Source organism: Carassius carassius, chromosome 28 (genome assembly GCF_963082965.1).
Source record: "Carassius carassius chromosome 28, fCarCar2.1, whole genome shotgun sequence".
Taxonomy (NCBI): Eukaryota; Metazoa; Chordata; class Actinopteri; order Cypriniformes; family Cyprinidae; genus Carassius; species Carassius carassius.
In genome coordinates, this window is record NC_081782.1 from 21,638,706 (window position 1) to 21,710,794 (window position 72,089).

A 72,089-nucleotide genomic window follows, 5' to 3' on the forward strand; every position below is an offset into this window, starting at 1 on the left:
CAGTCTAAGAGATGTTTGAAAAGTATTTAAAAAGTATTTAAAAGTTGTTTTTTTTCACTGTAATTGACCACATTGTAGCACCGCGACAAAACTTTTTGATTTTACAGGGCAGCTGTGACCTAATAGTTAGAGAATCAGACTTTTAACCTGAAGGTCGCAGGTTTGAGTCTCAGTGCTGCCAGGAGTTGTAGGTGGGGGGAGAGAATGATGTGTGTGTGTGTGTGTGTTTGTTCCCTACTCACTGCTGTGTGTGTGCACTTGGATGGGTTAAATGCAGAGCACCAATTCCAAGTATGGGTCACCATATTTGGCAAATGTCACGTCTTTCACTTGGCAAATGTCATGTCTTTCACTTTTCTTTTTTTCTAATTTGCTGGCATGATTTTTTCGCCCCTTAATTGGTTTTGGAACAAGATAATTACCAAATCAACATTTCAATTTTTATGTTTTTTTTTTTGGTTTAGAGCATTAAAAGGATAGCCATGTAAAAATGAAACTTGTGTAAACATTTACCCTCCCTCTTGTCATTCCAAACTTGTAGGACTTTCTTCTTTCTTTAAAATGTAAAAGATGGTATTTTGAAGAAAGTTGGTTACCAGTTTTGGTTCCCTTTGACTTGCACTATATGTACTAAAAAATACAATAGGAGTCAAAAGGGAATCGAAACTGTTTGGTTAACAACATTCTTCAAAATATCTTTTGTGTTACGCAGAAGAAAGAAAGTCATTCAGGTTTGGAACAACATGTAGGTGAGTAAACGATGACAGAAGTTTTATTTAAGATTATTTAATTTAGACTGTCCCTTTAACATTAAAACAATGATTTGGCATTCCTCTCGTACCATTGTGTTATTCTGTGCAAAGAAAGAAGTCGCCTGACAAAAGCAATTCCATTGTTGTCAGCATTAATGTCTTAATTCTTTTAGAACAAACTGGTTCCTTCACTGTTACATGAGCATCTGAAGCGGGAACTGAACCTAAGTCACCCTTGTGATGATGCTAAGACCTAACCACAAGACCACAATTTATAATGACTGCACTCAAGACTTTACTCGACTCTCAGACCGAAAGCCTCAAAAAGGAACAAACAAACAATCAAACAAAAAAAAAAACACAATCAGTTATTGATGTTCAGGTGCTGGACAAGTATATACCTGCCACATTTTAAATTAATTTCTTTAGTCACGGATGGCACTTCAGACAAACAAAACCATCTCCTACCTACAAAAGACTTAACGACAGAACAAAGGCAACACTACAGGAAAAGTTTATTGCAACTTTCTTTGTCTTTAATGAGGTAACGTTAATATAATATGGAAAAGGTTTTAGATCTCTAAGCACCACAATTCCACTTAGAAAAACAAAATAGAAATAATCAATCAAAAATTTTAACAAAACAGCACTTTTCATATAAGCAGAAATGAGTGCAACGAATGTATGTGTCACTGCACTGTGGCAGCATGGGTGACTAAGAGTGACTCTGAAACATCACTTGCCTCCAGTGGTTTTACTGAAAGTAGAGTTAATGGCATATCTCATCACTGGTAAGGTTCCATTTTTTGTGGTTGTCGTCCACATATAACGCAATCATATTTTTGTGAGTTTTATTCACACATTATGTTTGTCTGAGAGTGATATGCTGTGGTTAACTTCAGTGTCACTCTCAATTTTTCACATACTTCTCTGAACGCAGATGAGACAAACTGGGTGCCTCTATCAGAAAGAATGAAGTCTAGAAGTCCCCAACGAGTTAAGATTTATATTCTGAGAATTGTTGCAATACTTTGAGCAGTGGTATGACACATGGGGAAGAACTCATTCCATTGTGAATAATCAATGAAAATTTGCAAGTACTCATTTTGCTGTCATTATCTTCCAGCATTTTGTTTGGTTTAGTGGTGGTAATTGATTGGAGTTTCCACGCAGGTTTCTGGTTTTCATGCCCAATGGTTTGGCATTTCACACATTCCCTACTTCCTGTAGCCATTTATAGGTCTTATTAATTCCTCTATGGCCACTCAGGGGATATGAATGATAGTACTAAAGGATAGTGGGCTGGAGACTGTTGGGAACATACACTCTAGAGTGTATTTGTCCTCTACAACCTCGTATTGTTCCATCTGAGGGCTTTGTTCTTCTGCTACTGCTTGTAATAACTTTATTTCACAGTCTTTATGCTGTTCTTCCCACAGGACAACATCCATCACTGGAAGCTCTTGGTGTTGGTCCGTCTTTTGCTTGGTGTAAATTGCAGTGATGGGAGAATTTGCTGTGATTGATGACATGGACAATGCATCGGGGGTGACGTGTAATTTCTCTTTAAATTATACAATGACAAAGTTGAAATTTTGCTGTCTCAGGACCCATCGGATGATGATTTCCTGGGAGTAGGAAAGGCACAAATGGCCTCAACATTACTTGGATTGGCTGTGATGCCCTTATTGCTCACCATGTATCTCAGAAAAGTGACTTCTGGAAGAAAAAACTTGCACTTTTTCAAGTTAGTAGTCAAACTGGAAATTTCCAGCCTGTGGAAAACGGTTTTCAAATCACAGTAGTGTTGGGCCACTGAGGGAGAATAAATGATGATGTCATCAATGTAGACAAAGCATATTTTCTTTCTTAGTTCCCCCACGACTGTCTCCATCAGCCTCAGGAAGGTAGCAGGTAGGTTTTTTAATCCAAAAGGCATACAATTAAAGTGATCTAGACCTGCAAAGGTAAGGCAAGGCAAGTTTATTTATATAGCACATTTCGTACACAATGGTAATTCAAAGTGCTTTACATAAAAGAAAGTAAAATAGTAATGAAGAAAAATAATAACAAGAATAAAACAAGCAATTTTAAAACTTTTAAAATTATTAAAACTGTACTTATTTAAAATGAATTTAAAACAGTTAGAAAATGATTTTACATAAAATAAAATAAAAAAAATAAAAAAACAGTGAAAATATATATAGCAATCAGTTCGGACATTGCTCAGTGCTCATTCAATAAATGCACAGCTAAACAGATGAGTTTTAAGTCTAGATTTAAATGTGACTAGTGTTTTAGCTCATCTGATCTCTTCTGGAAGCTGATTCCAACTGTGGGAGGCATAGTAACTAAAGGAGGACTCCCCTTGTTTTGTGTGAACCCTTGGTATTTCTAACTGACTCGATCCTAATGATCTGAGTGCTCTGTTAGGTTTATATTCAGTGAGCATATCTGCAATATATTTCGGTCCTAGGTCATTTAGTGACTTATATACGAGTAAAAGTACTTTAAAATCACTCCTAAATGTAACTGGAAGCCAGTGTAAGGACCTGAGGACTGGTGTGATATGCTCAGATTTTCTGGTTCTAGTCAGAATCCTGGCAGCAGTGTTCTGGATGAGCTGCAGCTGTCTAATGGTCTTTTTGGGAAGGCCGGTGAGGAGCCCATTACAATAGTCCACCCTGCTGGTGATGAAGGCATGAACAAGTTTCTCCAAGTCTTGGCTGGAAACAAAAGATCTAATTCTTGCAATGTTTTTTAAATGATAGTATGCTGATTTAGTTACTGCTTTGACATGACTATTGAAACTAAGGTCTGTCTCCAGAATCACACCAAGATTCCTGACTTGATTTTTAGTTGTTTGACCCCTAGAGTTAAGGAATTCTATCACCTTGAACACTTCATCTTTGTTTCCAAATGCAATGACTTCAGTTTTTTCCTTGTTTAACTGAAGAAAGTTCTGGCACATCCAACTATTAATTTCATCAATGCATTGGCAGAGGGAGTCAATTGGGCTGTAGTCATTTGGAGATAAGGCTAGGTAAATCTGGGTATCATCAGCATAGTTGCAATAGGCAAAGGCAAATGTTATAATTAGATATAACATTATATCTAATTGTTCTTCCATTCCTGCTTGTTTTACAGAAGATAAACAATATGGCAAACATTGTTTGATAGAATCCTGGCAAGTTATATACAGTAGATGCAATGTTGCAGGACATCTGTTCACCCAGTTCGATGAGTACATACTCGTTGGTTACTTTCTAGGATCTAAAGTAGTTGTTGCTTTCCATCCATAGGTAGATGTGCTTTACTTATAGCATCTCTAATTAATGTTGCATTGTCCACACTGTCAGTTTGTAGCACAGTCAAGGAGGATTGGGGAGGAGGAACAGCACTTTACAAGGTCAAGTTTAGTTTGCTTTTGCTGGTTCTGTTTTCTTCCTTCACTGTTGGCAAGGTAACCAGTGGTTCACTTGCATTTCCAGGTTGAAATGAGTGCTCTTCAGCAGGGTCATACTTGGAACTACTAATTGTTGTGGTATGGTCAAGAATACATTTGATCTTGAAGGAGTTGAAATCTTCCGAGTTTCTGCCTGTGCATAGGGTGTTTCAGAGTCTGTTACATTGTTATTGGATGGTAGTCTCTTGATTTTGCAGAGTGGTGAGAATACTTTCCATGGGTGAAATGTTGTTGACCAGAAAATTGCTGGGAAGGTGGATTTTCATACAGTACATACAGTAGGCCAGTTGCCTGAAGGATGTGGTCCATTACATCCACAACACTGAACAGGCAGTTTCTCAATAGATCAGATAGATACCTGTAGGTGTTTTTGTGAATTGGATTGTTGTTTAAACCCCACACAACCTTCACAACAAAGGTGTTCTTCATGGTTTTTTTTCCAGATACCAGGTCTAACCAGATCTTTGACGATGTTAACACGACTGTGCAGCTGGCTCGCAAGGTAGGGCTTGATATTTTTTAGGATCATTTTGACAATCTAGTTTTCTATTAATGTGGCTTTCCATCTTTTACACAGTGCTCGATAAGTGAATGCAAAATCTCTCACACTTGTTCTTTCTCCCTTTGAACTCTAGTGCAGACATGTTTAGCAAGTTCGTCCTCACAGTCCTCAGACAAAAAAGCAGAGAGGAACGCAGTCTCAAACTCCTTCCAAGTGATTATACTGGAGTGACTTACATGATTTACATGATTCACATGGTTACATGATCAAGGTTACAATGAAGTGTACATTTGATACCTTTGATATCATGTTGGACCTCCACCTGTGGTTGTTCCATCTTATCCCCATCTACATAGGTGAAGGATAGTTCCATTTTTTGTTTAATTTCCTTTGAGATCATCAGTTGCACAGCCTTAATCAGTTGGTTTGCCTTAGCTGCTTCTTGTTGTTTAGCTGCAGTCATTAGGGTGACAACCTGTTGATTGTTGGTCTCCACCTTAGCTGCAAGATTGGTGATCTGGTTCTCATGGTCAGAAGAGGAGGCCTTCAATACCTGGGTAAGCTCATTTATGGTTTTCTTCTGCCTTTTCATGAATTCCATAAGATTGTCCCCTTGCACATGTGCATTAATTTGTTGAATTCCCCTCCCAGGGGTTGGAAGGATGCCAGGCAGATTATGCTGAACCATTGAGGGAGATGTAACATCCATAGACATACTAATTTGGAGGCTGTAAGGTTGTGGTGCCCAACTAAGGGGTTGGCACTGGGGTGCTGCCTCCAAGAGCAGGAGAGAGCATCCGCACATGGGTTCCAGGATAGGTGAAACTGTGTGAAGTGGAAATGTTATACCTGAACTCGGGTCACCCGTGTGATGACGCTGAGTCCTAACCAGAAGACCACGTTTTGTTCTTAACAATGATTGCACTCAGACTTTACTCAACTCCCAGATAGCACTTCAGAAAAACAAAACCATCTGCTACATACAAAAGAATTAACAATAGAACATAGGCAACACTACAGGAAAAGTTGTATGCAACTTTATTTGTTTTTAATAATGTAATGTTTATATAATATGGACACGTTTTTAGATCTCTAAGCACCACAATTCCAAATAGAAATAACAGAACAAAATAAACCAAAACAAAACAAAACTGAGTGAAATGAATGTATGTGTGACACTGATTAGAGTGAGCAAGCTGACAGCTGAGGTGGCTAAGGGTGATTCATGAACATCGGCTGTGTCAGCCTGTCTTGGCTCCCTCCTTTCTTACAGCTCCATGTCAATGCATTAGCCGACCAAGAGAACCCATTACCCATTAGCAACTGGCTAAACAGGTAGCACAAACTCTTCTCCACCATCCCTGGAAACGCACACTCCGAAAGATCCACACGCAAGTCGAACTTCCTCTAGTCTCTAAACCTCAACCTTTATATGTACTCCTCTCAATTGGTCTTTGCTTCCAATCGTAATGTATTTTAGTTGGAGGGCGGTGACAGAGAAAATAAAAGTAAACAAAGGGGCAGTGTGGAAAATATCTCAGATGCCAAAAAGTCATGCCTTAAATATATTTCTAGTAGGCTACAAATTGATAGTTATACTATTATTTTTCCTCTGATGCACTGCCAAGAAAAGTTGGTTACATCTGAAATAATTAGCCTCTGGTCGGGATATCACTTTGACTGAGCAATTTCTTGCTTACAGATTGAGCAAGTTAACGGGCTAAGGTATGACTCAAGCTGCAAACTGTTTTAAATGATTCAGTCCAATTTGGTGTACTGGTTCTCATGTTCACTAAAACCAGTTCAAAATAACGATTTGTTCCAGTCAGCAGTAAGTCTAAAAATGATTCATCAGGCTATAACTTTTAAATATGAATTAGCATATATTAAATAGCAGTTTCTTCCAATTATAAATTATTTTGTGTGTACAGTATATACAGTAATGGACAAAAATAAGGACACCCTTGGTAAATATGATCAAAGAATCTGTGAAGGCTGTGAAAATTAATCTGCATTGTTAATCCTTTTGATCTTTTATTAAAAAAAATAAAAATAAAAAAAATCACAAAAATCTAACCTTTCATTGGATAATAAGAATTTAAAATGGGGGAAATATCATTATGAAATGAATGTTTTTCTCTACTACACATTGGCCACAATTAAGGACACCACTAGAAATTCTTATGAGTAAAATAACTTTGAAGTATATTCCTATTTATATTCAAAATTTTGAGTACTCCAGGGTGATTATGAACATGAAATTATCCAGCCATTGCATCCTGTTTCACAGAAATATAAATGGGGGGAAAACAAAGCCCAAAATCATTCATCACAAAGAGAAAAACCTCAGAATATATTTCTGATGTGCAGCAAAAGATAATTGAGCTTCACAAATTAGTGAAGTGACTATAAGAAAAGAGCTAGAGCACTTAAAAATTCCCATTTCCACCATCAGGGCAATAATTAAGAATTTCCAATCAACAGAAAATGTTACGAATCTGCCTGGAAGAGGACATGTGTCTATATCATCCTAATGCCTGGTGAGGAGGTCAGTTTGAGTGGCTAAAGACTCTCCCAGGACCACAGCTGGAGAATTGCATAAAATAGCTGAGTCTCGGGGTCAGAAAGTCTTAAAAATAATGGTCAAACAGCACCTACATCACCACATGTTGTTTAGGAGGGTTTCAAGAAAAATTCCCCTAGCTCATCCAAAAACAAACTCCAGCATACTCATTTATCAGACATGACTGGAACTTCAAATAGGACTGGCTTCTATGGTCAGATGAAACTAAAACATGAGCTTTTTAGCAGCAAACACTCAAGATAGGTTTGGTGAACACAGAAATAAAAAGTACCCCATGTGTACTAGAAAATGAGTGTTTTGAACTGAAGAGCAGCACCACCAACATGGAGCTGGGAATCTAAAGGGTCTGAAGTGATTCTGGATGAAGGAATGGTCTCTGATCCCTTGTCAGGTGTTCTCTAACCTCCTCAGGCATTATAGGAGAGAATTTAGAGCTGTTAAACTGGCAAATAGAGGTTTAAAAAAAGAATTCAATAAAAGGGTGTCCTTAATTGTGGCCAATGTGTATTAGAGAAAAACATTTATTTCATAATGATATTTTCCCCCCATTTTAAATTCTTATTATCCAATGAAAGGTTAGATTTATGTGAATATTTTAAATAAAAGATGAAAAAAAAAAGGATTAACAATGCAGATTAATTTTCACAGCCTTCTTAGATCATATTTACCAAGGGTGTCCTTATTTTTGGGCATGACTAATATACACACACACACACACACACATACATACAGTGCTTTGCAAAAGTATTCATTTTTATTCGCTTTTTGTTATGTGGCTGCCTTGTGTTAAGTTTTAAATTACTTTTTTCCCATATCAATCTGCACTCCATACACCATAATGGTAAAGCAAAAAAACTGTTTTTTAACAAAAAAACTAAAATGATTCCGTTGCATAATTATACATGCCCTTATCTGGGACAGTTGAAATATAGATGTAACTATACTTCAAGTGAAGTTAACCTATGGCAAATTCAACTGAATGGGCATGTTTTGGAAAGCACCCTTAATAGGTCTAACAACTGATCAGAGCAAAAATCAAGCACTGAGGTCAAAAGAACTGCCTGTACAGCTCAGAAACAGATTTGTGTCAAGCCACACACCGGGAGTTCAAAAATAAATTCTGCTTCATTGAAGGGTCACAGATGCATAGTCTCTGTTACCCTTAATGGATGAAGTTTGAAACAATCAGGACTCTTCCTAGAGTTGGCCTACTGGCCAAACTGAGCAACTGATGGAGAAGGGCTTTGGCTAGTAAGGTGACCAAGAACCTGATGGTCACTCTAGTTGAGCTCCATGATCATATGTGGACATATAAGGACAAACATCACTGCAACACTCCACCGATCTGGGCTTTATGGTGGTGTGGCAAGACTCAATCCTCTCTTCAGTTAAGACACATGAAAACATTTGGAATTTATAAAAAAGCACCCAAAGGACCCTCAGACTCTGAGAAACAAGATTCTCTGGTCTGATGAACCTTAATTCTATGCATTATGTTTGAAGGAAAACAATTCTGCTCAGTACTATCCCAAAAGTAAAGTGTGCTTGTAGCAGCCTCATGCTGTGGGGCTGTTTTTTTCAGCAGCAGGGACTGAGGGGCTCGTCAGATTACAGAGAACGCTCAGTGCAGAAAAATATAGAGAAAGCCTTAATGAAAATTATCCAACCTGACAGAGCATGAGAAGTGAAGAGATGAGGAGAAGGATGGCAGATAATTACCAAATGCAGATGTGCAAAGCTTGTCACATCATACCAAAAAGACGTGAGACTGTTAAAGTTCTTCAGCTAAATAATTAGTTAGTTAGTTATGCAATGTACTTATTTCAGTTTTTTATTTTTAATACATTTACGAAGTTATGACAATTCTGTTTTTGCTTTTGTCATTATGATAAAAAGGAATGCAGATTGATGTGGAAAAAAATAATTTAAAGCAGTTTAACATAAGACTGCTTCATAACAAAATGTAAAAAAAAAAAAAAAAAAGAAGGGGTACTTTCACTAGGCAGTTATATATAATTTAGTTATTTGCTAGTGGATGCATTTTGATTTTAAAACATTTTTCTTGATTAGAATGTACTTGCTTTTACAGTAATTGTCCAACTACACTTAATGGAACAACATATTTCAAGGAACCCTATATGTCTTCTATGTAAAGAGGATTTCAGTGATGGTGTTGTAATTTAAGCTGGTTACTTGTGCGCCAGAGAAACAAGTGCACAAGCCATCTTTAGAATTTAGTGTTTGAACTTCCATCTTTGTGCTGTGCATATTTCTCTGTATTTCTATAGATCTTGCTCTGCCCCTTTAAAAGCATGACACTCGTTGTGTTCTGTCTTACTGTTTATTCACAGAATAAAGGTGAGGTCGTAGGCATTTATGGATAAACCTATGTTTTACAATCTTCTTGGTATACTGACTTTCATTATATCTGCAAAACAAATTCACTTCACCAGCTCTTCAACAGCGATTCCATAGATATATACAGAGCTACCACAAAACCATCTATGTTCAAAGATAAAAGTTTAAAGATGGCAGTGCACTTGTTTCTCTTACACATAAGGTCTATATTATTATTAACCCTTACTTTTTATGCTATTTTCAGACTGACAGTCACCCATATCATCTTCCATATCACTGCTGCATTTTCTGCAGGAATGTTTATTTTCACACCTTCTAGCTGTGGGTGACTTTTGACGTTAACTTAAAGCTTTGCAACAATTCAAAACTAATTTCGTAAAAGTGATATAAAAAAAACTGCATGTTACAGAAACTTAGCTAATCAGAATCAAATATGTAATCACATCTCATAAATAAATAGCTGGCATATACTTGCACTACTTTTATCCAGATTTTGCCCTGCTGTACAGTTTAAATGAGCCAAGTGCCAAAAGTCAGAGCCAGTCTGCAGATTTGACTAGACATTTCACAGACAATTGTATTGTGAATGATGGGCAAAGATTTTTTTTTTTAGCTTCAGCCTATGAATCCATCCAGTTGCAGGAAGTCAAACATATTTTGAACTTTTTTATGTGCTAGATTCAAAAAGTAATGTAGTGTATTCCAGCCATCCGTCACTGAAAGATAACCAATTTTATGTTTATGTTTCTGTGCTTTACATCAGAAAATAACCACATGATACATTATGCATGCAATCAGTGACCTGCCTTATGTGTCAGTAATTAGCTAAATCACTGCTAGAAAAATATCACAGAACAGTAGTAGACTTACAAATGCGACAATATAAATTTGAGAAGAGGGCTGAGGTTGGATAATGCACATTCAAGCACTAGTGGTAATATGATCACATATGGCCACAAAAGCCTCTCCTCATTTACAGTCAATAGACACAGTGGGATAGCAGTGCAGGATAACTGAAAGAAACCAGACTATTTCTCCTCCATTTGATAATGGATCAATACACGTCTGCTTCAACACTGTTTAGACCACACAAACATTTTCCACAGGTCACAGTGGGAGTGCTTTAAATTAACATCACACAACCATCTCTGCTATTTTTTCCATTACGCTTTGGTATGATAGTGAACTAGCATAGCATCTCTCATTAACTGCAATTTGCTAATGTTGCCAAAGTTCAATCGTAAACACACAGTACTGTATTATCTTAAAGACATGTAGTTTCATAGTTGTATATTTTATATTAGGATAAATTGTTTAAAACCATGTGTATACTAAAGATAGCAGTTATACACCGTGCTGCGTAGATCTGGACATATACAACAAATCTCTGTTATACGTTAGGTAACACAATCTAAGCTGCTGCAAAATATCCCATCGCTGATGTAAAAAAAAAAAAAAAATAGTAATGATGAACTAGACCTGAATTTACACTGCCAAAGTATAATACTTAGTGTAAAGATTTGAACAAACATTAAAACCCAAGTCAAATAAATAATAGTAGCCTAATGCTTACCTTAGCAAACAATGCTAATTAGTGTACCACTCCCAACACACGTGAAAGATGCAATCAGTGCATATGGCGGGAAAAAATAAATCTAATAATCTCTTTTAAATGGTTCTTAAACCTTTTTAAAGTTTTAATTGTTACATATAAACATATATATGTGTATATATATATATATATATAGAATATTCAAGGTTTTTTTTTCAGTCTATCAGAATTGTCAAAAGCTTTTATTTCACAGTTCTCAGGTAACTATGTTGACAGATGCAAAATACTGCATCGGTAACACAATGGCGCCATCAACTGTCCAGCTTGTATTACACTCCCATTCACATCTAGTGAGGGGGTTCTCCCTTTTAAATTTCATTATCAACAATACTATTCCATGCATTGTTTGTGTAAATTAAAACTAAAATAATGTTTAAAAAAAATATTTTTTTTAATTTCAAGAGCTTAATGTTCTTCAAGGCTCCCACTTTTAAAAAAAGTTACATGTCTTCCAGTTTGTAATTTACTAGAAAAGCAGGACTAAGATTAAGGTTTACAACAGTATTAAAGTAAGGAATCTAAAGTTTATTTTTTAACTGCAAATGTGAACCATTTTTGGAACCAGGTTTTTAAAAGAGCCATTTTCCTTAGTGTGAAGTATATTTAAAGAACCTTTTCCACGACCACTAAAGAACCTTTAGTGTGAAGGTTCCATGGCTGTTAAAGGTTCTTCTTGCAACCATAGGCACCAATAAAGAATCTTCTATTTTTAAAAGTGAATAAAATACTTTAGCGCCTGTATTAACTAGTACTCCTGTTTAGAAATCAGTTTTAATATTACAATATATTGGTTTTACCCCAATATTGTTCAAGGCCCCAGGCCATATTAATGATTTACCTGCTTTTCATACGCATGTCTTGTGACGTCTTTATAAATTTTTAAACTTCTAATATGTATTTACAATGAATTTGCATCTTAAAATAGCAAAGGTGCAAATTAATTCTTTTAAATTCTTTAAAAGAACTTTAAATTCTTTTTAAACAGAGTGTCCCAAGCAAACTCATGACAGCACATAATTAAAAGGCAAAATCACTCTGTATTGGATGTCTTATGACAAAGGGAAAAGACAATATGTCCCCATTTAACCCCAGATTACAGCTCAATCCTAAAAGTTCCCAAATATAGTTCAGAGTCAGCTGGAGACCTCTTGGGTGAGTGAGCAGATAAGCTTGGAGCTGATGACAAAACCTAACAAGTCACAGTTGCATATGACAACATGAACAGCAAACAGAAGTGTGTGCATAAACATTTATTTTTATTGGAAAACACTGACAGTTATATCCCATATTATCCATATAGATTTCACATGTTGAGTATTCCCAGTTCGGTCACTCCATTTCAAACCCTGCCCACGCAAAACAGTCCAGAACAGAGTAAGATATGTTATGTAAAGCTCTTCCAAATGAGTAATATATTTCAGCTAGAAAATAAATAAATAACCCAATTATTAGACCAATAACAAGCCCTTCATAGTCTTACTAGCTACATAATTCGATACACTGTTAGATTTCACCCCTCAAAATAACCAACAATTAACAGTTACACCTTTATCGGTCGTCTTGCAAGCAGACCGCAAATAAAATTTGGAGCGTTTGACAACAAGAGGTTCTGATAAACTCACAAGAGCAAGAGACAAATGAGCCGTAAAGCAGCAGCAGCAGCAGGTTCCTCTTCTGTGGTTGAATGTATAATCTACACCAAAGTGCAAATATATAGATATTTGTGTGTATATTCATAGACCAATAACATACTTCTTAATTGAGTACCGTACAAGATCTCTTGCAAGAAAGTTGAGGCTTACGAGTATTATGGCACATTTCAAGAACATTGATCAAACAGAAGTCACAGACCCAACTAGAATAATAAGCAATGCTAAGTTTTACCAGACGTTAATATTGGAAAACAGTACATTTATAAAGCATAACACTAATAGCATTTATTAACCTATGTAACTATATATTTTACAGTTATGCTATTTGCATTACTCTGTCACACCTCGATTCTGCTATACATACTTTGCATCTCCACGCTCCCGCAAAGTTTGAAGACAAAAAACACATTAACAAAGGTTTAAACCAGCTGACAGAAACCACTGGCTCCAAGTACATGCCTTATAGCCCAGAAAGACGCTTTTCGAGTCGTACGCCACCATTAAACCGCAGTTTTACAGAGTAAAAGCATGACTTTGGGTTTTTACAATATGTACGTCTTCATGAACATCCAGTTTTTGTTCTGTTAGGAGTCTTAAACAGGAGAAGGCAATACGCAAAAGCATGACTTCACCACAGGGTCACACGCAGTTGTTCTTGATCAGTTTGTATTCAAGGCAGCACTGTGACCCTGGACTATTTACCACAATGTTTTAGCATTATTATTATTATATGTATTTTTTATTTTAATTTACTCTTTTTTTCAGCAATGAAGAACACTCATGAAAGGAGATGTTCTCCCCATGATCTTCAACTCCTGTGCAACTAAAGTGACGTCCTGTCCTCAAAATTTTTGTCAGGTCTGGAGATGTTTGCTCCAAAAGGGCTCATGCAGGTATGCTTGGTCCATTCACTTCTGCTGGGACAATTCTGCTAGTATTTTTCACAAACTGATTTTGAAATTTGATACGATTTTTTTTTTGGTAAGAGATCACAGAATTTGAAATTCTAATACTCTCTGAAGAAAACTTTAGATTTTTTTTCTTTTTAAACACAGAGTGATCTTAGTAGGACAAGCAATGTAAGAGAGAAAGATATAGGATATGACAATCCTTCACTTTGCGGTCATCATCTGGACAAACTCTGTGAAGACAGAAAAACAGATAATAGTAATCAAATGATTCCTGACATTGACCTATCTATATCTATTAATATCTCTATCTATCTATCTATCGCAGTATAAAAGTGATGGAAGTCTATGGAAAGTCCCACAATTCATAAAAAACAAAACGAGTGTGTGTTTATATGTTTTTGAAAGATGTCTTTTTTGCTCACCAAAGCTGAATTTATTTTGATCAAAAATACGTACTTATAAATGATCATGTAAAAATATTATTTTATAATAAATTTATTATCAATGTTGAAAACTGTAATAGTGTTTTATAGAAACAGTGATTGTTTCAGGATTTTTTGATAAAGTTCAAAAGAACACCATATTTCCGGACTATAAGTCGCAGTTTTTTTCATAGTTTGGCTGGTCCTGCGACTTATAGTCAGGTGCGACTTATTTATCAAAATTAATTTGTCATGAACCAAGAGAAATGAACCAATATAAAACATTACCGTCTCAGGCCGCCAGTGCTCCTGTAGTCTACACTGAAAACAAAGAGCGCCCCCTCGCGGCTGTAGACGGTAATGTTTTCTCTTGGCTCTTGTATCTAAATAAATGCGACTTCTAGTCCAGTGCGACCTATATATGTTTTTTTTTCTCATAATGACATATTTTTGGACGATGCGACTTATACTCAGGTGAGGCTTATAGTCCGAAAAACACTGTAATTAAGTATTAATTTCTTTTTAAACACTTTTTTTTAATGAGTGTGAAAATACATAGGATTAGCAAACTGGATGATAAATGGATGGTTAAAAGCAGGTGTATTTTTAACACTTTCTCCAATTAAAAACTGATTTAAACAACAGTGCAAATGAACAACTTCTAACCTCACTATTGAAAACAATCCAAATAAATTGTTTCTCGAATTCCATTTTTGGTCACATAATACAATTAAAAAAAAAAATCTTTCCTGAATGAATGACGAAATGTGCTACAGCAGCTCACCTTCATAGTTGACCTGACCATCTCCATCAATATCTGCCTCTCGGATCATCTCATCCACTTCCTCGTCTGTCAACTTTTCACCCAGATTGGTCATGACGTGACGGAGCTCGGCTGCACTGATGTAGCCATTTCCATCCTGAAATGAGATTATGCACAATAGCTTCATGATTTTTGTGATGTAGTGTAAATGCTCATTTTGACTTCCAGGTTGACGTAAAATTAAATAAAACCTAGTAAATTGAACATCTGCAAACGTTAACAGTACAGTATCTACTGGAAACTGCTGAACACTGTTCAAACCAGAGATGTGCAAGAGTACTGGCTCAGCACCAACCAGTCAGCTACTGTACACGCTAGGGCTGCACGATATTGGGAAAAAAATGACATTGCGATATTTTATTTTTCTGCGATATATTGCGATGTGAAATCTAATCTAATTTTTTCTTACAAACAAAAATGGGGTGAGCACGCTTACATTCTCATTTTAAATTATTTAAACAGAGTATTATTTAAATTAGAGTAAATTATTTGTTTGTAACTTGAGGATATGGTTTGAATTGTTAACATTAACTAACATGAACTTACGAGCAATACTTTTGTTAATATATTTATTAATCTTTGTTTATCTTACTTTATAAAAACACAGCTGTTCATTGTTTGGTAATGTTACTTCACAGTGCATTAACTATGTTAACAAATACTGTACAACTTTTGACTTCAACAATAAAGGCTATAGCCTAAATGTTGAAATTAACAATGTTGTAGAAGTGCAGTTTAGTAATAGTAAATGTTAAATAATGTAGTTAAATAGTTTAATAAATAGAACATTGTAAAGTGTTACAGATTTTTTTTAAAATGCCAATTCAGTCATCTCATGAGTTCAGTTTTGGACTGGTCAGTTGTTTAAACCATTCATTAAATTGAATCAGTTCAAAGGAATCATTAGTTCGCAAATCAGACGTGTACGGCACGCGTTGTGTAATTATCACTGCAGTTTAGGATATCGCACAAGATTTGATTTTAATAATATTGATTTTATAATTTGATTTTAATGGGTATATTAGCTCTTCATACTAGATGAGGATCCACTTTTATGGTAAAAAAGTAGCACTTCCAGAAACTTGTGCCCTGAAATATTCTCCGCAAAGTTCTTCATTACTGTTCTTTGCTCGGGGTACAGATGTTTTTAATAGCTTTGGAACTTTATGCTGTTTGCGAACATGACTAGGGAAGCATCGGTCTGATACTTGGTATCGGCTTTGATACTGGCATTTTCAGCCGTATCAGGTATCAGTCAGACAAGATGGATCCAAATCAGATACAGTAGGTACACTATTTGTTTTATTGTTAAGCCACATGAAAGGCACAAAAACATTATAAAGCACCATCAAGTTTTCGTGCACTATATTTTAAGTGTTCTGAAGCTGTTCCATTGTTTAATGTGAAGTATACATGAAATTGATTTAAATATTCATCTAAACACTTCTTGGTATCAGATCTGGAGATGTTTTGAAACACTGAGTAAACAAATGAACCTTAAAAAGTTTCAAGTCAAACATGGACAACACCCACCTAATAAGCAATGGTCTTGGACTAGGGGTGTGCTAAATGACAATAAAAATGTCTCCACGATGAGCTTTTGAAGAAATATCATAGTATCGTGCTACAGTGCATATTCTATCAGCTGCAGTTCTGGCGCCTCCAGCTCAAAATACTGTACAACACCACACACATTCACATAAGTGAATGCTCAGCGGTAGTTTACTCGCAGGAAACTGTACTTATTCGCAGTCACAAAAGTACATTATTTACATCTGCTTTAAAGCCTTGCTGATTAAACGTTTCAGTCAATTTAGCTTGAAGCATATGAGAACCTTAAGAACTTTCATCTCTTCTTTTTCTGAAAAAGGACACATGAAACAAAAATGTGATTTCATCTTTACGTTATACCGACTGCTTTTAATTTATTTTATTTGGTTATTTGTTTTCTGTTCAAATATGACTACATAATATTCATCCCAAGTTCAAAGAAAGTGGACAAGCAATCAAAAAAATACCAAAATCAACTCGAGCTGTTTCAAGCACTCTCTGCCAATGGCCCGCTGCAGCAGCCTGTACCCACATGGTGAATAATCTCACTCACTGTCTGGAAAACACACCTGCGCAGTTCTTATGTAAACACTTTACAGCAGCTACACGGTTTCAAAGTCAGCGGGTTGCCTGGATGACTAGTTGACTGATCCATTTTCAAAAAAGCCTTGTATATTTCAGCCTTTTTTTGGTTCACCTGACCCTGAGAAGTGGGTCTGAAGTGTTTGTGTGTTTAAAAGCAGCTACCTTGAACCTTCATTAAGATTTTTCACAATTACATTACATTACATGAATCAGTTCAGTGCTTCATTAGGTTTCAAGTTCATGGCAACTGCGGTTAACGGTGACATTTCCTTACCTTGTCAAAGACTCTGAAAGCTTCTCGGATTTCCTCTTCACTGTCCGTGTCCTTCATTTTACGTGCCATCATGGTTAGGAACTCCGGGAAGTCTATAGTTCCATTGCCTGTGGACAGATCATATTGCTGCCATTTACCACAAGATTAAATGAAAAGTAAAAAAAAAGAAACTTCTACCAGTGCATCTGCATGAGGCAGTATACTTCAATATCTTTCAAAGCTTCAGCTTTTGCAAGCTTATGTCAAGATCTTCCAGTGAAGCCTGCCAACTTCTAAACAAACCGAAAAGACAGCTGAACTGTGGAGAGTTATAATTGTTTGTGATCTTACCATCAGCGTCTACTTCGTTGATCATATCCTGAAGCTCGGCCTCAGTGGGGTTCTGACCCAATGAGCGCATCACTGTTCCCAACTCTTTGGTGGTAATTGTGCCATCGCCATCTTTGTCGAAGAGTGAGAACGCCTCCTTGAACTCTGTTTTGAATTACAAACATGTAAGTATATAGTACATGTACTTTTAAGTCTAAACAAATCTTAAAACAGGGGGTACGGTACTACTTTTGCAGTAAAGAGCTCTCAGTAGTAGTAGTACACTACTAGCAATATTTAAACTTTTCAGTTGTTAATGGGGACGTCACGATGCACTCCAAGCCAGTTGAAAATCGAAAAAAATGTGACAATTTTGTAATGAAGTTGGTTGAGATGTTCATTTAATTGTGAAACATTTGGGAGTGGGTGTTTTTATTTGAACAAATCTCTGAGTGGAAGTGTCTTCACTCATGAAGTCCATATGCAGTTTTGTACAACTCGGCTAATGTCTGTCCAGTGCACAGGACAGACATTAGCCGAGTTGAGGGACGACAGTAAGAGAGATGGCGAGAGGGAACAAATAAATAAAAGGAGGAGGAATCTGTCTGCAGAACTAAAGAAGGCTTTCGATAAGGCAAGTGTAAAAGACCCGTGTAAATTTCGGATCAGCTTTCCAGCGCTGGAGAGAACTCAAGGAGTGGGAAGGCCTGCAATTGGACGCAGAGGTTGCTTTGTTTCTTCTAGGCAAGTAACATTAGTTTTGCTTTGTTTCACAGAACTAATATATGCTGGCTTTTGCTTGAATATGCTCGTTTCATGTTTACTTGTTTGTTCATCTGCAATCGTAATTGTCGTTCCCTTCAGCTATGACAAAGACACATTCATTTTCACATCTTATAAGCCTGCAGCATCTAAACCTCCTCCACTGTCTGTTTCAAGCGTCAGCTCCCAAAGTGTGTACGAAAAGTAAGATAATATGTTTAATACAGCAGATAATAATACATAATTGCCTGAGTTGCATACATGCGTGTGGGGCAGAGCTATCAAAATGGGGACAAGACCCTTTTGGCATAGGGCCGTGTTTGTTTTGGTGATTTGAAAGTTCAAAATTGACTACCAGAAATCACTTACCCCACCATTAAGCCCCACGAAAGTCACAAACATCATAAAGCACCATAAAGTTTTCGTATTAATGTGAGGTACAGATGAATATTTAATTTGTTAAATTCAAGTTCACATAAACTTCTCTCTGCTGCGGCTGTCTTGTCATCCTCCATTCAGCGTTCAAACTGCGTGTTGCGTTCGGTTACGACAGTCAAGACGATGAAATTCTCTCCAAGATGATTTAATGTTCCTTACATTAAACTTGATCTGTAAATAAAGATAAATGGTTTTTCTAACTAACATATGTACACATTGCTGCTGAGCTGCTGTGTGAGATCATGCAAGGTGCTCCCTCTGGCATGATATTCTTAAAGGGGTCATATGATGCGATTTCAATTGTTCCTTTCTCTTTGGAGTTTTACAAGCTCTTGGTGCATGAAGAAGATCTGTCAAGTTCCAAAGACTAAAGTCTCAAAACCAAAGAGATATTAAAAAGTTAAGACTCTGCCCAAACTGAACAACAACGCATTTTATGGACAACCATTTCATGAACCTAGGAGAGGAGGTAATTCTGACTTTGCCACGACAATCTGGCGCTTCTTAATCAGCTACTGGAAGTATGTTTTGTTATTAGTTTAAATGTTTGCTATTGAATGTTCAAATGAAGGAGTTTTGCACATTGCGAGTGTGTGTGTGTGGGGCAGTGTTGGAAGTAACGGCGTTTAAGCATAACGACGTTACTAACGGAGTTTAATTTTCAGTAACGGAGTACCGTATTTTCCGGACTATAAAGTCACTTTTTTTTTCATAGTTAGGCTGGTCCTGCGACTTCTAGTCAGGTGCGACTTATTTATCAAAATTAATTTGACATGAACCAAGAGAAATTAACTAAGAGACATGAACCAAGAGAAAACATAACCTTCTACAGCCGCGAGAGGGCGCTCTATGCTCCTCAGTGCTCCTGTAGATTACACTGAACAGCATAGAGTGCCCTCTCTAGACGGTAATGTTTTCTCTTGGTGCTTGGTTCTAAATAAATGCGACTTATAGTCCAGTGCGACTTATGTTTTTTTCCCCTCATCATGATGTATTTTTGGACTGATGCGACTTATACTCAGGTGCGACTTAAAATAAGGTAATCTAATTAATTACTTTTCCCATCGTTGCAACACCGTTATCTTTAATGAGAATGTAAAGTGTTGCGTTACTACAATTTGATTGAATAAAGCACGAGGTGTCATGCTTTGGCTAGTGGCTATACACATCAGCTGCCCGACACCTTTGCAAATCCAATGATGATTGGCCGGGTGGGCGCTTTCTCACTGCATGCTCTGACAACCACTAAACACAAGACGGCGTCAGCGATAATGGTGTTCTCGAAATGGAAGTACCGGAAATTAAAGGCGAAAATGTTTCTGTAACATGCACGGTATGCCCAGGAAAAAAGACTTTATCCACGTCTGCCTCAAGCAACTCAAATCTTATGAACCACCTCACATCAACACATGCTAACGTTACTGTACTGAATATTTAATGCGGTGTTCAAACCAGACGCGACTTGCGCAAATAACTCACGCTATTCGTGCGTAGTTGGACGCTTGAACATTTTGAGTTCATATGCTTCATTCGCGCGTGAAATTAACTTCACAACAGATGGGAATTCGCGTCATGGGGGGGCTTCTGCCAGTTGAGTTCACGCAGCATTTTCAACCATTTTTATTCAGATAATTTTCTAAATATTACTGTTATCGTGTCATGAAATGTAGTTTTAAAAGTATTTCATGTGAGAATGTAGATGTTTTAAACTCAAATATGCAAGTTAAAAATGGGTTTCACCGATTTTCGGAGGTTGTCTATTCGCGTCTTTGCATTTACTTAACATTGATATCACTCGCGCCAAACGCTCTATTTGCATCTGGTATTAACGCACCATAAGAGTTGGATAGTGTTCCGTTTATTGTGCAGTTACTTTAGGCCTAATATACAGTTACAGAGATTTGCACTAATGGCCAGGTTTCCCTTTGTTTCTTTTTACCCAAGTTTAAATTTGTTTGTCTTAATTTTGTACTTGAATTTTATTTTCAATATTTATTTTTTATATGTTTTTATTTCCATGCATATCATATGGCAGGCTGCAATCTATTGAGTTCAAATAAATACATTTTCTAAAATACTTAGTGTTTTTATTCTTCAATCAATTAATATAAACATCTTATATATTAAAGATGTTATAGAACATAATAGCGTTATATAAAATAAAGAATAACGTCACAGTTACTTTGCTGATTAACTAATTACTTTGTGGCTTGTGTTCTGCAAACACATACATCTGTTCCAGTTTCGGGCTTGAACTGATGCTAAAAATAAGGACATTAAAAAGCTTGAAGTATACTTCCGTTTTATTTACAGGTAAAGAAATTATATAATAAAGAAAATTTGCATACTACCTCAGGGCTCCAAAAACTGTGACTAAAACAGTCACATTTGTGACCATAAATATTAAATTGCACGTTTTTGATGAGTCTTTGCTGAGGTCGACACTGGTGACTAGACCTATGTATTTACATGTTTTTACTTAAAAATTTGCACGTAATGCCTTTTTTCCTGATTGTTTTGCAATCACATCTTTTGTTATGTTCGTGTATTAAACGGATACGATGCACATCAAAGTTTTAGTGGAAAAGAGTCTCAAACAGTCCTCATCTCTGACGCACAGCAATGCTGACACACACCTGATAAACGCAGCTCAGTTGAGCAGTGAGAGAAGAGAAATTATGGAGACTAGAATAGAAAATGCAGAAAAGCAGTGTCTATTTCGTGTACAACTTGAAAAAACTACAACAGGTAAAGTTGTCAGCTGTGTGGATATTGGCAATATCCTTAACAATTCGGGTTTATAATCATTAATAATATGGTTTCTTAACAAGATCTTAGGTCTATGCTGTGTTATGTTAATGCGTGAACAAAGTATCAGCTTTAAAATAATTCCAAAATAGTCATGAAATTCAAACAATAAATAAAGTTTTGGTTCACTTTAATGCGGCTGACACGATCGCAAGTTTGTACCTCAGTTCAAGCAGCACGCAAAACTTCTCTTTACTACTAGAGTACATAATGAACAAGAAAACATGAACATGAAAAAAATCAAAAAGAAGGCTATTTTATAAGAGAGCCTACAGTACAGCTCGTAAACATTGCAACGTAGTATAAATTCACCTCAATAACCATTCAGTGTCCATAAGCTCATCAGTCAGCTAGAAAAATAACTAAAGAGGAGCATTTTGCTATATTTATGCTCTACCGCATTTTAATATGTTTACTCCTATAAAATAGCATTTTACTGATTAAGAAAAACAGGCTGAAAGTGAGAAAGACCAGAGACAATTTATAAGAGACATGCCACTTCCTCAATCCTCAATTCAATTATTATTGTATAATTTAATTTAATTATTGTATAATAATTTTTATGTCCCGGTGGGCAGTGAAAGTGCAGTTCTTACTCTCTGCCCATTCATTTAGATAGGAGCCTGGTCTTGTTAGTTTGAAATAGCTGCCCGGAGGCGTTGCCAAGATGGCGGCCGAGTGGCACGACTTGCCTAAAAGGACTTTGGAAAGACATACAGTCTTAAAAATAAAGGTGCTTAAAAGGTTCTTCACAGAACTATTTTGGTTTTACAAAAATAATTTAGTCGAAGGCTCTTTAAAGAACCATCTCTTTCTGACCTTTTTATTATCTGAAGAACATTCTTTTGACAAAAAGGACCTTTTGAGAAACGTTCCTTATTAAACCATTTAGACAAAAAAAAAGGTTCTTCTATGTTATCGTGAAGCACCTTTATTTTTGTGTATGACAACATTTACAGGATGAATTGAGGAGGAGCCCAAACTACACTCAGTGGCGAAGTGATGCTTATGGTCCATGATATCGGTACAGATAATGAACAATTCTTTGTGACTGTATATTTCAATTTGGAAAAGACATTTAGTTCCCACTTTAAGTGAAGCCCCAACCCCCCCCCCCCCCCCATTTAGGCCAAGGTACAGTGGGGCTCGAAAGTTTGGGCATCCCTTGTAGAAAATTAAACATACAAGTATGAAAACTTTTGAACACAAAGATGGCCAAATTTTTCTTATTTTGATGAAATATTTTTTTTTTCATTTAGTTCTGCCCTTCGTAAGCAACAGAAGATACTTGTATGTTTCCCGGAACACAAATTAAGTACAATTTACCTTGATCTTCAAATTCCAAAAGTTCTCACCCCCCAGCTCTTAATGCATCTTGTTTCCTTCTGGTGCATCAGTAAATGTTTGAACCTTTTTTTAATAGTTGTGTTTGAGTGCCTCAATTGTCCTCCGTGTGAAAACATTTACATTTAGTCTTGTGGATGTACAATCTTTTATGTACAATATCTTACTCAGGACAGTACTAAATAAAAAATAACATGCATTTAGTATGATCTCTCTTTTTTGAAAGTTATTCACATTTTCACAGATTCTGCAAGAGGTGCCCAAACATTTGAGCCCCACTGTATTTTCACAATTAAAATTCTCTTAGATATCAAAATAACGAATAGAAGGTCAGTTTATATCTTTTCAAAATCTGCTTTGTTTTTAAATAAAAATCATTTCAAGTCATTCTGCGGCCCTCCCTGGAAGTGCACTAAGAACTAGTAATGCGCGGGTCGGGGTTTTTTCCAACCCGCAGGTCCCGCTTTTATGAAATTATTTGGCCCGCCCCAGCCCGCCTCGCAAATAAAGTAAAATTTCTTGACCCGCCCCGCGCATCGGGGATATCACGGAAGTTACGTTGCTACTTAGACCTTCGTATCGTAACCTTATCAATGAAGGCTATAGGTAATTGCACTATGATGGTTCGTTCGTGAACAAATCTTTTAGGTGAACGATTCGTTCTCGTTTACTTAATCCACTGACTAATTTCTCATTCAATGAAGTTCCTCCCACAGCAGCACGCGAGCGCGGCGCTATTAGCTGCGCATGCGCAGCTCGTGAACAGCTCTGTGAACGGTTACTCAAGATGTGACGGAGCATGTGACTTGTTGAATGTAGTGAACGAATACGATCTTCTCATAGGTGAAAGAGTTGAATGAACTGATACTTCTCGTTCGTGAACGAAATGAATGAGATTATACAGGGTCAGTCAGCCAAGCATGTAAAACTCGATCAGCAATCAGCAGATACAAAGCGCAGTTATTGGTGCACATACGCTTGTTTTCATATTTGGAATAAAGAACATAACTCCACGTTTAATCCCCAATAAAACCTTGTGCTTTGTTAATCTGAACAATTTATTTAGACTATTAATTAAATGCAATCATGCACACACTTTAATAAAGCCAAATCAGTTTTTGTCACAAGTAAATACGTTCGTTGACTTTAGACATAACACATAAGACGCTCTTTTTCGCCAACTGCTGGCATATTTGTGTAATATGAAGAAATGTTCATTGAACGAATCAGTGAATGAATCATTTTGGTGAACAAACTGAAAATCAACAAATCTCTTAAAAGAATCAATTTCCACCACTAAATTGCATGCAACATAAATGGATTTTTAAAAATTTAGTTTTTAGTGACCCGCCCTGCAATAAAGTGCCAATTCTTAACCCGCCCCAACCCGACCCGCGGGTCCTTTGGATGAGAATCAGGGTACTAGACAATTTTTCATCCAATGTTACTTGACAGTTAATCTCAAGAAATATGAGGGGCTGTGAATGGGTCTGTCAGCCCATACTTAATGAGGTTGCTTTGAGTTTTAACATGTTCTTGAGGTTGCAATATGCTTGTATTTTTCAGTTATTTTTGAAGCTGACTGTCAAGAGTTCACTCACCAGCGATCTGTTCCTCAGTCAGCTGATCTGCCTGTATTGGAGAAAAGAGGGAGAGAAAGAGAAAGTCAATCAGCTCAGTGCCACATCTCTATCAGAAAAGCTTCAGTTTTGAAATGCTCACACACACACACACACACACACACACCTCTGACTAAATGAGTATAATGAAGGACATGCATAAAAATACTCCTTCAAAAATATCCACAGCAGTTATAATTAGTGCCACTTAGGGGGTCATGAATGCGACACACTTAAAATGATTGTGTTTCTCTCTGACACAGAGTTCATTATTCAATTATTAAAGAGGAGAGGATTCATCTGTACACGTGATTCACTCTGCGTGATTCAGCTGTTTCTTTTCTGAGAGGAGGCAGCACACTCCCTTGTATTCAAAGGCAGGTGATTCATAAAGCTTGGAGCTTAAAATGGACAGGGTGTAAAAATGATCCATGAGGAAACAGCGGACATAGATCTGACTCATCCTCATACGAGGCAATGACTTTAGCTTAAACACATTTGACTCGCCATTTGTGAGATGAGAAAACGACTGATATAAATGGTGCTCAATAACAGGAGGGGCCAGCTAGGCACAAGATACACGCCTGCGCATAATACATTTTGAACTGTTTCAAGTTCAAATTTTTGTTACATTCATCCAATTAAAAAAACTAAAAATTAATGTAATGATTCACATCTATATTTTTTTACTTGAGCCAATGAAAAATAAATAACTATTGTCTCAAGTAAAAAAATATAGATGTGAATCATTTCCCTAAAATTTTTAATTGGATGAATGAAACTTTTTTTTTGTGTGTGCTACAGCAGGTGATTTCTAAATCAAATTAAGTCGATTTAATTTTAAGGTAAAATAAAAATAATCATCCTATGCAGAACTGATGTTTAGTTCTGGCTTTTCAAACGTGTATGCAAGTTCTAATTTAAAAAAAACATTTCCATTTTGTCACAGTTTAGTCCGTTTCGTTTCTCATTCAACACGTGAGAAGTTGAGCTGAACTTCTCTTCACGGTCTACTCATGGACCGGTACAGTATACGCTCGCGCAACTTCAGTGCGCGCAGGAAAGGCTCTTATTTGTGCGCCAGTACAACAACAGCTGATCGCTTCCTGCTATCTGTACCTCAGAAATGAAACCCTGCACTTCCAGTGCTGAATGAAATGCCCGTGTCCTGCGCACAGATTTCGAAATACTTCTACACAAATGACATAGCGAATGATTACAATGCAGTATGTGCACACGGGCGCACTTCCGGAAAAATCGCCCGAAAAAAAGACCAAAAACCGGCAGATTGCCGATCGCGTATTTTAAGCAAAAACCGTCCGGTTCCGATTTATGGCCGGTCAACCGGTGCATCCCTATATATATATATATATATATATATATATATATGTGACGAGTCAGCTGCCTCCGCCCTGATTGTCACCAGCACCCCGTCCTAAATCGCCGCCCTTCACCAGGCTCTTGACTGGAGTGGGTGTGAGAGAGGAGGGGCGCTGGAGGAGGCAGGGCCACCAGAGACGTGAGCTGCCGGACCAGCGATCCGGATGGGAACCGCACCTGTTTACACGGCCGTCAGGCCAGGATGCCGGGCCGTCCATCCCCTGCCAGCGCCGCGGCCAACGAGAGTGATGCGGCCGCTAGTGGAAGCCGCCACCCCTCGCACCCGGACCGAAGAGGGGAGCGCGTGCGGCCGCCGGACTCCGCCCCTTACCTGGACCCTTCCTCCATGAACACTGCCCGACCCACACGAACCCCGCAGCACGACGAGGACACCAGATTCCCTGTTTATTTTGGACACTCTTCCCCTTTGGCCACCTTTATCCCCTGTTTTAGTTGATTTTCTGTTAATAAAAGCCTCTCCGAGGCCTGACGCCACGCCCACTGTGTCTGTCTTGTGACCCTCCCGTCACATATATATATTAGAGCTGAAACAACGAATCGATTTAATCGATTAAAATCGATTATTAAAATAGTTGTCAACTAATTTAGTCATCGATTCGTTGCTAAATAACTTTTATTTGCCGTAAGCGGCTCATTTCGTGCATATTTCAAATCTGCGGTGACCAAAGTGTGGCAGTAATGAGCCACCGGAGGTTTTACTCAGCCAGTACAACAGGAGAAGTAGCGAATAGCCAATAGCTGGCCTCGTTTTGTCACGTGCTTCCCGAACAGCGTCTCTGCAGCATTCAGCAGGATGTGGGAATACTTTACTTTGAGCCTTCAAAAAAGAAGAGTAACCTGTAAACTCTGCACTACGGAACTCTTTAAGGGGACGTTCACATATCGCGTCTTTTGCGCGCTCAAGTTCGTTATTTCCAACACCGCATCGAGTTAAAACATTTCAACTTTTAGAATGCAGCAAGCGCACCGCGGGTCATGTGACAAGAACTAACCAATCAGCTTCATCCTTTCCCGTAACAACGTTAAAAGCTCAGTCAAGATGAAAGGAACAGCTGATCATAGTTGTATATGGATTTCCATTTTGAAATAAATTTAGTAGCAGAGCTACTGCAAGCGATTTTTTGAGCTGCAAATCCATTTATCCTTTGCTGAAATTTCCGCGTCTTCAAGGAGAGAGCACGTCATGGTTGCTTATCAAAGGCAGACGCCTCAGGGGCGCTTCTGCCCGAGCGCTTTGGAAAGAAGGAGAAAGCGGTGCGCCTAGCGTTTTCCACGCATTTGTAGGCACGATATGTGAACGGCCCCTAAGACTTTCATTTGTGCAGATTCTCCAGTACAATGTTGTTTGCAAATGTTTAGTCGTAAAAGCTGATAACATTGCTTTTTAACAGTTAACATTTAAAGCTTTACAAACATGTTCTGTGATCAGTTTGTCGTTTACCAGTTCAAAATTCAGTCGTGCAGCCTAATTATGACTGAATGAGAGAGATAAATGTTTAAAGATATTTGAAATGCCCTTTTTTTTCTAAGTATTCACTGCTCTTTTTCACACAGCAGGTTTTTTGTGTGTGTCCAATTTTTTTTTCTGGACAACCTTCTGATGGATTTTACTTTAAATTGTGAGTTTCATTCAGGTTTCATGCCATTGGCACTTTTTTCGAAGGATTGTTTACAATTTCACAGCAAAAGCTATAAAGCTGTTTTCCAGTAAATAATAAAATACAATGCACTGCAATTTTATTCTGTTTTATCCTTATTCTTCGTGAAAATATGTTCTGAAAGATTCCTTAATAAGCTTTGTCCGGGATGTTAAACTACTTTAGGAGCTCTAAGGACTGCCATGGTGAAAACATTTGATATCTCCTTGTGAAATTTGCTAGAGTATGGGTCAGTGTTTTGATTGCAGAAGAGTTCGACAAAGGATTACTAACACAATAAAACAACTCCAGGTATATTTTTAATGAGGATATGACAATGCAAAATGGTTAAAATCTCTTAAAAATCTATGCTGAAGGATAAAGACCATTTATTAATAATTTACTTGGGGAAAAAATGGAAAAAACTAAAATATAAGCACATAAACCGATTAATCGTAAAAATAATCGACAGATTAATCGATTATCAAAATAATCGTTAGTTGCAGCCCTAATATATATATATATATATATATATATATATATATTATAGAGAAGGCCCCTGCAGACCCTTGTGATTGTGTATCAAAGTTAACGTGTATCTTAAAATATCAGATAATTTGGCCTTATTGTAAAACAAGGCAAGGTTAAGGCAGGCCATAAAATGTCATGGGGTGTGTCTGAAATCACCCATATATTAGGACTGGGCGAAATGGGCAAAAAATCATAGCTCTTTATTTTTTGGCCGATTTGCGATTTCCGATACAATATCAAAACAAAACAATACATATTAAAGGGTATGAAAACAAATAAAGTTAGTTAATGTAACCATGTAAGCCTTTATATTATGTGCAAAAAAGGGTTAAAATCACATTTCATTCTTAAAATTGTAACATTACAATCTAAAAACAAAAATAAGGCTTTTAAAAGTAGAAGTTAAATTCACTAAATTAAAATTGAAATAAATGAGAACAAAAGCACAGAGTTGTGTTGGGCTATTTTGATTATTCCATTGCAGTCTCTTTACAGTCAGTGCTATTATAAGAATAGACTTGTGTGATTATTATAGCGCAGTGCATTAGCTCTGTCTGTTTGGCGCGCATGCGTGAGGCGGTGCTCGTTCACTGAAGTTTAGCGGATAATCCCACAACAGAAGGCTCATGCACTTCTGACAGAAAAACTGAAATTTTCCATGGCTTTCTAAAATGTGCAAATGGAGGATATACCTGTGAAATGTAAGTTATGAATTCCGGAAAACAGCATCTTAAACACATTAAACAGCACGAGTAGCCTATGTCTCAGTCAGAGGTGCACACAGCATTTCTGTCAGAGCATATGATGGGCCAAGCCACTTCACTATGTTTTCAGTTGCGCTCGTATTAGTGTTGTCACGGTACCAAAATTTCAGTATTCGGTACCGATACCAGTGAAAATCCACGGTTCTCGGTACCAATTTGGTACCAAAGCAAAACACAAAAATATGCCAATTAAAAAAAGAAAAACTTTTTAATCACTAAAAATAAAACCAATGCCAATCTTTATACTTATTTACAAATGTGTTAAGTTTTTCTACAAGTAATATAATTATGATAAACAGTAAACAAGTTTCACCCAAATTTAATTTGTATTTTAATTAAATGTAAACATTTTATTTTTTGGTAAATAAAGGGGATTTGCTATTAAAATTTAAACATGAAAGAAATATTGTGTGATTTATTTAATAAAGTTGTATTAATTTTTTAAACTGTAGTAGCAGTATCACATACATTCTACTAAATAATAGTAATTTTTCTAGCACAATGCCTTTATGTAAAAATTTACTTTTATTTTGACGGGCTACTTTTTTTTGACACTGGTTTTACTCAAAATGGTAAAATGCTTGTGAAGTGACTCAGAACAGTTCTGGTGATGTTTTTTATGTATTTGTGTCCTCATTAAGATGGCAGATGCTGAAATTACTGTAAGTGTCACGTGCTTCAGTCTATGTAGTAAACAAACCCGCACCACGAATGGTTATTGAATTCATTCATTGAATTTAAAGAAACCTGGTACCGTCACATTTTCACAGTTTAGTGTAACAAATCTTTCAGTAACAATCTTTCATATAGACATTAGTTTAAACTCAAATATAAACAATGCATTATTCATGCATTTTACTTCTAGGTTTGTATAATAAGCTGCTCAAGCCAGCGGCAAAACATTTAAACACGATAATTAGCCTACTTTTCTTGTTAAAATATTTAAAATTAAAACACCACAGACAGAAACAGTCTCGTGCATTTTGCATTTAAATCTTTATCACAAGCAATCCCACGGGTCTTAATGAATTTTGTTTTTCTGCATCCATAAAAGTAAACATATATATTGTTTTCCTTGTTTATCTAAAAGTGCTCTTTTTCTTGTTTTAAACCTAGCCAACAACCCATGTGACTGCGTTTCCATGTCAATCCATGTTAATTTTTCCTGCGAACAATGCGCTTTCACTTTAATTCAGCGCCTGCAGCACAGCAAAAATAGACTCAGAACGTCAACAATCGCTGCACTACTGCAGAGCACCGCTCCTTGAATGCACTGACGGACCGCAACCTCGTGCAGCTGGAATCCGTTAATACGACTGGACTGTGTGAAACCGGCGTTATAACGTAACACCAGAGCACTGCTGTGTGTACCCCTGTCTATGGTGTACCTTCACCACGCCTCGCAGTCGATGCTTAGAAGTGCAACATTGTAAAGGGTCCGTCTGAAACAGTGTCTCGTGGCCCCGGCAAAGCATAACGTTCGTTCCGAACGCCGAGTAATTAAATACACCGGTATAGCGGTATATTCAAAATTAATATCGGAACGAAAATATACACCGGTTTTCGGTATGAACCAGTTTACCGCCCAGCACTACACACTAACGTTAAAAAAAGTGAAATCGCAATGAACCACACCTTTAAATGTGAAATTTAAACCAACAGTAGGTATCAGCAAGTCACTGTTAGCAAGTCACTGTTAATAAGTAAATCATTGCAAGTGAACTGAATAATTTAAACGGTTGAATGAATGAAACAGGAATGAAACACACTTCATGTTGCTCGGAGACGCAAAAAAAATGCTGTGGCAGTGTTTGGAATTATTTTTGTAGGAGAAAGAGCAAAAAAAAGAAATAGTGTCTAAAAGGTCTCTTAATATTAACTTCTTGTTTATTGAACTGTTGTACAAAATCAGTATCACATTTTCAATCATGCTGACTTTTGGGGGGAAAACGGCACTCTTTGTGTGTCATTAACTATATGAAACGATATAAATATATAAATTTCTGCCCCCATATTTTGAATTATGTGATAATTCTAAATGCATTTTAATAGACTGATTCATGCAGAGAAAGAACACACTCTAAATGCGTATACACACTAGTTTAACCTGTTAACTTACAAGACTTCATCACCTAATGTATGCGTGCACTCTGTATGTGTGTTTTGTTTACTTTTCGCAATGTACTGTATAATATAGAATCGCACATCTTAAACTACAATTATAATATTAATCGCAGACCATACATACTGCACACCCATACGGTTTAGATTTTTTTAATGCATTGTCTTCTTATCGATCCCTGTGTTTGCAGGGTAAAACATGGGTCGATTTTTGCATTGGTCTGAATTCTGATCAAAACAACAGGCTTATTGAAAAAAAGAATTTTTCTTGATCACATCACTGCTCATTTGACTTTTGTTATCTCTATCACGAAAAAGCACTTAAAGTCGGTGTAAAGACAATTCTGAGAATTGTTTCTAAACACATTACAAATATTACAAATGCATTGCAGAAACATGTTACAAAGACTAAACTATTTAGTTCTTAATTGTGGAGTTGAACAGGTTTCTACCATTTTCATGTTCAGGATTTTTGGGGCGGGGCTAAAATCGTGATTTGATGATGAAACTGAGTCACTGAGCAAAACTCCAACACTATAATGGTCTGTATACAGTCGTGGCCAAAAGTTTTGAGAATTACATAAATATTGGAAATTGGAAAAGTTGCTGGTTAACTTTTTATAATAGCAATTTGCATATACTCCAGAATGTTATGAAGAGTGATCAGATGAATTGCATAGTCCTTCTTTGCCATGAAAATTAACTTAATCCCAAAAAAAAACCCTTCCACTGCATTTCATTACTGTCATTAAAGGACCTGCTGAGATCATTTCAGTAATCGTCTTGTTAACTCAGGTGAGAATGTTGACGAGAACAAGACTGGAGATCATTATGTCAGGCTGATTGGGTTAGAATGGCAGACTTGACATGTTAAAAGGACAGTGATGCTTGAAATCATTGTTCTTCCATTGTTAACCATGGTGACCTGCAAAGAAACGTGTGGAGCCATCATTGCGTTGCATAAAAATGGCTTCACAGGCAAGGATATTGTGGCTACTAAGATTGCACCTAAATCAGCAATTTATAGGATCATCAAGAACTTCAAGAAAAGAGGTTCAATTCTTGTAAAGGCGGCTTCGGGCGTCCAAGAAAGTCCAGCAAGCGCCAGGATCGTCTCCTAAAGAGGATTCAGCTGCGGGATCGGAGTGCCACCAGTGCAGAGCTTGCTCAGGAATGGCAGCAGGCAGGTGTGAGCGCATCTGCACGCACAGTGAGGCCAAGACTTTTGGAAGATGGCCTGGTGTCAAGAAGGGCAGCAAAAAAGCCACTTCTCTCCAAAAAAAACATCAGGGACAGATTGATCTTCTGCAGAAAGTATAGTGAATGGACTGCTGAGGACTGGGGCAAAGTCATATTCTCCGATGAAGCCCCTTTCCGATTGTTTGGGGCATCTGGAAAAAGGCTTGTCCGGAGAAGAAAAGGTGAGCGCTACCATCAGTCCTGTGTCATGCCAACAGTAAAGCATCCTGACACCATTCATGTGTGGGGTTGCTTCTCATCCAAGGGAGTGGGCTCACTCACAATTCTGCCCAAAAACACAGCCATGAATAAAGAATGGTACCAAAACACCCTCCAACAGCAACTTCTTCTAACAATTCAACAACAGTTTGGTGAAGAACAATGCATTTTCCAGCACGATGGAGCACCGTGCCATAAGGCAAAAGTGATAACGAAGTGGCTCGGGGACCAGAATGTTAAAATTTTGGGTCCATGGCCTGGAAACTCCCCAGATCTTAATCCCATTGAGAACTTGTGGTCAATCCTCAAGAGGCGGGTGGACAAACAAAAACCCACTAATTCTGACAAACTCCAAGAAGTGATTATGAAAGAATGGGTTGCTATCAGTCAGGATTTGGCCCAGAAGTTGATTGAGAGCATACCCAGTCGAATTGCAGACTCTTTGCATAAATGTCATGTAATTGTCGATAAAAGCCTTTGAAACGTATGAAGTGCTTGTAATTATATTTCAGTACATCACAGAAACAACTGAAACAATGATCTAAAAGCAGTTTAGCAGCAAACTTTTTGAAAACTAATATTTATGTAATTCTCAAAACTTTTGGCCACGACTGTACACAACAACATTTTCAGCCAAAAACAGGAAACTTTTTATGCGTTTTGACTGTTCATTTACATGACAACGGCATTTTGTGGACTGAAAATACTGGACTGCATATTTTTGAAAACCGGTTTCAAAGTGCAAGTTTTGGAAAAAGGCACAGTTATTGTTTCTGTGTAAACACCCAATATGGGAATCTTTGAAAATGGATTTGTTGTCTCTGTGCATAGTACGTGTTTGGTATGTAGACTGCGCAGTACGTGTCGATTTTTAAGGCAAGTGCAAACAAACATACACAACAATGGCAAAGTATATGGTACTCATATACATCATAAAATCATAACTAAGACGACAGCGCCAACTACTGGCCTGTCATACGTAATACACAGGTTTTTTGCCGTTTTTCGTTGATGTTTTTGCAAACGGTTATTGTTTTGAAAACGCTGTCATGTATACGTGAAAACTTTTCCATTTTTGACTACACCGTTGTAGTGCAAACGTAGCGTAAGACGTGTTCGACTCGAAACAGCGCTACACAAATCGAACGCTGAGTGAAATCAAAGTGCAGAGCTATAGAGAGCAGACGGTTCCTCATGCTTTCGATTCGCTGTCATACACTGATCGTTCTGCACAGCCCTGCTTCAAGTCGAATACACAAAATAACTACAGAGCAGTGGTTTGCCAGCTCAATCACGACTTACTACCATTAGTTACTACAGCTTAAAGAGGTTGCAAGCTAGCTATGCCTTCGTCAGGTAAATGCATAATACCTGGTTGCAACAATTTACAAAACAGCTGGGTCTCATTTAAATAAGCTGCAGAGGAAGAGGGCAGATTTTCCGCGAGTGGGCGTGGTTTCAGCGCCGCCAGCGGACACGCCCCCAGCGTTTGAGAGTTTTTTTTTAATAGAGATTTTGATATTTTATTCACTTGGCGGATATTTTTAGCATTCAAATTTGGCTGGGTGGTTAATAACACATTTTTATGTGGTGTGAAACTCAGAACACATATTTAATATTGACTTCACAATATTCTTACTGAAAAAGACTGAGTATGAGTATTTGAGTGAGAAACAGAAGAAATATATTACTCAAACTTTAGGCTAGTAGTGCAACGCAATGGCGATCCTCCATTCAGACTGTATCAGACATCAGGTGCACACATGCCCTCCAGGACCAGCTGCACACTTATGGTTAAATGCCTGGTTTGGATGCAGGTGGGCTGCCATCTCCGTTGCTTCCGGCTAACATATTCTGCGCGCTGCTTCTCAAGCCCCTTACCGCATTTCAATGACTGCAGCAATTAGGGTGGATTAAGTGGAGCATGAGCGGATAAATGTTTGTCATGCAACAAGAGTCCTCTCCGAGTTGCATTCCAATTTGATGAGCGAGGGTCTGCACTGCAGATCCAGTGTCAGCGTGTTGCTGCACCAGCTATGATTTGGTTCACTGCAGGGGAAAGGGGGGAGGGGGACAACCGGGATCCGTCACTGCAGTTCAGCATGCTGCAATATGGAACCTCACTGTCCACTACTCCATTCATATTTATGCCTTATACAGCTATATGATCATTTTGGGGCTGCATGATGATGAAAGGCATTTTTTTAAACAACCGGTGCGCAACAGCTACCCGACATGTTGCAACAGAGAGACCGTCTCATATCCGCAGGACATTTGCAAACTTTGTGAACGTGCATGCAAAGTAAATACATGGAGGCAAGGCAAAGCAAAGCTAAACGATAGATTCTTCCAGAAATAAGGAACTCAAGCGCATATGCTTTGCTGATGATTATTTTTACACCACCACGCCCACGCTTATCCTTCTGTTAAAGGCAATAAGCTCAGCCCATGTAAAATTAGCAGCCAGTCACTATTCACACACCGAGATAAGGAGAAACACCGTGTGAAGGCAACTCGCATTATTCATTGCATACTTAACTTGCAACAGTAATATGCATCCGAGAGACACTCGAAGCCGTCAGCACTGTGAATTTACACCACGCATATTTGTAATGCAATGCAAAGCATGCATTTAAAAACACTAAGGTCTACTGTGACCAAAAAAACGGCTAGTTTGCATAAAAGTATATTCAAGAAACCTAAATACAGAAACTGGTGCGCACGGAATTGACAGACTTCAGCTGGCGCGAGAGCAAAAGCAGGAGCGCGTTAAACCGCAACGTAACTAGCCTCATTTATTCATTTCTAAAATCTCTTTTAGATTAATTCATAGTGAATCGTACATGATTTTCATTTAATATACATAACACATGTTGATGTGCATCTGCTGGATAACTGAGTTTGTTTAAATAAAACATAGATGTGTTGCTACGCATTTTCTTTTTTACTAAACCTTATGCGTTTGACATCACAAACGGTAAAGAAAACGCTTAAATAATTAGTAGCTTATAATCATTATTAGCTGTCAAGCTGTCCGATAGGATGCTAAAGTAGCTAAACTGTTAGCTACGAAAAAAAATATATATAGCAGGCTGTACTTACCATCCTTAAACAAAGCCCGTGCGATAAACGTGTGTAAAATCAGCAGCAGAAAGCTGTTTGTTTTAAACCTTGACGTATAAACGCTGGATCTGCTCCTGTGTGTGTGAATGAGTGATTCACAGATTGAGGTGTAGTAATGCGCCGCCGCTGCGCTCTGGCCTCATTCATGTATCCCTCCGCGCCTGCTTCGTCTCATTAGCGCACACTCACAGCTGAGTGTGAGGATGAACTGGCAATGCTATGCCACACCCACTGTGGTTTATCTTCTACTTTGGTGGATCATAAATAGAGTGGAAGAAGGAAAGTAAGAGAAGGAAAGAAGGAAAATTCAGATCTAATTTTCAAATCATTTGTGCCATATAAACAAATTATAGTAATGTAATACTATTCTTGAAAAAAGTTTTTATACTTGTGAATTTTTATAAGCAACCTGCAACAAAATAATTGTACACTAGAAAATATACATAAAACTTTACTTCTTTTGTGGCTTAGCGGACATTCTGGTTAAATTTCAGCAAAAAGAATCCCCAATAGGCTATCTATCATAGTATCAAATCAGCAAAATGAGATTAAAGGGTTAGTTCACCCAGATATCAAATTTATGTAATTAATAACGTACCCTGATGTTGTTTCAAACCAGTAAAACCTCCGTTTATCTTTGGAACACAGTTTAAGATATTTTAGATTTAGTCCGAGAGCTCTCAGTCCCTCCATTGAAACTGTGTGTACGGTCTACTGTCCATGTCCAGAAAGGTAAGAAAAACATCATCAAAGTAGTCCATGTGACATCAGAGGGTCAGTTAGAATTTTTTGAAGCATCGAAAATACATTTTGGTCCAAAAATAGCAAAAACGACGACTTTATTCAGCATTGTCCTCTCTTCCGTGTCTGGATATCCGGTTCGCGAACGAATCATTCAGTTCACCAAATCGAACTGAATCATTTTAAACAGTTCGCATCTCTAATACGCATTAATCCACAAATGACTTAAGCTGTTAACTTTTTTAATGTGGCTGACACTCACTCTGAGTTAAAACAAACCAATATCCCGGAGTAATGCATGCAATCAAACAGTACACTGACTGAACTGCTGTGAAGAGAGAACTGAAGATGAACACCGAGCCGAGCCAGATAACGAACAATAGAGTGACTGAAAAAAACATTAAAAAAGTTTCTGTGAACTTGTAACTTTGTAACTTGTAACTTTTTTTACTAAAAAGTAGAATTCTGTGAAGGCTCTTTGCGGCCTTCCTTTAAGATGAAGGATTTTTATTTTATGTTTTTTTTTTTTTTTTTTTTTTTAACAAAAGTACATAAATTTTCATCCTTCAGCAAGCGACATTTCCAGTTGTTAATATTGCTGCCTCAAGCCAAAGGCACAAAATGCCACCAGAGCTTGCTGGCCCTGTAAGATGTTAAAGTGGATGGACGAAGACTCAGTTCTTCCTGGAAGACGAAACATCTCCACAGATGACACTTTCAGAGTGACAGTGATCGGTCTTACACCTGGAACAAAACACAGAAATTAGCTTTATTGTTAAAATCATTATTAGAACAGGTGGCATTTTTTGTTGTTTTTAGCTCATCTTAGGCTCAGTACCTAAAACCAGTCATGGTGAATAATCCTGTCCAGATCAAGCTGAAGTTCTGGCTTTTGCTGCAGAAAGGAGCAGATCAAATGGCAGCATTCTGTGCAGAAAGATGGAAGAGACATCTGATTATTACTGTAAACTACATTCGCTCTTCTTATTCCAAGCTGAAAGTTCTTTAGGTCTGTAAAACAGGATAAATTGCTGCATTATCCATATGCCATCTCCAGTAAATCCTATAAAGTTTTTTAGTAGAATTGTACTTCTGGAGAAGAACTCACCTTCTGACAAGCCAGGTTTGGACCAGGTGTTCATGTTGGTCCTGTAGATGTTGAAACTATCTAGAATATATCCACACAGCATTCTGAACAAGAGGATGCTCAATGCTGCATCCATGCAGTGTGATAAACGCTGGACGACTGAAAAACTGTAGACGTCCTGATGGTCCTTCCAGTCCAGCAGCTTAATAATGTCCATCACTGGATTGATAGGTCGATGTTTTGGGGAAGGGCCTTGGGCTGTTTAGACTGGATGAAAGAAACATTTTTAGCTTTTAAATGGTTATAAATAGCGATTTAACTCAGTCTTGGGTAATTGATTTTTTTTATTGCAAAATATATATATTATATATTTTTTATTTTTGGGGGGAATTTGCAATAGAAGAACCATTCAGAATTCTCCAAAGAACATTTCAGTGATCAGTTCTTAAAAGTGGGGTAAGTGATTTCTGGTAGCCAATGTTGTTATTTCAAATCACTAAAACAAACACGCCCCTACCCCAAAAGGGTCTCGCCCCTATTTTAATAGCTCCGCCCCACACATATGTACACAACCCAGACAACGATTATGGTGGAATCAGCTGTGGCAGCTGGCCGAGGGTATGATGCCATCATTAAGTGAAAGCAATATGTGTTACAGGTCAAATATGTTTTTGTAGTACTGTGTGTTTTAATGTGCGTATACTATTTATTTTAACAACATATATTAGTTCTGTGAAATAAAGCAAAACCAATGTTACTCGCCTATCGAGAAGAAACAAAGCAACCTCGATGCGGATCGAAGGCCTTCCCGCTTCTTGAGTTCTCTTCAGCGCTGTAAAGCTGATCCGATATTTACACGGGTTCTCCTTCTTGCCTTATCGTAAGCCTTCTTTTGTTCTGCAGACATTTTCCTCTTTTGTTTTTTTTAATTCACTATCTTTATCTTTCTGTTTTCACTCGGCTTGGCTATTGTTCTTCCTGTGCACTGAGCGCTCTCTCTCTCTCTCGTCCCTATCATGAGTAGACACGCCCCTTACTGCTGATTGGCTACATGTTTGTTTTAATACGCGCTCTGACTCAGTTTTCTAAAGCGTTTTTGAAAAAATACATACCCCACCTTTAAAAGAACCATTTTATTCTAATTGTGATTCAAATATTCAATTAATCTAAATAACCTTTTGTGCAGTGGATGTTGAAAAGTTCTTCATGGAACCTTAGATGCCAATAAAGAACCCTTATTTTAAAGAACAAGTCTAGTCAAATCTCAAATCAAATTGTTTTTAGCTCATCTTGGGCTCATTACCTAAAACCAGTCATGGTAAACAATCCTGTCCAGATCAATCCGATGTTCTGGCTTTTGCTGCAGAAGGGAGCAGATCAAATGGCAGCATTCTGTGCAGAAAGATGGAAGAGACGTCTGATTATTACTGTAAACTACATCTGCTTTTATTCTAAACTGTAAAATCTGCTGGATTATCCATATGTCCATCTCCAATAAATGTTTGTAGTAGAATTGTACTTGTGAAGAGGAACTCACCTTCTGTCAAGCCTGGCTTGGACCAGGTGTTCAAGTAGATCCTGTAGAAGTCGAAACTATCTGGAAAGTGTCCACACAGCATTCTGAACAAGAGGATCCCTAAAGACCAGACCGTCGCTGGCTTTCCATGGAACTCACCCTTCAGTATGTACTCGGGAGGGCGGTACATAACTGTTCCTGGAGGAAAAAGAGTTTGTCTGGTGTTTTAGTCATTACCACATCATGTCTTCTTACCATTAAGTATTGAGTTAACTGAATCACAAGAGTTTTTAGAGATAAAACACACCACTGAATCTCGTGTAGGCAGATTCTGTCAGGACACTGCCACATCCAAAGTCAATTAGTTTTACTTGGAGGTTCTCCAAGTTTATCAGCAGGTTCTCTAACTTGATGTCCCCATGGTAAACTCCACGTCTACAACATGCACTGGCGGCTAGTGTTGCCCCAAACATGATGAGCCTCGCTAACTTCTCATCGATGCTGCCTCCATTGCGTTGCACAAAGCGGAAAACATCCATGCAGTGTGAGAAGCGCTGGACGACAATGACGTAGAAGTTCTGCTGGTCCTGCCAGTCCAGCAGCCTAATAATATCCATCACTGGGTCTTTATTGGCCAGAATTGTCAGGGCGACTTCTTTGGGAAGGGGCTTGGGATGATCAGGCTGGAAGAAAGAAACATTTTATGATGTAGAATTGGAATTTAACTCAGTCTTGGGAAAATGTGTCTATTCTAGTGAAAAATCACACTCACAATGCTTATATATTCTGTGTGTTTTGTCTTTTTGACAAATTTCACAGCCACCTGATGAACGAAACAAAAAACAATTAATATGTGTAGGATGCCACAGATTATAACAAAACAAACAAACAAACAAACAAAAAAACACAGTCAAAGCATGATTTTTAATCCTACACTCTTAATCATAAAGGTTCTCCAAAGAAAATTTCAGGGAACACTTCTTAAGAGAACAATTTTTTTCTTAATGTGAAGAATATTTTGATCATTCTTCATGAAGCCGATAAAGAATCTTTATTTTTAAGAGTGCAAAGGCCAAGAGCAGTTGATGTTAAGTTAAAAAAATCAAACCTTAAGTCTATCCTCCAAACGAGTCGCCTTATAGACGGCGCCAAATCCACCTTGACCCAGCTTGCTGCCAATTGCATATCGGCAGCAAATGTTGTCTATTAAAAGATGAAAAAAAAAACATTGTTTAGTGATACTGCTTCAAAGATAAGGGCATGTGTGTGTTATGTTTGGGATTGTGGCAATAAACTCACCTTCAGGTCTCGTGTCCACTTCATTGCTGTCCAACTCTATCATCAGAGAAGACACTTCACCTGCTCTCACACTGACTGGAGCATCGTGGACTTGAGTTTGGAGATCTTTCTGCACCAGAGGCTCAGCAGCAGGAGGGACTTGAAGAACACTGGTGTGAGGTTCCTCGAGATTAGTGACCTCCACAGATCTGCAGATGGGCTGTTGAGGCTTCTGATCTAAATAGGAGAATACCAGCACACGATGTTAGGTAACAGTGACTAAATAAATAATAAATACATTTAACAGCGACAGAATTTGTTCACCTATTAAACATGCAAACATAACTATCCTGTTTCACTCTTACATTTCGAAGTAGGCCTAATGTATTATAGTAGAAAAGCTAAAAAAGACAATCATGGAACAGGATAGTTCCCGTAGATATTCATATTTAGGTGTGAATAATTAAATGACACTTAAATGTAAAGAGCTCCAGAAAATAAATTACAGTTTTTACCGTCGGTTCCCCCGGATGTTTCTGTCTCAGTATCTTGGTCTTTCATCTCACCCTGACCTGAGCTCTTGCTTTTGGTGATTTTTTTCCTCAAACGGGAAGAGAACCACTTAAAGAAGTGGCCCACTTTCTTTTTATTGCTCTTCTTCTCCTCTTTCAGAGGAGAGGTGGGAAGCACAGTTCCCTCCCCATCATCAACAGGCTTCTCATCAGGCCGATGAGGATGATGTTTCTCTGTCATGTCGGGGCTGGATTTTGGGGGTTTACTGTGAGGGAGGTCGTAGACCTGCTCTCTCTCCGTAAACGGTTGCACTCGTGAAGTACTCTGCCCCATGATAAATTTCTGTCGTGTATTAATCAGACTTCAGCAGCAACAAACTGAAAACCTAAATGAGTGAAATGATGAGCGCTGCAAGGATTTTAATACACGCGCAACATTCTAAAAGTTCTAAGTTTCTTTGTGACATCACAGTGGCTCTGACGTAGCTGAGGAAATCGGGAAAAAAAAATCTGCATCTTTTTTTTTTTTTTTTGCACAGTAGCTTATTAAAGTCAACCGGCTAAATATTGTACAGTTGCTGTAAACATCACGTTTTGTATATAAATGAATTATATAAAGTATGAAATTACAAATTATGGAGTTTTGTATTACCTAATGGGCTCGAGCACACACACACACACACATATATATATTGTAACAATGTTTGTAGTCACGGGAAGAAGGAGGCGGGAACCAGCGAACTTTTTAATAAAACTTTAATAATTAAACATAAAACCTCGCGGACTTCCGCACACAAACAAAACCAAAACACAAAATAAAACCCCGACACAAAGTCACTCCCACAGTTTATCTTGCTCCAAATTAAAGGTCACTAATGCTAAAAAAAATGATAAAAAAAAAGATATAGAAGATGCCTGGCTTTAATGGTAATTACTGAGTCATTTTATGATTTATATAATTATTGTGATTCTTATTATTATTTATTTATTTTTTACACACAAGCAATTTTAGTTTAAGAGTTATTATAAATCGTTTATTTTAAATAAATATTAATGCATACAGATCATGCATAATATAAATAAGCTGTAGTATCAAAAAATTGCACTCTTTAAAAAAATAAAAAATCTGACCTTACACGTTCGAGTCTCTATCACTATATTTTCAAATGTATAAACTAAGTTAATAAGTTTCACTTGTCACTGCACTGATAGAGCAAGATCATTTATTTTATTTGTACCTTCTTCATTTTTCATATGACGTTTAAATTTGTCATATTCTTCAATCTCTTAACCTTTAGCAAAACCTTTAACCTTTAGTTTTGAATATTGCTGGGTCCCTCGCGAGAAGTAAATCGAACTTTAAAATTGCTTTGTGTTGCAATGCTCATGATTGGCTGTTCGCCAGTGATGTCAAAAGCCTGAGTTGACAAAGAAAGTTGACGATCAGCATCATAGTATCAACAAAGCCGGATTGGAGAGGTTTGGTTTTGTCAACTTAAAACTAATCCTGTAACTCTGAATTTGTTCAGCTACCATCATGGTACAGGCCTCAGGTCCTCTCTCGTCCTTCACTGTTGAACTCATCACTTTATCCTTCTGGAGCTCCTCCATGGGACTCGAGACCTGTGAGTGGTGCAGGCTTCGACCACAGCTCTCAGCCCCGCCCCACTAGTCACACACACACACACACACACACAACAATAACAATTTTCTTGTGTTCATTTCTCGGGTTATCCGTACTTGGGCCAGATGCCTGTGGACTCACTGCCCAATTCCGGCCCGAGTTTTATTTAAATTATAAATATATAAACATCTCATTATGATGAATGCATTTTTAAAGCAAAGAACTCACTTGATTAAGTTGGCATGAGAAACATTTATTTTGGCTACAATTTATTTACAAAACTATGCAATTACAGAGAGAGAGAGAGAGTTATACAGAAAGTATATATATATATATATATATATATATATATATATATATATAACATAACATTTAGCGAAATTACCCTTGCATTTAGGCTATTCATTCTTGGTGAGTAAAATTTAACAAGTATAAACAAAAATAACAAATTTACAATAAGGTTTCACTTGTTAACATTAGTTACCTGCCTAACATGGCAAATACTTAACATTAACCTTAGTTAATATATTAACCTAGTTCATTTCAACATTTAACTAATACATTATTAAGAACAAAAGTTGTGCCTGTTGACATTATTTAATGGATCAGAGCTAACATGAACGAACAAATTAACAGTTGTTTTTTAACAGTATCAAAGATTGATGCATATTGTAACAAATGTATTGCTCATTGTTATTTAATGTTAATTTCAACATTTACTCACGTTAACGAATGATACCTTATTGTAAAGAGACACCATAACTTAGTGTTTTGAACAACACATTAGTAAATGGCAAAGTTTTAAAATTAAACATTTTGTACTTTTGGCTGCGGTGGTGTAACATGTCTTTTCACTTATTAATCCGGAAACATCTTTGTTTGGGAGCTTTCATTTCTGAACCTGTAAAAGCAAATAATATACAAGTATCTACAGTATTAGTAAAGGTCTAACGTAATGCGTCAATGTGAACTACATTAAATTTATGTTGTAGCAATGTACCTGTTGTTTGACAGACTATTTACACCACTAACTGCAATGACAGCACAATAACTGGCTGTGCCCAGCATAATTAATATTTAGTGTGTAGCATGCTAATTAAAGAGAGTTCACCCAAAAAAATGAAAATCATTTAGTCCTCTTCATGTTGTCCATACCTGACAAACTTGTTGGGTTTGTTAACCAGCATTCTTCAAAGTACCATCTTTTGATTTCTGCAGAAAAACAAAAGTATAGGTTTGGTAAAACATAAATGACAAAATTCTGGTTAACCATACATTAAAGTAAATTAATAAACACTTTTCACCAGGCATCGCTATACAGAAAAATAACAGTGAACCATGCAGTAAAATACTTGAAAAATGTCACAATGATCGAATCACGCGATCCAATTGTGAGATAAAAATGGTTTATTTGTAGCTCAGATAGTCAGAAATGAGAACGTAGGAAGACGATGGCATAACCCCAGATGAATCACGTCCAGACCACTCAAGCAGCCGTAATCTCAAACCCAGCACAGGAATCCTATGCGGCCGAGGAATAGGGTCCAGATCGCTCAAGCTGCAGTAACTCAAACCCAGCGCAGGAATCTCAGGCGGGCGAGGAATAAGGTCCAGAGAATATTCCAACTGGAGGAACAGAGCACAACAAGACAGGAGAGACAGACGAGAATCAACGAACCAACAACATGAACAGGAAACCAGCCAAACTTAAAGGCAGTGCAAATGAGTTGCAGCTGGGGCTCATTAACGCAGCTGCTGCTAGTTAACAGATGCACACAATCAGACAGAGATGCAAGATGAGCGCACTGACCCATGAACCGTGACAGTACCCCCATCCCTAGGAACGCCTCCTGGTGTTCTCAGGAGAACCTACCTGCCGATTGAAATCATCAATAAGGGAGTGGTCCAATATGTCTGTAGCAGGAACCCAACTCCTCTCCCCTGGACCATAACCTTCCCAGTCCACCAAGACGGGGACCGGCGGAATAATGGGTGAATGAAAAACGGGCTTTATTAATTTAGAAACATGAAACACCGGATTAATTCTCCTGTACGCCGGAGGGAGTTTGAGGTGGACTGCCACCAGACTAATAATTTTAAACGTGATCTATAACAGCAACCACTGTTTCTCTGGCAGAAGGTAATGTAGGGAGAGGAATGAAATGAGTTGCCTTCGAGAACCGGTCCACCACGGTCAAAACCCCTGTGTTTCCCTGTGAAGGAGGGAGACCTGACATGAAATCTAGCGAAATGTGGGACCAGGGTCTCGAAGGAACTAACAGCGGCTGAAGGAGTCCAGCAGGGGGTTGATTGGAAGGCTTCGAAACAGCACAGACAGAGCAAGCCAAAACAAAAAGACGAATGTCACGAGCCATGGCTGGGAACCAAAACCACTGTTTAACGAGAAACATTATACGATTAACCCCAGGATGGCATGCTACCTTGGAATAATGACCCCATCGCATGACTTCGGACCTTAAAGCCTCTGGCACAAACAACCGACCCGGTGGGCATCCGGGCGGGGGCGTTACCCCTTGCGAGGCTATGCGAACCTTCGACATGATGTCCCACGTGACTGCAGAAATAGAGACTTTCTGCGGTACAATGTGTTTGGAAAAAGATGGTCGATCCAGAACATCAAAAATACGGGATAACGCATCTGGTTTGATGTTCTTAGAGTCTGCACGATAAGAAATAGAAAAATCTAAATGACAAAAAAAAAAAAAAAAAAAAAAAAAAAAAAAAAAAAAAAAAAGCACACCGAGCTTGCCTAGAGTTTAATCTTTTGGCGGACGTGATGTATTCAAGATTTTTGTAATCGGTCCAACAAATAACAGGAACCCCCGAACCTTCCAACCAATGATGCCACTCTTCCAAAGCGAGCTTGACTGCCAACAGCTCTCTGTTACCAATGTCATAATTACGCTTGGCGGGGGACAAATGGTGAGAAAAATACGCGCAAGGATGCACCTTACCGTCCGTGAGGGAGCGCTGGGATAGAACCGCGCCAACCCCCACCTCTGACGCGTCAACCTCCACCACAACCTGCTGGGAAGGATCAGGGGCAATGAGGATGGGAGCTGAAATGAAGCAGCTTTTTAGTTTGGCAAATGCAGCTTCCGCTGCACTAGACCACCAGAAGGCAGTCTTGACCGAAGTTAAGGAAGTCAAAGGGGCGACTAGCTGGCTGAAATTGCGAATAAACCGCCGGTAGATATAGGCAAAGCACAGAAACCTCTGGTCAATTTACCACAGCCTGAATCTTGTCGGTATCCACGCGCATCCCCTCGGCTGAGACGATGTATCCCAAAAAAGGAACCGACTGTGAAACAGACTGCCTTGACAAAAAATAGGGCTGCTCCGATCACGATCGGCCAATCGTTAATGCGCATCTCGTCAGTAAAGACAGTTCTCTAATCAGCGGTAAATTCCATCAGGAGCGTGATTTCACATAGAGCAGCTGTTACTACACAGAGCCATTGTTAACTGAGAAGATGTGCGAATTTACCGCTGATTAGAGAACCAGCTTGACTGACGAGATGCTAATAACGATCTGCCGATCGTGATCGGAGCAGCCCTAACAAAAAACCCATTCTCTAACAGCCTCTGAAGCACTCGCCTGACGTGTTGAACATGTTCCTGGAGAGAACGAGAAAATATCAGTATGTCATCCAGGTGGACATAAATGAACTGATCTACCATATCTCTCAACACATCGTTGACAAAAGCTTGGAATACCGCGGAGGCGTTACAAAGACAAAAAGGAAGAACAAGATATTCAAAGTGCCCCCTGGGGGTATTAAACGCGGTCTTCCATTCATCCCCCTCTCTTATGCGAACCAAATGATAAGCGTTATGGAGATCTAATTTCGTGAAAAATGACGCCCCCTGCAGACACTCGAAAGCCGACGAAATCAATGGCAAAGGATAAGTATTCTTCACCGTGATGTCATTCAACCCTCGATAGTCAATACAGGGGCGAAGAGAGCCGTCTTTCTTTTTCACGAAAAAAAATCCCGCACCTGCTGGAGAGGAAGAGGGGCGGACGATCTTGGCTGCAAGAGAATCAGAAATATATTTCTCCATGACCTCACTCTCCGGATTGGAAAGCGAATATAGTTTGCCTTTAGGTGGAGACGTACCTGACAATAACTCTATAGCACAGTCATAGTGACAATGCGGAGGTAGAGAAGCAGCCCGAGACTTACTGAACACTCTCTTCAGGTTGAAGTACTCACGTGGCACGTTAGACAGGTCAGTGTGATCATCCTGAAACAGAGAACAAGACACAGGAGAACATGCAGACAACAGACATGACAATATTCACTCCAGGACAACACAGAATTTTTTCCCCAATTTATGTGGAGATTATGGAGCACCAGCCAGGGATGAAGAGTTACTACTGGTTAAAAAGTCTCTTAGTTCTGCCGAGCTCGCTGAATCCATTCTGGTTGGTTAGTTCTGTCACAACGATCGAGTCACGAGATCCAAGTGCGAGGTAAAAATGGTTTATTTGTAGCTCAGATAGTCAGCAATGAGAACGTAGGAAGACGATGGCATAACCCCAGATGAATCACGTCCAGACCACTCAAGCAGCCGTAATCTCAAACCCAGCACAGGAAATCCTATGCGGCCGAGGAATAGGGTCCAGATCGCTCAAGCTGCAGTAACTCAAACCCAGCGCAGGAATCTCAGGCGGGCGAGGAATAAGGTCCAGAGAATAATCCAACTGGAGGAACAGAGCACAACAAGACAAGAGAGACAGATGAGAATCAACGAACCACCAACATGAACAGGAAACCAGCCAAACTTAAAGGCAGCGCAAATGAGTTGCAGCTGGTGCTCATTAACGCAGCTGCTGCTAGTTAACAGACGCACAGAGACGCAAGATGAGCGCACTGACCCATGAACCGTGACAGAAAAATACACATTCAGTAGATCCAAAGCTTGCTGTTGATCAGGTCTCTTTAGTAAATATCCCCCGCAGTTACTGCAGAAAATAACAGTGAAATGGTCAATACAGACATTTTACTTGAACTTACTTTCTACTTGGCTCTAATGCTCCATGCTTGTTTAGTCAGAGAAGTATAACAAAGATGATGTTCACTGTCTTGGACTGTGCTCGGTGTCCAAAGGTGTCTGAGTAATGTCTGCCATTCCTTCAGCGCTGACCCTTCTTTTGGTTACTACAAAACATAGAAATGTTAAAAGAAATTTGTAGCATGTTAAGAGAAATAAATGGTCACTCCTGTGTGTCTCTACATCCTGAGTGAAAAAGCAACTAAAGTAAAGTGATGAACTGAAATGCAGTGTTTGTGTTATTCACATGTGTTTTGGCAGAGATAAGCATCTGTACAGTCTTATACATTTGCTTACATTTAGCAGCTGTAAAAGCAGAACAGAGGTATTGCAGATGCAAAATATTCCTAACAAGCTTTACATAAGTGGAAATGCTTCCATACACTGTTAAGACATTTTAAAGGTTTTTTACAGCAACTGACAGGAAGTTACTTTAATTAAGATTTACAGTAGCAAACTGTATTTGATTTACAGTATCAAACTGTAGTGTTAAACAGTAAATTACTATAAAAAAATCAAATTAATCAGTATACTACTGTAATTAATTTATTTTAATATAGATTTCATTTGATTTGATAAATATATATATATATATATATATATATATATATATATATATATTATATATTGAATTCATTTTATTATTATCCTACATACTGAATGTACTACTGGCATTCAATTAAAACAGACACAATAATTACAAAATATAAAATTCTTTATTTAAATAACTGAATGTATAACACTTAAAAATAGAGTCTTCCAATGCTGGAACAGTTCATCTTCATCATTTCTCCTGTCTTAGGACATTTTGCAGAGCATTATGTTGTATTCAGTGTTGGGGTAGTTACTCAAAAAATTAGTTACTAACAGTTACTAGTTACTTCTGTAAATTGTAATGATATTACTTTACTAGTTACTGCATCTGAAAAGTAACTTCACTACTTATTACTTAACTTTTTAAAAAATTTTAGGGAATTTTTTCCAAATTCCGTTTTCCGTTTACATTTTTAAAAATAAAGTTTTGTTTTTTTCTCAACTCCTTTTTAATGGTTAAATTCAATTGTATTAATCAATTGAAATCACAACACTTATACAATTTCATAGCAATTTATTAAAAGTAAAAAAAAATTACGTTTAGGGCCCTATGAAATGTTTTATTTTTTCTTCACCATTTTTGATTTTTTTAGCATGTGTAATTATTTAAATGCATATTATTTTCATTTTTTTTTTTCAATTTTAAATTCATTTATTCTGTTGTGTATTTACATTTTTCTGGTTATCAAATGAAGGCATAAAACATTCATTTAGATTTTCTTTTAAATATTGAAAATTAAGCAAACTTTATTTTTTGGTAAACAAAGGGACAAACTTTTTGGTTGACAAACGGAGAGCGACTCCTACGTAGCACTTGAAGCACAGCTGTGCGATTGCTTTACGTGCAATGTTGGGAAACGCACATCAAACAATAACGAACGATCGTAAAATTACTCGTAGAAAACACTCTTAAGCGCTGAGATCAATCGTTATCGGAAAACCCGGCCCAGAACTTTACACACAGGCAAACACGGCATGTGTAATGCAGGAAAGCGCGTTCCTATAGTCTAGTAATATTATTAGTGTAATGCGTTACTTTACTTTGTTTATCCCCAAAAAAGTAATAATAGTTACTGTAATCCGTTACTTTGCAACTCGTTACCCCCAACACTGGTTGTATTCTCTTGATTTATCCTCACATAGAATCTTTAGGCAACAAAAACTTAATGGGAAAAGAAATACATAGCCATCTGCAAAACCTAGGTGCTGCTCCAAAATGTGGCCACCACCTTTGCGCACCATCCACTTTGTTAGTGACAGCAATGTGTTCCCTGTAAAACAAGAAGTAGAAATGACACACTTTTAAAAGGCAAACCCCATACAAAATACACAAACCATAACTTACTTGTTCTTTTACCTGAATTATCAGTCTCAGGGTGGTTGGCATGCTCATGTCCTTCTTGATGCTTCATTGCAGATGCCTTTAAAACACAAAATATAAAAAATGCATTTAAACTTAAATTCCATTAAAAACTATAATAAACTAATTCTAAAACTATTAAATAGAAATTTGATATCCATTAGCATTCAAAAGTTCAGTGTCAGTAAAAAATTACTACTTTTATTCAGAAAGAATGCATAAATCGGGTCAAGAGTGACTAAAGACAATGTTACAAAATATTTTTATTTACATTACAAGAATCCTGAAAGAAACATATCACAGTATCAAGAAAAAATTAATTGTATTATTAGTTAACCTCCCTAAAAAAAGTAGTCATTTGTTATTGTAGATTTTTTATTATAATTATTATTTATGACCACTATCATCAATCATATAAACATCTTTGAAATAAAATCATTCTCTTTGTCTTCTGACAGCATCTTTGATCTTGTGATGCAGATTTATTAGTTATTATTATTAATAATAGAGTTATTTTTAAATTTAATTACATTTTGTCTGCAAAAACTAATGTCTACTGTTTCATTCTGTGAACTTTTAACTTTTTTACTAAAAAGTAGAATTCTGTGAAGGCTCTTTGCGGCCTTTCAGATGAAGGTTTTTTAATTTTTTTATTTTATTTTACAAAAGTACATAAATTTTCACATCCTTCAGCAACATCTCCAGTCGTTAATATTGCTGCCTCAAGCCAAAGGCACAAAATGCCACCAGAGCTTGCTGGCCCTGTAAGATGTTAAAGTGAATGGACGAAGACTCAGTGATCAGTGATGGACAGTGATCGGTCTTACACCTGGAACAAAACACAGAAATCAGCTTTATTGTTAAATGCATTATTAGAACATGTGGCATTTTTTATTGACTAGCTCATCCTAGGCTCAGTACCTAAAACCAGTCATGATGAATAATCCCGTCCAGATCAAGCTGAAGTTCTGGCTTTTGTTGCAGAAAGGAGCAGATCAAATGGCAGCATTCTGTGCAGAAAGATGGAAGAGACATCTGATTATTACTGTAAACTACATTCACTCTTCTTATTCCAAGCTGAAAGTTCTTTAGGTCTGTAAAACAGGATAAATTGCTGCATTATCCATATGCCATCTCCAGTTAATCCTATAAAGTTTTTTAGTTGAATTGTACTCGTGGAGAAGAACTCACCTTCTGTCAAGCCAGGTTTGGACCAGGTGTTCATGTTGGTCCTGTAGATGTTGAAACTATCTGGAATATATCCACACAGCATTCTGAACAAGAGGATGCTCAATGCTGCATCCATGCAGTGTGATAAACGCTGGACGACTGAAAAACTGTAGACGTCCTGATGGTCCTTCCAGTCCAGCAGCTTAATAATGTCCATCACTGGATTGATAGGTCGACGTTTTGGGGAAGGGCCTTGGGCTGTTTAGACTGGATGAAAGAAACATTTTTGTCTGTTAAATGGTTATAAATAGCGATTTAACTCAGTCTTGGGTAACTTATTTTTCTATTGCAAAATATATATACAGTACAGACCAAAAGTTTGGACACACCTTCTCATTCAAAGAGTTTTCTTTATTTTCATGACTATGAAAATTGTAGAGTCACACTGAAGGCATCAAGGGCTATTTGACCACGAAGGAGAGTGATGGGGTGCTGCGCCAGATGACCTGGCCTCCACAGTCACCGGACCTGAACCCAATCGAATTATTATTTTTATTTTTATTTTTTTTCATTCAGGGTTCCCCAAAGAACATTTCAGTGAACAGTTCTTAAGGAAAGTGAAAGTGAGAGTGAAGTGACATTCAGCCAAGTATAGTGACCCATACTCAGAATTTGTGCTCTGCATTTAACCCATCCGAAGTGCACACACACAGAGCAGTGAACACACACACACACTGTGAACACACACCCGGAGCAGTGGGCAGCCATTTATGCTGCGGCGCCCGGGGAGCAGTTGGGGGTTCGATGCCTTGCTCAAGGGCACCTAAGTCGTGGTATTGCAGGTGGAGAGAGAACTTTACATGCACTCCCCCCACCCACAATTCCTGCCGGCCCGGGACTCGAACTAACAACCTTTCGATTGGGAGTCCAACTCTCTAACCATTAGGCCACGACCACTTACCCCACTTAAAGGTGGGGTAAGTGATTTCTGGTAGCCAATGTTGATATTTCAAATCACCAAAACAAACACGCCCCTACCCCAAAAGGGTCTCGCCCCTATTTTAATAGCTCCGCACCACACATATGTACACAACCCAGACAATGATTATGGTGGAATCAGCTGTGGCAGCTGGCCGAGGGTATGATGCTATCATTAAGTGAAAGCAATATGTGTTACAGGTCAAATATGTTTTTGTAGTACTGTGTGTTTTAATGTGCGTATACTATTTATTTTAACAACATATATTAGTTCTGTGAAATAAAGCAAAACCAATGTTACTCGCCTATCGAGAAGAAACAAAGCAACCTCGATGCGGATCGAAGGCTTTCCCATTTCTTGAGTTCTCTTCAGCGCTGTAAAGCTGATCCGATATTTACACGGGTTCTACTTCTTGTCTTATCGTAAGCATTATTTTGTTCTGCACACGTTTTCCTATTTTGTTTTTTTTAAATTCGCTATCGCTATCTTTCTGTCGTCATTTGGCTTGGCTAATGTCTGTCCTGTGCACTGAGTGCTTTCTCTCTCGTCCCCATCATGAGTAGACACGCCCCTTACTGCTGATTGGCTACATGTTTGTTTTGTTACTCTGTCCGACTCGGTTTTCTAAAGCATTTTTGAAAAAATACATACCCCACCTTTAAAAGAACCATTTTATTCTCATTGTGATTCAAATATTTAATTAATCTAAATAAACTTTTGTGCAGTGGATGTTGAAAGGTTCTTCATTGAACATTAGATGCCAATAAAGAACCCTTATTTTAAAGAACAAGTCTAACAAGTCTAGTCAAATCTCAAATCAAATTGTTTTTAGCTCATCTTGGGCTCATTACCTAAAACCAGTCATGGTAAACAATCCTGTACAGGTCAATCCGACGTTCTGGCTTTTGCTGCAGAAGGGAGCAGATCAAATGGCAGCATTCTGTGCAGAAAGATGGAAGAGACGTCTGATTATTACTGTAAACTACATCTGCTTTTATACTAAACTGTAAAATCTGCTGGATAATCCAGATATCCATCTCCAATAAATGTTTGTAGTAGAGTTGTACTTGTGAAGAAGAACTCACCTTCTGTCAAGCCAGGTTTGGACCAGGTGTTCAAGTTGGTCCTGTAGAAGTCGAAACTATCTGGAAAGTGTCCACACAGCATTCTGAACAAGAGGATCCCTAAAGACCAGACCGTCGCTGGCTTTCCATGGAACTCACCCTTCAGTATGTACTCGGGAGGGCGGTACATAACTGTTCCTGAAGGAAAAAGAGTTTGTCTGGTGTTTTAGTCATTACCACATCATGTCTTCTTACTATTAAGTATTGAGTTAACTGAATCACAAGAGTATTTAGAGATAAAACACACCACTGAATCTTGTGTAGGCAGATTCTTTCAGGACACTTCCACATCCAAAGTCAATTAGTTTGATTTGGAGGTTCTCCAAGTTTATCAGCAGGTTCTCTAACTTGATGTCCCCATGGTAAACTCCACGTCTACAACATGCACTGGCGGCTAGTGTTGCCCCAAACATGATGAGCCTCGCTAACTTCTCATCGATGCTGCCTCCATTGCGTTGCACAAAGCGGAAAACATCCATGCAGTGTGAGAAGCGCTGGACGACAATGACGTAGAAGTTCTGCTGGTCCTGCCAGTCCAGCAGCCTAATAATATCCATCACTGGGTCTTTATTGGCCAGAATTGTCAGGGCGACTTCTTTGGGAAGGGGCTTGGGATGATCAGGCTGGAAGAAAGAAACATTTTATGATGTAGAATTGGAATTTAACTCAGTCTTGGGAAAATGTGTCTAGTCTAGTGAAAAATCACACTCACAATGCTGATATATTCTGTGTGTTTTGTCTTTTTGACGAATTTCACAGCCACCTGATGAACGAAACAAAAAGCAATTAATATGTGTAGGATGCCACAGATTATAACAAAAAAATAAAAATAAAAATAAAAACAGTCAAAGAATGATTTTTAATCCTACACTCTTAATCATAAAGGTTCTCCAAAGAACATTTCAGTGAACACTTCTTAAGAGAACAAATTTTTGTGAAGAATATTTTGATCATTCTTCATGAAGCCGATAAAGAATCTTTTATTTTTAAGAGTGTAAAGGCCAAGAGCAGTTGATGTAAGTTAAAAAATCAAACCTTAAGTCTATCCTCCAAACGAGTCGCCTTATAGACGGCGCCAAATCCATCTTGACCCAGCTTGCTGCCAATTGCATATCGGCAGCAAATGTTGTCTATTAAAAGATGAAAATAAAAATAAAAACAATGTTTAGTGGTACTGCTTCAAAGATAAGGGCATGTGTGTGCAGAGGTGGAAAGTAACGAATTACATTTACTCGCGTTACTGTAATTGAGTAGCTTTTTTGTGTACTAATACTTTTTAAAGTAATTTTTTAAATTTGTAATTTTACTTTTACTTAAGTATATTTTGATTGAAGTATTGTACTTCGCTACATTTTAAAACACATTAATTACTGAGTAAAAAAAATAAAATAAAAAAAATAAATCGCTCCCTGGAAACTACGGCAGTAATTAATGGGCAGGAGGGCAAACTGGCGCTAAAATCACAAGAAAGATGCAGACGGACAAAACAGGCGTTAGTGGTGCAGACACCGCTGAAAACGAAACCCCGTCATATTCTGAAGTTGAACTCGAAGGAAATTAAGTGAACCCCTGGCCATATGTATGCTCTATTATGCAGTGTAAGCTGTACTTGCCTAGGGAGACCAAGCTAGCAGCTTATAAAATCTCGACAAGACATCAACCCTTCGCAAGAAGAGGTAAGCTAAATAATTGCATCGTTGCATTGGTGGTTAAAATGAAGCTTTGACATTTTAGCAAGAGGTTTTGCACAAATTAGCCAAAAAGACAGTGGTGAGGAGTGTGCTATTTTTGTTTTAATGATGTGCGCGCGCATTTATAGTGCGTTCTTTCACTGTGTGATTCAGTCTCCTAAAATGCATTTAGAATGATCACAAAATTGAAGATATAGGGGCAGAAAATTCACATATTTATATAATTTCATATATTAAATCAAAATCACACAAATCTTTTCCTCCAAAAATCATCATGAATATATACATACATATATATAACAGTTCAGTAAACAAGTTAATTAAGAGACTTGCGTTTTAGACACCATATTGCCTTTTTTAGCTCTATTTCTACAACAGAAAATAATTCCAAACAGCCACCAAAGCACAGTTTTGCGTATCTGAGCAACGTGACAGTGTTTCGTTTCTGAATGAATCAAACGTTTAAATGATTCGGTTCAATCGCAATGACTCACTTATTAACAGTGACTTGCTGACACATACTGGCCATTTTAATTTCACATTTAAAGTAGGCTATCTTTTGATTTTTTTAAATAATTAATTTCTTATCATTTCAAATGAGTATTCAACATTTTATGTCTTGTATATCAAAACATTATTCATGCATTTGTAACTGCAGGTTAAATGCATTCTTGTCCAGCACTACACAGTGTGATACATCTAAATGCCACTTCCAATGAATCTTCTGCATTTCCTCTGCATTAAAAGATGAGTTTGTTGATACTGATTTCCCTGGCAACAGCCCAAATGTATTGTTATTCTAAATAACTGATTCCTTTAATTAAAAACAACTACAACCCGAATTCCGGAAAAGTTGGGACGTTTTTTAAATTTTAATAAAATGAAAACGAAAAGACTTTCAAATCACATGAGCCAATATTTTATTCACAATAGAACATAGATAACATAGCAAATGTTTAAACTGAGAAAGTTTACAATTTTATGCACAAAATGAGCTCATTTCTATTTTGATTTCTGCTACAGGTCTCAAAATAGTTGGGACGGGGCATGTTTACCATGGTGTAGCATCTCCTTTTCTTTTCAAAACAGTTTGAAGACGTCTGGGCATTGAGGCTATGAGTTGCTGGAGTTTTGCTGTTGGAATTTGGTCCCATTCTTGCCTTATATAGATTTCCAGCTGCTGAAGAGTTCGTGGCTGCTTTGACGTATTTTTCGTTTAATGATGCGCCAAATGTTCTCTATAGGTGAAAGATCTGGACTGCAGGCAGGCCAGGTTAGCACCCGGACTCTTCTACGACGAAGCCATGCTGTTGTTATAGCTGCAGTATGTGGTTTTGCATTGTCCTGCTGAAATAAACAAGGCCTTCCCTGAAATAGACGTTGTTTGGAGGGAAGCATATGTTGCTCTAAAACCTTTATATACCTTTCAGCATTCACAGAGCCTTCCGAAACATGCAAGCTGCCCATACCGTATGCACTTATGCACCCCCATACCATCAGAGATGCTGGCTTTTGAACTGAACGCTGATAACATGCTGGAAGGTCTCCCTCCTCTTTAGCCCGGAGGACACGACGTCCGTGATTTCCAACAAGAATGTCAAATTTGGACTCGTCTGACCATAAAACACTATTTCACTTTGAAATAGTCCATTTTAAATGAGCCTTGGCCCACAGGACACGACGGCGCTTCTGGACCATGTTCACATATGGCCTACTTTTTGCATGATAGAGCTTTAGTTGGCATCTGCTGATGGCACGGCGGATTGTGTTCACCGATAGTGGTTTCTGAAAGTATTCCTGGGCCCATTTAGTAATGTCATTGACACAATCATGCCGATGAGTGATGCAGTGTCGTCTGAGAGCCCGAAGACCACAGGCATCCAATAAAGGTCTCCGGCCTTGTCCCTTACGCACAGAGATTTCTCCAGTTTCTCTGAATCTTTTGATGATGTTATGCACTGTAGATGATGAGATTTGCAAAGCCTTTGCAATTTGACGTTGAGGAATATTGTTTTTAAAGTTTTCCACAATTTTTTTACGCAGTCTTTCACAGATTGGAGAGCCTCTGCCCATCTTTACTTCTGAGAGACTCTGCTTCTCTAAGACAAAGCTTTTATAGTTAATCATGTTACAGACCTGATATCAATTAACTTAATCACTAGATGTTCTCCCAGCTGAATTTTTCAAAACTGCTTGCTTTTTTAGCCATTTGTTGCCCCACTTTTTTGAGGCCTGTAGCAGGCATTAAATTTTAAATGAGCTAATTAAGTGGATAAAAGTGTAAAATTTCTCAGTTTAAACATTTGCTACGTTATCTATGTTCTATTGTGAATAAAATATTGGCTCATGTGATTTGAAATTCCTTTAGTTTTCATTTTATTAAAATTTAAATAACGTCACAACTTTTCCGGAATTCGGGTTGTAGTTTGAGATTAATAGACCTATCCCAGGGGTGTCAAACTCAGTTCCTGGAGGGCCGTAGACCTGCAGAGTTTAGTTCTAACCCTGCACCAGCACACATATCATGTAGTTTTCAAATAAACCTAAATGATTAGATTAGCTGGATCAGGTGTGTTTAATTAGGGTTATATCTAAACTGTGCAGGACTGTGGCCCTCCAGGAACTGAGTTTGACAACCTTGGCCTGTCCCATTTTTGACTCCCTCCCACTGTTAAAATGTAACTAAGTAATTTTTACTCTGAGTAAATTTTAAATGAGCTACTTTTTACTTTTACTTGAGTAGATTTTTAGACTGGTACTTTTACTTGTACTTAAGTAAAATTTCATTAATGTAATGGTACTTTTACTTGAGTAGAATATTTTTGTACTCTTTCCACCTCTGTGTGTGTGTTATGTTTGGGATTGTGGCAATAAACTCACCTTCAGGTCTCGTGTCCACTTCATTGCTGTCCAACTCTATCATCAGAGGAGACACTTCACCTGCTCTCACACTGACTGGAGCATCGTGGACTTGAGTTTGGAGGTCTTTCTGCACCAGAGGCTCAGCAGCAGGAGGGACTTGAAGAACACTGGTGTGAGGTTCCTCGAGATCAGTGACCTCCACAGATCTGCAGATGGGCTGTTGAGGCTTCTGATCTAAATAGGAGAATACCAGCACAAGATGTTAGTTAGCAGTGACTAAATAAATAATAAATACATTTCATAGCGACAGAATTTGTTGACCTATTAAACATGCAAACATAACTATCCTGTTTCACTCTTACATTTCGAAGTAGGCCTAATGTATTATAGTAGAAAAGCTAAAAAGACTTTTTTACAATTATGAGACAGGAAAGTTCCTGTAGATATTCATATTTAGGTGTGAATAATTAAGTGACGCCTAAATATAAAGAGCTCCAGAAAATAAATTACAGTTTTTACCGTCGGTTCTCCCGGATGTTTCTGTCTCAGTATCTTGGTCTTTCATCTCACCCTGACCTGAGCTCTTTTGCTTTTGGTGATTTTTTTCCTCAAAGGGAAGAGAACCACTTAAAGAAGTGGCCCACTTTCTTTTTATTGCTCTTCTTCTCCTCTTTCAGAGGAGAGGTGGGAAGCACAGTTCCCTCCCCATCATCAACAGGCTTCTCATCAGGCCGATGAGGATGATGTTTCTCTGTCATGTCGGGGCTGGATTTTGGGGGTTTACTGTGAGGGAGGTCGTAGACCTGCTCGCTCTCCGTAAACGGCTGTACTCCTGAAGTACTCTGCCCCATGATAAATTTCTGTCGTGTATTAATCAGACTTCAGCAGCAACAAACTGAAAACCTAAATGAGTGAAATGAGGAGCGCTGCAAGGGTTTTAATACACTCGCAACATCCTAAAAGTTCTAAGTTTCTGTGTGTGATCACAGTGGCTCTGACGTAGCTGAGGAAATCGGGGGAAAAAAATCAACTTTTTTTTTTTTGGCACAGTAGCTTATGAAAGTCAACCGACTAAATATTGTACAGTTGCTGTAAACATCACGTTTTGTATATAAATTAATTATATAAAGTATGAAATTACAAATTATGGAGTTTTGTATTAACTACTGGGCACGCGCACGCACATACACACATATATATTGTAACAATGTTTGTAGTCACGGGAAGAAGGAGGCGGGAACCAGCGAACTTTTTAATAAAACTTTAATAGTCAAAGTCAAAGTCACCTTTATTTATATAGCGCTTTAAACAAAATAGATTGCGTCAAAGCAACTGAACAACATTCATTAGGAAAACAGTGTCAATAATGCAAAATGATAGTTAAAGGCAGGTCATCATTGGATTCAGTGATTTCATCTCTGTTCAGTTAAATTATGTCTGTGCATTTATTTGCAATCAAGTCAACGATATCGCTGTAGATGAAGTGACCCCAACTAAGCAAGCCAGAGGCGACAGCGGCAAGGAACCGAAACTCCATCGGTGACAGAATGGAGAAAAAAACCTTGGGAGAAACCAGACTCAGTTGGGGGGCCAGTTCTCCTCTGACCAGACGAAACCAGTAGTTCAATTCCAGGCTGCAGCAAAGTCAGATTGTTCAGAAGAATCATCTGTTTCCTGTGGTCTTGTCCTGGTGCTCCTCTGAGACAAGGTCTTTACAGGGGATCTGTATCTGGGGCTCTAGTTGTCCTGGTCTCCGCTGTCTTTCAGGGATGTAGAGGTCCTTTCTAGGTGCTGATCCACCATCTGGTCTGGATACGTACTGGATCCGGGTGACTGCAGTGACCCTCTGATCTGGACACAGACTGGATCTGGTGGCCACGGTGACCTCGGAACAAGAGAGAAACAGACAAATATTAGCGTAGATGCCATTCTTCTAATGATGTAGCAAGTACATAGGGTGTTATGGGAAGTGTTTCCGGTTCCGGTTTACCTAATTAATGCAGCCTAAAAATCCTTTAACGGATTTGGATATTAAAAGCATATTAGTATGTTATGTGTATGCCAGGTTAAAGAGATGGGTCTTTAATCTAGATTTTAAACTGCAAGAGTGTGTCTGCCTCCCGAACAATGTTAGGTAGGTTATTCCAGAGTTTCACAAATTTCACAAATTTTCACAAATTTCACAAATTTTGTACCAGCTGGCCAGCATCAAGAGTATAGAACAACACCTAAGGATGCAAGCATCCTGCAGTCAGCGCGAGATTGGAAATTGGAAGTGGACCTTGATAAGAAGCTTGTGTTTCCCCCAGAAATAGCGGCTACAACACTCCGGCCAGACATGGTCCTGTGGTCTCCAACAACAAAGCTGGCATATGTTGTGGAATTAACAGTACCATGGGAAGAGGGGGTTGAAGAGGCCTATGAGAGGAAAAAGAACAAATATTCCGACCTGGCAGCTGAAGCATCCCAGAATGGCTGGAAGACCAGCATCTTCCCAGTAGAGGTGGGCTGCAGGGGATTTGTTGCCACTTCTGCCACCAGTTTGCTGAGAAAATTAGTGGTGAAGGGTCGCTCTCTCCAACAGGCCATCAAGTCCATGTCAAGTGCTGCCGAAAAAAGCAGTAACTGGCTCTGGATTAAACGTAAGGACCCCAACTGGGCAGCAAGGTAGAGACAGATGGTATGCGGTCAGGCTTAGGCCCGACTCAGGGAGAAGGGCGCCCCTGCCAGCAGAGCCCACCAGGAATATGGAGGGTATGGCATGGAGGGGGGTGTACCTGGGACGCTGGGTACACCGTTGAGCCTTCTGGAGACGTTGTGGGCCTCAATCAACGAAACGTCGATGAAGCAGGGTGCCCACCTGATGACCCCAATGACATACCTTACCCTCCTTTTCGCCACTCCACACCGATTGCTACTATCAAGAGTTTCCTACTAAAGGGATTGAAACATCTAGTTCTATTAGCTATACTACTGTGATTCATATTATTATTATTATTATTATTATTATTTTTACACACAAGCAATTTTATTTTAATAGTTGTTATAAATCGTTTATTTTAAATATTAATTTATACAGATCATGCATAATATAAATAAGCTGTAGTATCAAAAGATTGCACTCTTTAAAAAAAAAAATCTTACACGTTTGAGTCTTTTTCACTACATATTTTCAAATGTATAAACTAAGTTAACAAGTTTCACCTGTCACTGCACTGATAGAGCAAGATAATTTATTTTATTTGTTCCTTCTTCATTTTTCATATGATGTTTAAATTTGTCATATTCTTCAATCTCTTAACCTTTAGCAAAACCTTTAACCTTTAGTTTTGAATTTTGCTTGGTCTCTCGCGAGAAGTAAATCAAACTTTAAAATTGCTTTGTGTTGCAGTGCTCGTGATTGGCTGTTCGCCAGTGATGTCAAAAGCCTGAAAGTTGATGATGTCAAAGCCTGAGTTGACAAAGAAAGTTGACGATCAGCATCATGGTACCAACAAAGCCGGATTGGAGAGGTTTTGTTTTGTCAACTCAAAACTATTCCTGTAACTCTGAATTTGTTCAGCTACCATCATGGTACAGGCCTCAGGTCCTCTCTCGTCCTTCACTGTCGTAACTCATCCCTTTATCCTTCTGGAGCTCCTCCATGGGACTCGAGACCTGTGAGTGGTGCAGGCTTCGACCACAGCTCTCAGCCCCGCCCCACTCGTCAGACAGACACACACACACACACACACACACACAAATAAATACATACATTCACTCATACACACACAACAACAATAACAAAGTGTTTCTTGTGTTCATTTCTCAGGTTATCCGTACTTGGGCCAGATGCCTGTGGACTCACTGCCCAATTCCGGCCCGAGTTTTATTTAAATTATAAATATATAAACATCTCATTATGATGAATGCATTTTTAAAGCAAAGAACTCACTTGATTAAGTTGGCATGAGAAACATTTATTTTGGCTACAATTTATTTACAAAACTATGCAATTTCAGAGAGAGAGAGAGAGTTATACAGAAAGTATATATATAAAACATAATATTTAGCGAAATTACCCTTGCATCTAGACTATTCATTATTGGTGACTAAAATTTAACAAGTATAAACTAAAATAACAAATTTACAATAAGGTTTCACTTGTTAACATTAGTTACCTGCCTAACATGGCAAATACTTAAAATTAACCTTAGTTAACTGTAGTTAATATATTAACCTAATTCATTTCAACATTTAACTAATACATTATTAAGAACAAAAGTTGTGCCTGTTGACATTATTTAATGGATCAGAGCTAACATGAACGAACAAATTAACAGTTGTTTTTTAACAGGATCAAAGATTGATGCATATTGTAACAAATGTATTGCTCATTGTTATTTAATGTTAATTTCAACATTTACTCACGTTAACGAATGATACCTTATTGTAAAGAGGCACCATAACTTAGCGTTTTGAACAACACATTAGTAAATAGCGAAGTTTTAAAATTAAACATTTTGTACTTTTGGCTGCGGTGGTGTAACATGTCTTTTCACTTATTAATCCGGAAACATCTTTGTTTGGGAGCTTTCATTTCTGAACCTGTAAAGAGCAAATAATATACAAGTATCTACAGTATTAGTAAAGGTCTAACGTAATGCGTCAATGTGAACTACATTAAATTTATGTTGTAGCAATGAATGTTGTTCTATTTACACCACTGACTGCAATGACAGCATAATTAATATTTAGTGTGTAGCATGAAATATATGTTTATATATGTGACGAGTGGGGCGGGGCCGAGGGACATGGGAGCGAGGCCGGTGGAGTGATTGGAGATGAGCTACACCTGTTCGACCCACCGGTCTCGAGGCCCACGGAGGAGATGGAAGGATATAAAACTGGAGCGACGACAGTGAAGGATGAGAGAGGACCAGGCCTGGGATTTTAGTTGTGTTTTGGTTTTATTTTGTGCGCACCAGTCGTCCGTGAGGGGCTGGTGCGCTGTTTTGTGTTTATTTTTGTAATTAAAGTTTCATGTTGATTGTCCGCCGGTTCCCGCCTCCTTCCGAATATGAAGGTCTTTATCGTTACAATATATATATATATATATAAATAACACGATTCATTATTTTATCACAATTCTTTGTCATGTTGGTTTGACTATTTTGCAAGGTGTCTGAGCATTACAGCCAAACTAATGTCCCTATTATAAAGACAATGCATTTCAAGGTAACAAGAAAGAAAAAAAACGTGGAAAACCAAAAAGTTTCTGGTCCACAGTGACTTCCAGAGTATTTTTTGCTACTATCAAATTCAGTGTGGATCAGCAACTGGTAACCCACATTCTGCAAAATATCTTCTTTTGTATTCAGCACAAGAAAGAAATTAATACAGGTTTGGGACAATGTTACAGTGTGTAAATAATGACAGAAATGAAATTTTAAGGTGATCTATCGCTGTAATGACAGTAGGCTGCATGTTTAATAGGCCTACTGTCCCTTTAAGACCTGCACACATCTATTATACAGGCACATATATGTTTTTTATCTCAACTGTTTACTGACCAGTGCGCTAATGAAACATTTAAAAGCACATGCAAATAATGAGACAGTAACTCTTCCGCAGAGTTAACACTTCTGTGAATGCATGTGGCGTTGTACAGTATATGACGGAGGTGCCAGAACTGCAGTTGATAGAATGTGCACTGTAGCACTATATTACGATATTTCTTCAAAAGAAGATCGTGGAGACATTTTTATCATCCATGATTACATATTGCACACCCCTATCCTCTTCTTATGTTTTTTTTATTATTATTACTTTTTTAAATCAATAGCTTTACAATTTCATTGCATTGTGGGGATATTATGGTGAAACAAACAAGAAAATTATTACTGTTTTACAAAACTAATCGTGTGACAGTTGGGAGATTTAATTTGGTAAAATAATGTTCACTTCACTTTAAAAGTACATATATAAAAGTACATATATAAAAGTCTTTAACATAGATGATTTGCATTCTAAATTACCAATTAATATCCACTTTTAATTTCAAAATAAAATTAAATGCAATCTAATTTACATTTTTACATACTGTCGTACCGTAGTTTACAGTTAAGCCACTTATAAGTTTTCACTGCATTTTTTACAGTTCTGGCTTTGCACTAATGTTGATGATTTGACATCGCAACTGTTCTCACATCCTCTCGCACACTATGATGATAAATAAGGTGACAGTTCTTGCTGACAGCACTGAAAACTTCTTTCTCTGAATCATCCTTTGAAATTCTCTATAAATCTCTGATTTTGTGTTCAAAGGTTGGGCCACTGTTTGCGGGGCCTAGGCATTGGCACACGGTTTCTACTGCAGTGCTGGCACACTTACACTTGCTCTTGGAGGGGAAAGAGGCCTTGACCACATGACAGGTGCCGTGGTGGTTGCTTGTGTTCTGGATCTGCTGATTGGCCGGTTCGTTGAATTTAAGACTTGTGATGGAGCAGCAGCCACGAGACCGACAGCAATGCAGACTGAACAGCTTGGCCAAAATCCAGTTCAGCATCTGTTTGATGATGATGGCGGTGACGCTGAAAAAAGAATAGGTGCAGCTCACTCCAAGGATGATCATTAAAGAGTTGGCTATCTGTTAGACCCAACGTGCTTCATAGTGGGCCTTCTGTCTGCTCACCATGTCCCCGAAACCCATTATGCTGAAAGCCACGAAGCAGAAGTACATAGACTCTAGGTAGTTCCAATCCTCCATGGCTGAGTACAGACCTGATGCTCCGCAGTTCACCAGAATTGCAACTGTTGCCAAAATTACATAGTAAACAGAAGGTTTCCAGTCCTCCTCATCTCCATGTTCTGGTTGTGTGTTCAAATTGGGGACGTGTCTTTTACTCTTTTGCTTTTGACATCTGCGTGTTTGGAATGTAATCAGCATTATCATGCGTTCCAGAAAGAGGTTGAAGAACAGAATGGTGGCAGCACAGTCTATCAGCCCATAGAAGATAAGGACGATTTTTCCATTGAGTGTAGCGGGTGCTGCCATCCCGAAACCTGATATGGACACAGAAATGAAGCTAATGAAAGAGAACAGTGGAGTAAAGAGTGGTTCAATTATATATTTTTTCATTTAGATTTCAGGGATATTTTTAGATTTTCTTGGGGGAAAAAAAGGTTTTGCATGCAACAATTTAGACACAATAGGGCCTTTTGCACCACTTTATTTCCAGAACTAAATGTACAGTACTAAAGTACTAGGATGATTTTGCGCAAACTATTTGCCAGTACCATTTAAAAGGTTGCATTTACACCGACAAGAGGTATACTTATGCACTATTCTATGACCTTTTTTAGTATAAATAGTGCGTGTAGTGCATTCACACTGAAAATTCCACAAAGAAAAAGTGTCCAGTACTAAAATCTCACCCAGTTCCAATGGTGCGAAAATGCCAAAAGGTCGGTAGTTCCACAATTAGTTCTGGTACTATGAAAGTTCTTGTGTTGCAAAAGGCCCTAATCACACTTAAAAGGATTAACTATAAAGATAACTATAACAATAATTATATTAGTACCCACAACAAATGTTACTAATCATTTAAAGTGACTGGTGACAAAACTGAAAATGCATTATACTAAACAGAAAATTATCTTCCATTGGTGTAAAATGATAGTTATTGTTGTTGCTGTGAACCAGCCTTAAGTGTTTGAGCTCTTCGTTGGAAGGATTCAGTTCAGCTTTCAATTTTTTTATCCGCTAAAAAAAACTGTTTTAAAATGATTCCAGTGATATCATTCCTCTGTGTTATCATTATAGCGACTGATTATCAAAGCTTTATACTTGTCTAATTTACTTCACAAAAAAAAAGAAAAAGCTGAATCAACTGACTTGCCAAAGTGAAAAGATCCTGAATGAATCAGTGTTTTGAAATGATTCATTTGAGTGAATGATGATCCAATAACTCATTCATTTGTTGTTTGGTGTTTGAATGAATCAGTGTTTTTGAAAGAATGAAAGAAAGATTCATTTATCTAATCATAAAAACAGCAGCTTTTCATCATCTAATGGCATAATTAAAAAGTCAATGTAAATCTCACAAATTTCTGGAATGTGCAAACATGGGCTGAATTGCATACTTCACTACTTGTAGTATGCTATTCTGAATTCAGTCTGACAAGTGTAATGACAGACTACAAAGAATGAATATTGACAGAGTGAAAGTACAAAAATAAAGGGAAACTATACAGTTCTACTGCAACAAAATCAAGATTTTCATCAACCTTAAGTTTCTCATTCTTTAATCTTGAGGTAACGATTTGTTGTGTAATGCGAGAAAGATGACATTTACAGATTCTGCTCTGTGTACAGACACACTACACATTATATTGGACACTGGACATTTTAAGAGCTGTTTACATGTATCCATTTCAAGCTCTTATAAAGTGAGCTCTGGGTATTTGAATCAGGAAATAGATTTTCTTGCTATTTCACCACTAAAAGATAAGCACAACGCAGATAATAAAACAAGCATTTTAAAGATTGATATCATGTGTAAACAGTTATTCTACATTGAAATGTATGAACATGTTGATTCTTCCAAAGACTAATGTCTATATGTAATCTATAAATGGGAGAAATATTAGCATGCTTCTTCAAACACAGGGACAAATGTATGGAGAGAAAAGGTCACGTAGAAGGAATAAACAAACTTTCTGTCAAGAATGAGAATTGTGTTAAGTGGCTAATTACCACATACACCCAACCACAAAAATTAATTATTTACAACTTGTTGTTAATTTCAATAACTAAATAAAATTATTATTAAAAAAATTAGTAGACAGAACGATAGTATAATACAACTGTAGACAGATAAACAGATGGATGGATAGAATGATAGTATAATAGATAGACAGACAGACAGACCGACAGACCGACAGACAGACAGACAGACAGACAGACAGACAGACAGATAGATAGATAGATAGATAGATAGATAGATAGATAGATAGATAGATAGATAGATAGATAGATAGATAGATTGATTGATTTACCAATGGATTTACCAAATGCAGCTGCAACCTTTCCTGGACCTACCAGAATGATCTGACTGCACCATTAATATTGAGAAATGAAATGCAAAAAGATGACACAACCTTGGTTGCATTACATCCAGACAACAATCCAAAACTCAGATTTAATGTTTATTACCTCTATCTCTATTATCACACTGTTCTGAAAAGCGTCTGTAGATACTGATCCCACACAGCTGTTGCAGAAAATGCTGGGCTGGCTGCTAAGAAAAGCAAAAGCCAAACATGATCATCCTTGTTCTCTCCACAGCTTATCTACACTTCACATAATTGTGCTTTATTGCCCTGCATTCATCACTGTCACACATGGTTAGCCGGTGTGACTGAAGATCTGGGCAAGAGCTTGTAGGTCCAAACTTTGTAAGAGGTTTTCAGTGAAGCATAACCAGAGAGCCACAACTTCAGAGGGATTGTCTCTTTAATAGAGAGCCTCAGCTAACTGATGAATTAATAACTACACAGTTATTTAACTAGCTAGCTAACTTAACAAGCAGCTTACAAATTAATATTTGGTGAGATTTTTAATGTTTTGAAAAATGTCTCATGCTCAACCAGGCTGCATTTACTTGATCAAAAATACAGCAAAACCATAATATTGTGAAATATTATTACAATCATCATCCTGTGATGGCAAAGCTGAAGCAGCCAGTCTTCAGTGTCACATGATCCTCCAGAAATCATTCTAATATGCTGATTTGCTGCTCAAGAAACATATCGTATTATTATCAATATTGCAAAAAGCTGGAAAAGCAGGAAACAGTGATACATCTTTTTCATGATACTTTTTTTTTTAAATATAGAAATCGTTTGTATCATTATAAATGTATATACTGTCACTTTGGATCAATTTAATGCATCCTTGCTGATAAAAGCATTTATTTCAAATTAATGAAATATTAATATGCAATATTGTTTATTCACTATTTAATGTAGATACTCCTATATGACACAAATTATTTTACTTTTAAAAAAAATTTCATAACAGTACAGTATTTCTGCAAATTAATTTTGTCCAGCACTAAAAAGTCTGTGTAAATGTCTATTTCATTCATTAGGATCTCACAATAAGCCTTTATGTTTTCCTCTTCTAAACTGTTCTGCTGCATCTCGTCCGGTAGATGGCAGCAATTGTCTATTTGGACTAGTTTGACAAGTATTTCAGGATTTCACATATACAGCATCTAGGCGAGATCCACTAGTGATGTCTGAAAATAAGAAAATTGTTTTAAAAATAATACCCGTTTAAACGTAAAATGAACATTTACCAAGTCGGATTGACCTGGTTTGGTCGTGGATAAAGGGTTCATGAGAACCGTTTGCTTGCTGGAATAGACATCCGGCGAAAGACAACCGCTTGTTCACGGAAGTAGGCATGTTACTGTTTTCATCATGAACTCGTTGTTTCTGTTATGACATTTTTTTGAAATCTCAGTTGTCCCTTCGACTAATCTCATAACTCAAAGGAAGGTCATTGAGACTTAAGTTAGACAGTGGATGATTGTTTTACTGGTTGTGTTGCCACGTATGCGAGCTCAGCTGCAGTATCAAACCAGTTCGCTGTGCACTATGCAGCATTTAAAAACTTTTAACCCTAAAAGGACGAGAAATATCTCTACTAAAGGTTTATGACAGTCAGGTCTGTGGATGACAAACATAAAACATATCTGAAAGCAGCAATGTGGCCATACACGCCATCTGAATAAACAGGATTAATATTTGATTTACCACCGTCTCTATGATTGTATGCTGTTTAGCGTTTGACCGATAAGTGGCGCTGTACAGACAATAACATGCGCCACAATTATTTCTGATAAACTGCGGAAGTTTGTGATTTTATGCTAGTAGGAGGTGAGATACAAAAATAAGTTTTTCAAATTAAAATGGACGTATAGGCAAGGTCCAAGACCAAGGTGACATTATCGACCACCGATTGAATCTATAAGCAGATAGAGTCGTTCTGTCAAAATCATCAAAATAACATATATTTTGGTGCTTATTAGACAGGTTCAGTATAGCTAATGATGACCCTTAGGTTTCGTATTGATGCGATAACATTTTATGATCAAATTCCAATGTGTTCAAATTATTTTGGGATTTGCACGCTCACAATAAAAAGTTATCATGGACGAGGAACTCAATTTTAACTGGTGTAGCTCCATTCTGCCTCACTTTTGGGTGTTGTCATCTACAAAAGGCCTATAGTTTGACAACAACAAAATTACTCAAACTGAAACGGAATCAGAATAAAACTGAAAATAAAAAACATGTATGTATTTGTAACCCAGTTACACTATTAATAAAACATGGACCATTTTCCAACACAAAAACAAAAATGTTGATAATGTGACTGGACATAGTGGACTAAAACAAATTGGTGAAGATCAGATGAACGTTTGTAGTTAGAAAAGACGGGGTTTTCAGAATGTTTAAAAGGAAGGAAAATCTGGTTAGACAGAACGCATAGAATAAATCTAATTCAGAATCAATATTTCTAGTCTACACAGTTTATAAGTTTTAATTAGACCTACACTATGAGTGAAACATTGAGCTGTTGGTGGCACACATTTGGTGCTCTGCCCCTGAAGAGAGATCATAATCATTGTACAATGATTCTTACACAACACACACCACCAGTTGTCAAATCTATAAAGCTGTCACATATATAGACCCCCACGTCAATCATTAAACTCCTCAGATTACGGGATCTACAATAACACTCTCTTCACAACACGTTTAAGATGACAACAAAGTAGAAAAAAAAAACAGAAAACCATTGGCTATGGTAGATCTGCTGCAATTGAAACGTCAGTTGCACACTGTGATCCCTGTTATAGTTCAATAGAGTATGTAACACTGTTCCCTTTGAAAGTATTTGTTTCCAGGAGAACACTCCAAAGATCTCTGCCAGGTTGACCATTAACCCTGCCGCTGATTACAGCTCTTTCCCCTGACCTCACCAGCTCTTCATGTTTCACAGATCCACACGTCTGAGTTCATAGCCCTCGGATGCTCGTGGTGACTCCTGTGTCGAGCTGAAGAAGACCCTGACATTCCCTTCTTAATCATTTTAAAGCTGTGCCAACCATGGCGAAGAGTGGATATGGCTACTACCGAACTACAATATTCATGGCCATGTTTGTGGGCTACACGCTGTATTACTTTAACAGGAAGACGTTCTCTTTCGTGATGCCCTCTGTAATGCAGGAGATCACGCTGGATAAGGATGATCTAGGTGAGCATGTGCAACGAGTGCCCTGTACTTTGTCTTTCCTCTCTGTCATGTTTTATAACCTTTCACTCATGCACTAATTTGAATTTACAGTAAATAATAGGATAAACGACAGACAAAAGTTACTGAGGCAATTGTGCATTGTGCAATTATCTGCATGCAGTGCCTTTTCTGTCCTTGACAAAAATCTTTTTTTGTGTTTAAAAAAGAAAAATATTATATTTTAGATTGACCTGATATTGACAGAAAATAATGCAAATATATGAGTATACACTACCAGTCATTGAACATTTTTATTTAAGCCAGTGTAATAATTTTCCTATTAGAGGCGACATATTTGAGACTGTCATCTTTTTTCTTATTTAAAATGGTAAACAGATACATGTTATAAACTGAATTAAAATCTGTTTAAATCCCTGTTTTTGAATTGATCATTTATTCTCAAAAGTTTTGAACTACTGTTTAAATGTTTGAGCTCAGTGAGATGTAAAATAAATGTATATATTCATTCAAAAGGATGCATTAATTTGACAGTAAAGACATTTATAATGTTACAAAGCATTTGCATTTCAGATAAATGCTTTTTTTTTTTTTAAACTTGACGATTCTTTAAATAATCCTGAAAAAAAAATCAAGATCACTAACTAATTTAGGTTTAAGCTACATTGAGATGTTTGTTATGTTGCCAAGGATCTACTTTATCCACACAGTGATTGATTTAATCTCATCACTGCAGTCTTTACAATCCTTAAGCCAATGCAGAGTGATAACACCTAAAGAAATGCTCCATTGCACTGTCTTTGATAACCCATGTTTTTGAGAGATTCTGAATGGGAATCAGTCTCTGCTGAAGTCTAATCAATATTTATTTCATCTTTGTGCACTGCAGGTCTTATCACTAGCAGTCAATCACTGGCCTATGCCATAAGCAAGTTCATAAGCGGTGTGCTGTCCGATCAGATGAGCGCACGATGGCTTTTCTCCATTGGGCTGTTTATGGTTGGCGGCATCAATGTGGTCTTCTCTCAGTCCTCGTCAGTGCCGGTGTTCGCAGGCCTGTGGTTTCTGAATGGACTGGGTCAAGGTCTAGGATGGCCACCATGTGCAAAAGTACTGCGCAAGGTATGGATCTGATCCTGTAATCCATGGGCTTGCATGGTACATATACAAAAAAAAATATATATATATGTATATATATGGGGTGGTGTTGGCGCAGTGGATAAGACACATGCCATTGGTGTGAGAGACCCGGGTTCGAATCCACTGTCAGACACCAATGTGTTGAAACGTGCACCAATTGTCCCTGAGTAAGTCACTTAACCCCTAATTGCTCCAGAGGCGTGCGACCTCTGACATATATAGCAATTGTAAACAAAGGCATCTATGGTTCCATTATAGGCTTTTAACATCCAGGAAACATTTCCATTGCACAGAAGGTTATTAATAGATTATTAAAATGTTCTTCACACTTAGAAAATAAACTACTACTATTGAAAAGTTTGGGGCCAGTAAGATTTTATTATGCTTTTGAAAAAAAACATATACTGTATTTCAAATGCATTTCTAGTGCACATATAAATTTAACTGAATCTTTTCTTTAAATAGTGGTTTGAGCCGTCTCAGTTTGGGACCTGGTGGGCTGTGCTGTCTTGTAGTATGAATTTGGCTGGGGGTCTCGGGCCCATAATTGCCACATTGATGGCCCAAAGCTACAGCTGGAGGTTCACGCTGTCCATCTCTGGCCTGACCTGTGTGGTCATGTCCATCTTCTGTCTGCTCATCATCCGAAATGAGCCCAGTGAAGTTGGCCTGCCAAATATCGAAGCTGGTGCAAAGAAAGGCAAAGGAGGTACAAGGTCTTCCCCATCCACATGCATTTTATATCTATAACCGATTTCACTGAATTTCCTGTTTCAGTAGGAAATAAAGAATTCAAATTGGCAATGTGATTTCATGTTATCTTCATTTTCCATACTTAGTTGTTTATTATGGCTAGTTTAGCTTATGTAGGTCATTGCTGTTCTATGTTATTGTGAAAGCCTGCATTAGATAAAAGGTTTCACTTGCTAGTTCTTTGAAGAATGAACTATTGGTCCAAAATGGTACTAAGGGGTGTTTTTTACTAGGCCTGTGTGTTAATTTATGTGACGAAGGTCATTCACGTTGAACTAATGGACTTTTGTGTCTGTCCTCCAACAACATCCATCTGGTATCTACCTCTGATTTCAGGCTCCAGCAAAAATGAAAGCACCTTCAAAGAGTTCATCTTTTCTCCATATCTGTGGGTGTTGTCATTTGGATACCTGGTGGTGTTTGGGGTGAAGACTGCTTACACTGACTGGGGGCAACTTTTCCTG

General features: G+C 37.8%; 3 protein-coding genes and 1 long non-coding RNA gene across 6 annotated transcripts in view; 1 reads left to right on the forward strand and 3 right to left on the reverse strand.

Moving 5' to 3' along the window:
* Positions 1 to 12,509: 12,509 nt before the first annotated feature.
* On the reverse strand, positions 12,510 to 35,979 carry LOC132108194 (calmodulin-1). The gene is made up of 6 exons (XM_059514810.1): positions 35,787 to 35,979; positions 24,755 to 24,785; positions 17,823 to 17,966; positions 17,493 to 17,599; positions 15,044 to 15,179; positions 12,510 to 14,067 (listed from the first exon to the last, which is right to left on the reverse strand). The coding sequence occupies exons 1-6, from the start codon at positions 35,787 to 35,789 to the stop codon at positions 14,039 to 14,041; spliced, it is 450 nt and encodes a 149-aa protein (XP_059370793.1). The 5' UTR covers positions 35,790 to 35,979; the 3' UTR covers positions 12,510 to 14,038.
* A 1,790-nt stretch (positions 35,980 to 37,769) lies between these two features.
* LOC132108474 (uncharacterized) lies at positions 37,770 to 50,895 on the reverse strand. Its single transcript, XR_009424458.1, has 3 exons — positions 50,661 to 50,895; positions 38,939 to 39,075; positions 37,770 to 37,902 (listed from the first exon to the last, which is right to left on the reverse strand). It is a non-coding gene; the product is annotated as an uncharacterized LOC132108474 (long non-coding RNA).
* A 6-nt stretch (positions 50,896 to 50,901) lies between these two features.
* On the reverse strand, positions 50,902 to 58,025 carry LOC132108473 (serine/threonine-protein kinase pim-2-like). Its single transcript, XM_059515176.1, has 8 exons — positions 57,944 to 58,025; positions 57,443 to 57,658; positions 53,907 to 54,001; positions 53,584 to 53,634; positions 53,119 to 53,494; positions 52,833 to 53,009; positions 52,599 to 52,687; positions 50,902 to 51,035 (listed from the first exon to the last, which is right to left on the reverse strand). Exons 1-7 carry the CDS (start codon positions 57,987 to 57,989, stop codon positions 52,599 to 52,601), a joined length of 1,050 nt encoding a protein of 349 aa, XP_059371159.1. The 5' UTR covers positions 57,990 to 58,025; the 3' UTR covers positions 50,902 to 51,035.
* A 9,656-nt stretch (positions 58,026 to 67,681) lies between these two features.
* Positions 67,682 to 72,089, forward strand: part of LOC132108207 (glucose-6-phosphate exchanger SLC37A4-like) — a 6,859-nt gene continuing 2,451 nt past the window's right edge. The window contains exons 1-5 of one of the 3 annotated variants that reach the window (XM_059514837.1): positions 67,682 to 67,873; positions 69,481 to 69,735; positions 70,622 to 70,854; positions 71,338 to 71,581; positions 71,962 to 72,089. The exon at positions 71,962 to 72,089 is cut by the window's right edge and continues 31 nt beyond it. In XM_059514837.1, the coding sequence (XP_059370820.1) occupies positions 69,588 to 69,735; positions 70,622 to 70,854; positions 71,338 to 71,581; positions 71,962 to 72,089 (753 nt within the window). In that variant the 5' untranslated portion in view covers positions 67,682 to 67,873; positions 69,481 to 69,587. Of the gene's footprint in view, positions 67,874 to 68,940; positions 69,736 to 70,621; positions 70,855 to 71,337; positions 71,582 to 71,961 lie in introns of those variants that run through there. The other 2 variants (XM_059514838.1, XM_059514839.1) reach the window with 2 other exon arrangements.

Coding starts and splice junctions, on each gene's coding strand:
- LOC132108194 (XM_059514810.1), bottom strand. Junction 17,600..17,822: donor CAACGAAGTAGACGCTGATG/GTAAGATCACAA, acceptor ATCTGTCCACAG/GCAATGGAACTATAGACTTC. Junction 15,180..17,492: donor CTTTCAGAGTCTTTGACAAG/GTAAGGAAATGT, acceptor ATCTCATTTCAG/GATGGAAATGGCTACATCAG.
- LOC132108473 (XM_059515176.1), bottom strand. CDS start 57,989: ATGAAAGACCAAGATACTGAGACAGAAACATCCGGGAGAACCGACG. Junction 53,495..53,583: donor ACACAGAATATATCAGCATT/GTGAGTGTGATT, acceptor TCTTTCTTCCAG/CCTGATCATCCCAAGCCCCT. Junction 53,010..53,118: donor TGCCTACACAAGATTCAGTG/GTGTGTTTTATC, acceptor TTTTTCCTTCAG/GAACAGTTATGTACCGCCCT.